Source organism: Zingiber officinale, chromosome 6A, assembly GCF_018446385.1.
Source record: "Zingiber officinale cultivar Zhangliang chromosome 6A, Zo_v1.1, whole genome shotgun sequence".
Classification (NCBI taxonomy): Eukaryota; Viridiplantae; Streptophyta; class Magnoliopsida; order Zingiberales; family Zingiberaceae; genus Zingiber; species Zingiber officinale.
The window spans coordinates 6,224,525-6,290,797 of NC_055997.1; the positions used below are offsets into that span (position 1 = coordinate 6,224,525).

The window sequence follows — 66,273 nt, forward strand, 5'->3', positions numbered from 1 at the left end:
TTATGCCAGTTAGATTTAGGTGCATTGATTATGTCGTATATGATCATGTTCTTTATTCTCTACTGAGACTGTATACTTTGATCTCCAGGTTTTATATAAACCATGCATTATCTTGACTATTATCCGTTGAGTGACCCACACTCACCACTCCGTTTATGTATTATCTTTTCCTTATATAGCAGGCAGATGATTGTGGAGTCACTTAGAGTATCTTATCTGCCGGTCCCACGTCACATTTGATGACAGATTCTAGTTTTGTTTCCTATTTTACTTACATTACGACTTATGGACTTGGCATTGTATAACTCAACTTTGTTTTGGAGTTTTGCTATATAGTGTCTTGTATTTGTTTTGTTGTGGTTGTATAAGTCTAGCTGGCTAGCAGTTTGTCATTTTTTATTTATAGGTTTTCTTGTCATACTCCACTGTATTTTTGGTACAACCATGTGGGCTGCTTATTATGCAACTGCGTGGTTATGTTCTTTTCGTTCCAAACTCCTGGCAATGATTCCTCATTTACCATCAGTGGTGTTGTTCGATTCTTACGAGTATGACACTTAATTTTATAGTGTCCTCATTCCCTACACTTGAAACAAATTATGTAAAATTTAAAAACCATAATTAAAATGTATACCTTGCTCCCCCTCAATCCTTAGCTTGGTTGCTCCTTCGGTAATTAGTCCGATCAGAGCCCCCTACTCTGATACCAATTGCAAGATCGGTGCAGTCGAGAGAGGGGAGGTGAATCTCGATTCATTGCTTTCTTTTTTGTTTCTTTCTATCAAAGTGTTAGTCATAGCGGAATATAATAAAGACTTAAAGGAAAGAATACTCGCTGGATTTACTTGGTTTCCAACCCTCTAGGATCAGTACATCCAAGGCCTAATTACGGGAGGCACCCGCCCACTAGTGGTTTCCTTTTTAGAACTTTTCGGAACGCTGCACACAATTGTAATAAACAAACCAAACAAAAGATGATGGTTGATCTGGGAGTCCTGAACGCACCCTCCTGGAGCTTTCCCGATCACAGAGCTTCACAATGTAGCTTTCTGAGCATAGAGATGGAGAGTGGAATTGAAGAAGTTATCTTGAATGTAGAGCCTTCATCTCCTTTTATAGAGTTTGATTATATCCTTATCTGGATTAACTCTTATCTGGATGAAGTCATATCTGGATAAACGTATATCTAGAACAAGCTTTATCTCTATCCACATCATCTAACTTATCATTATCCTCATCCAAATCATAAAGATGAATTAGATCTTTTGCCACATCATCTTCCATGTCAACATTTCACAACTCAGCAATTTGGACAGAACCCAATCGGTCTACCAAATTGTTGGTTCGATCTACTAAACCAGTTTAGGTCCGATTCAACCCGAGTCAAGTCTGGTTCACCCATTTGCATTTGTTTGTTCTCTATTTTGCTTCCAACTCCAGGTTCCTATAAAACAACCATACAAACACAAACAAGAAAGTTATCCTATATTTATAAGTCTACCTAACCTACTAGACTTACCTTTTTCTTGCAGGTCTCTCCTCCAAGTCTACCACCTAAGGGTCAATCCCTTAGAATCAAGTCATACTCTTGTAAGTATACCTAACCTATTAGGATTACCTTTTGCTTGGAGGTTCCTCCTCTAAATCTACCACCTAAGGGTCAATTCCTTAGGATCAGGTCGTACTCCTATAAGTCTACCCAATCTACTAGGCTTCATGCTTAGAGTTCACTCTCCAAGACTTTAATTACCTAGGGTTATCTCCCCTTAGGGTTTTCCACTGCCTAACTTCACTCACTAGGGCCTAGCATCACTCACTAGGACTTCTACTACCTAACTTCACTCACCAGGACTTTCACCAACTAGCTTCATTCACTAGAACCTATCTTCACTTACTAGGGCTTCCATTGCCTGACTTCACATGCTAGGACTTCCCCTTACCTAACCTTCAGTTAGGATTTTTCCTTGTTAGTCATCTAGTCTTAACTAGACTTCTCTCTTTTAAATATCAAGTCTTGTTTGGATCCACCCTTGGTCAAACTGATTAGACTTAGATACATTGTCAAACATAAGAATCCTGCAAGCTGATTACACCAACAAAAACTAGACGCTCAAGACTCTCAAACATCGATGGGTTAATGCTTGAACCGACAATTGTCTTATTATTTCAGTTGACGGTTAGACTTCTAAGGCAGTTGGGCTATGATACCAATTGTTGGTCCTGGTGAGGCTAGTTAGAAGGGGGGTGAATAGCCTGCAAGTTAAAATTAAAACTAATATTTTTCTTTCTTCTTTACCAAAGACAACACACGTTAGTTAGTTAAAAATAATAACATAAAAAGTAAGTAAGAGGCTCAATATTTACTTAGTTTGTAACTGAGGAGGTTGATAGCCCAAAGCAATGAAAGCTCCACTCAAAGATCTCCTTTTTGATGAGTAGCGTCTTACAGAAATTAAAGCAAAAATAGTTGAAACAGAATTCATTGATGAAATACAAGTGTTGTATTAGAATAGGAGAACAAGCTCTCCTTTATAGCCCTCTGGTCAGATTTGACTGTTGGCTGATGTGGCATCTCCGGGTGCCCTAGCGATGGACTCTATCTTCTTCGCAATGACTCTTCAACGACTTTAGCATAAGATTTTATCCTTGCTCAAGCGCTTGGACTAGTTCAGGAGCCTGGAGCATTGCTGACATGGACCCAAGACCTATCCCCGCAGCAATGGCTTAACGGGGTACTCTTTGCTGGCCCAAATTGGTCTGGGCACTTGGAGTCCAGCCACTTGGAGTCTGGGCACCTAGACAAGTCAACTTCATATTAACTTGTCCAACTGCTATTCTGGTCTCTTGGGTGATTCTCCGGTCATCTAAAGTTGATTTCACCTGAACCCAACTCTATCCTTCTCCTCAAGCGGGCTTCCCTTCTGCTTCTCGTCCCTCAAAAACATCACGTGCATCTTTCTTATCTGTCGGTGTACTCTTCCGTAGCATCTCGTCCCTCGGATGCACTGAGCCCGTTGACTCGCTTCCAATGTCATCCTTCTCGCTAGCTATATCTTCTGCTTAACTTCTTGTGTTCCTAAATTTCTGCACACTTAGACACAAAGATCAAATATAACAAGACTTAACGTAACCTGGTTGATCACATCAAAACATACATGGGGTATTAACAAAAATAACATGTGTAATTGTAGGTCATGAAATATTTGTCGATGACACAACACAATTAGGCAATTGATCTCTAACAGAGTTAACTTTATCAATTATATCAAATCAAAAGATAACTTGGTGGATCCATTTATAAAAAGTGTGAATAGATATTTCATATCAAGAGGAATTAGATTAAAAATCAACCAACAAGGACATTCATAGTGGTAACCCAACCTTGTTAATTGGAGATCCCAAGATCTTGGTTCAATGGGACAATAAAATTATAAAAGTTCACTTGAGCACTTGAACTAGTTCCCCTCTTATTCCTAGGATGGAAAAATGCTACCTACGATATATAGTGAGGTTAAGTTATAAACTTTTAATGACTCTTATACTTGAAAAAGTAGAGTATGGTAGGATACAGTTTATAGGAGGTCACCTATATAAGTATGAAGAATGGTCACTTCAATAAAATACTTATGAATCTAAGACGTTGTCCATGGTCAAAACGAACAAAACAGTGAGAACTATAAAGTGAGAAATGTTATTGTGTAGGTAACATTGTCTTGGTTTACACCAACGGCTGAGTAGTTTAAGACATCACGTTTACTAAACAGTCTAGTAAATCTGATGATACTCTACTATGGAAGGTCCAAAGTCGCAAGCTACCTTTCATGATGCAATAATCTTTTGACTGAACTCTCCTTAGGTGATAACATGCATGCATTAATTTTCATTCATGTGGAGGATTGTTGGAAACATAATGTGAATGAGAAATTAAATCTAGATCGTTGGATCAAGATTGACAAATCTGGATCGTCAATTTGAGAAGGAATAAGTGCCCTTTGGACGACTAAATCTCAACCATTGATTGACATCCAAATGAAGAGACATTGTATCTCTTGGAAGGGGATGCAATCTAAACCATCCAATTCAAGTTGGATGGTTCAGATCTAATTGAACCAAGAGATTTTTATACAATTTCATTTAGTATAAATAAGACCCCTCTCCTTCGCATTACACTCACTCATTTTATTCTAATTCAAAATAAGTATTGCATTCCATACTTGTATTTGGAGAGTTCCAGAAGTTTCTTTGGTTCGAAGTCTTGTGATTTGTAGTGCTGCTATCTCACGATAAAGTCGTGGTATCTTGAGAGACGATTGCCATGTTCCATGAGCACCTGTGTGCGGAGTAAATTTATCTTAAAGAGATAGAGTTCAACTGTAACCTCGATTTTGCCAAAACAGTGCTATACCGTCATTTTACCAATGCTAAAATTACACCACCACCATATCTCAACAAACTCTTGACCGTTAAATAGGCTACATAGAAATTTGAAATTTATTTGAGAGAGATTTATTGTCAGAATAGACAATAAGTCCCCTATCTCTTTTATAAGAGGAGTATCACCGACCTTTTACCAAATTAAAAGAGCAAGGAATTCGTTGGTAAACTTGGTTCTCTCAATATCAATTTGATATTGAACATATTAGTGGTACAAAAAAATTATCTTGCTGATAACTCGACTAATTCAATGATGCAAGGCATGGAAGATATAACGGCCACTCAACTTATGTTTAGCTCACAGCAAACGGCTCATCATAAAAGTAAAACAAATTCACTGATGCTGCGCTAAACTGGTATAACAATGTGTTGGATCGAGAAGCGCTAGAGGGGGGTGAATAGCGCTCGCGGCTATTTTGTTTCAATTATTGGAATCGTAAAGGCGTAAGAGTTAAAGCAGCGGAATAAACATAGAACAATCACACAGAAAGACGCAGGAGATTTTACTTCGTTCGGAGCCTAGATCGACTCCTACTCGAAGGCCCGCGATCCTTGATCGCTTTGCGTGGGCAACAACTATAAGCTCGATAAAAATGATTACAAGATGAAGTACAATAGCTAACAATAAACAATTGAATTATACCGACGACAGTGAGAAAAGCTGAAGTTTCGGAGCTCCGGGTCGTCGGGTGGATGTCACAGCAGTTCGGGATCGTGTCGTTAGCGGCTGGTCGCAGAGAGATTACTTGGAATTCCTTGTTATGAGCTGCTGGTCGAGATCCCTTATAAAGGGTGTTCAAGGCGCCTTTTACTGTTCACCAAGGCGCCTTGAATGAGCTGAGTCAGCCGCGGAGATAAGGGCTGAACTGGTCGAACCTTATCAGGTTCAAGGCGCCTTCAGCCTCTCCAAGGCGCCTTCATTAAGCTGTCCAAGGCGCCTTGGCTTCCTTCAAGGCGCCTCCAAGCTTGCTTCGCAGCCAGCTCAGGTTTTGCACCCGAGGCGCCTCCAAGCTCCATGGAGGCGCCTCGGTACTGTTCATCCGAGGCCAATTTTGCACTTTGGTCCCTACAAGATATGTTAAACACAAAAATATCCTGCAGCACAAAGTTAGCTCATAACACATAAGTGATAGTATAAGAGTGAAAGTTTGACAGTCTCCGGACTGTCCGAGTCTGACTTCGGGTTTCCATCCGGAAACCCTAGGTCGACTCGACGCCTACTGTTCCCTCTACGGGGAACGCGTCCTCACCTACTCCACTCAGGAGATTTACCTGCTGCCAGTGCGATCCTCCAGATAGACTGGACTTTTGCTCAGCACTCGAAGCTTCCGGACTTTCTGCTGGACATCCACTTCCCGGCTAGTCCAGTCTTTCACCTAGTTCGCGACACCAGGACTTTCCACCTAGGGTTATCACCCCTTAGGACTTTTGCCTGAAGCCTTCGACCTGCCAAAACTTTCCATATAGGGTTACCACCCCCTATGACCTAGGGTTACCACCCCCTAGGGTTTTTACCTTGCCTAACCACAGTTAGGTCTTTTCCTGAAACGCTTAACAGATTTGTTAGATGACTAAACATCTTAACTTTGAATCCTTTGCCATTATCAAAATACGAGTTCGATCGTCGGATGCTTCCCACACCAACACAATGTTTCCAAACTGGTTACTTAAAAATGCTATATTTATCGGCCGCTTTTGGACCATAAGCCGAATTGCTGCCAGGAAACTTGTCTTAAAATTTATGCTTACGGAACCTAAAGGAAGCTATCCGGTAATATATCGGATTAGCCTGCATACTAATACCTTCAGAGATTTATTATTCTACTTGAACAAAACAAAATCCAGAAGCTCGAAACAAGGCTGTTGATTTTCTGCGGCAATTAAACAAAAAATGCTTCAGACACTTGATCCGAATTGAAGAATATTTTTGTTTATGACAACACTTCGTGCGTTTCATATATATTTTTGTAAAAACAACAAACAACCAATGACATGCTATCAACTTCAGCAATGTCAAAGTCAAACCTCGATATGGAAGAATCGTGGACTTATATAATAAAGACAAGAAAACGTAAGCAGTTACGTAATAAAGTCTCAGCCTCTCAGCTATAAAAGAAGGCAGATATCCAGAGCAAGGAGAAGCCCGAACAATTCCAAAAGGATCATCAAATCTCATCCTGGAAGGGAGTCAGCTTCTACGTACCTCCAAGATCCTCCTGCCTTCGCAAGTATGTATTCAGAGAGCATGCAGTTAATTAAGCTCTTAACTACTAACTTGTTTTTCTTTAACTACTAAATTATATGTTGAATGAACACAGCTAGCTAGCTTCGGGATCGCCGTGATATCAGAGAAGATTGCTGTCGGCCAAAGAGTATCAGAGCCACTGATAAAGTGAATTCATTGGTTGAGTTGAGAATTCAACACCTAAACTAAAAAGTATCTATCATGAGTAATACATTTGATTTAGAAGCTGAATATCAGCAAATAATCAAAGACTATGCAAATGATATTAATCAAAATAATGTCATTATAGTCAATAAACTCTTTTATATCAAAACCGCATGTCCAGGTTGGAGAGAATGGAGAATTTTAACATATAATCAGTTAAGAATTTATCATCAAATCGCTCTCCCACCACCCTCTCTTCCTCCACCACCATCACCACCACCAAAACCCCTCCCCCCCTCCCCCGACGCCACCACTACCACTACCACCACCACCACCACCACCACCATAACCACCACTACCACCAAAAAATAATTGGCAGAAAGAGTCGTCTCGGGGAATTAATAATTTGGATTTGCAAAAATAAACATCAATTATGTTGTTTGTTGGTTGGGTTTTTGATTAATTAATAATTTGGATTTGCAAAAAAATAAACATCAATTATGTTGTTTGTTGGTTGGGTTTTTAATTAACTAATTATTTGTGTTTCTGTCTTAATGTCGTTGTAATTTCTCTGTGGTTGTACTATTGTTTAATGCAAATTTATTTATGAATTACTTTGTTGTGCAAATGGGGTGAGTCAACTCCGTCTAAGAGATCATGAAGCTATCGATCTTATTATTCTTTCCTTTGGTTTTTGATTAATTAAATGTCAAGTCATTCTAATTTCAATAACATTACATCAATTTATAATATTTTAGAAAAAAAATACTGTGAAATTAAGATCTTATGCGACTGAAATAGAATCATATAATTAAAGATTTTGTATCAAAAAGATTTCTAGTAAGAAGGCCGAAGAGACGAATGACATGCAGGATAGAGGTAAATATTTTCTTTTTATTATTACATAATTTAGAGAGGATATTTTTAAGCATAAAATATTAATGGAGAAATGTTTGAAGACTTATAAGTTAACTCTTTCACTTTTACTGACTCAATTATTATTTTGGAGAGTACGACCCTCTATAGTTTATCCATTAAAATATATTCAGAAGTATTCATATAGCAAAAGACGATTCGCTCGTCCCTACTGACTCAATTATTATTTTGGAGAGTACGACCCTCTATAGTTTATCCATTAAAATATATTCAGAAGTATTCATGTGGCAAAAGGCGATTTGCTCGCCCCCAGCGCCCCCGCTAATCCGTCTCTAGGTCAACACGGAGGAGGTAAATCACGGGTGGCTACTAGCCATTAGTGCAAATGGCCAAGACATAGGGGAGGTTATGCTCGGTCACGCCGAGTTTCGACCCCAAGACCTCATGTGGCAACACCTGGTAGGCGGCCTCTACAATTTTACTTTCACTAGAGTTGTATATGTTTGTTAATTGTTTAATCAAATCATGTGCCGCTTTGCACACCGCCGCACCAATTAATTATTGGAAATGTGAATGGAATAAAAATGTGGAGACGACAAACTCTATTGTGCATGCTTTTTTAGTCAACATTAGAAATTTTTTTGTTTTATTGTTAGTTTAAATTATGACACATGCATTGATGTTGTAAACATATGCATGGGGAGAGTCTCTCTCACGTATGGATGAGTAGGGGTGGATGCAAATCAAGGACCTGGATTATATTGAACCAAGGTTGACTCGTGTGCGAGCACAACCTGCACACGTCGAATGCCACACCGGTAGATGCAAGATTTGTCCAAGTGAATAAACCAATATTTTGCCATATTTTTTACTACTCAGGTGAAATGGATGAATTAATTTCAATTTATTCAATTCAATTAAAACCGCTAACAATTAATGACAATAAATGATCATTAATTCATTCAATTGAAATGGTCAATAATTAATGACAATAAATGACTATTAATTAATCCAATTAAAACTATCAATAATTAATGACAATAAATAACCATTAATCAGTCATTTATGACGGCCAAAGGTTGAGCATCTATATAAGGAACTCAGATCATGAGTAGAAGAGAGAGAGCGAGATGAAGAGCAAGAAGTGAACCTCTGTCAACCCGTGTTCTCCCATAAAAACTCTTTTAGTCATGCATTAGTTCAGCTGAACTACTCATGATAACACTCAAGTGCATTCTCAGTTTGCCATGAACAACCAGTGGTTGGTTACGTGCGTGGTTTTATCATTGTATCCTGGGAAACAGACGACTTGAGAGAACCTCGAAGCACAACCAAAGGTGGGGCGAATATGTTTCAAGGAAACTGCGTTGAGCGCATGCCTAGTATCTTACTCAGCAAATTTCTTTCCTGACTCAGCGATCGACTCTTAATTTTGCTTTGTTCCGCATCAACTTCGCAACTCGGACCATCGGAAGCTTGGCAGAACTAGCCTCGTTGGCAACCTAAGATTATCCGCTCTGGTCATCTCAACAAATAAGTTAGAATTGATTTTGTGTAATTTCAATTCAGTAATTTTCTCCAATATCTCCGGTAACAGATTGTCCTACAATCCTGAAACAGACTTCATTCTGTTGAGATTGCCTCAGAACAAAGTGTTGAGGTGCAACAGACTCAACACATGAAGGCCACTAAACCCAGATTGGAACTATGCCAATCAACCACAGGGAAAGGCCAAAGTAGTTCACTGGATTGAACTTCAAGAGATAGCAGTAGAAGATGCTCTTCTACTTGACCACACTCAATCTGGCTCAGTTATTGACTGAGGACCCTCCCAAGTATGCTGAGGATATTGATGCGCAGACCATCAGTACAGTGGAGGCATGGACTCACCCTGAGTTCCTTTGCCGAAACTACATCCTCAACTGCCTTGCTGACTCACTGTACTCATTGTATAGCACGAAGAGAACGGCTAAGGAGCTGTGGAAGTTCCTGGATAAGAAATATAAGATGGAGGATGCATGGGCCAAAAAGTTCATCGTGGGTCAATTCTTGGACTACAAGATGGTTGACTCCAAGACCGTAATCAGCCAAGCCCAGGAACTTCAGGTGATTTGCATAAGATCCACTCAGAAGGGATGGTTCTGAGTGAAACCTTCCAGGTGGCTGCTATCATTGAGCTGCCTCCAGATTGTATGGACTTCAAAAACTACTTGAAGCACAAGCGAAAGAAGATAAATGTAGAGAAACTCATTGTTAGACTTCGCACTGAAAAAGACAACAAGAGTTCATAGAGAAAGTTGTTCTCTCAGACTATTATGAAAGACAACGTGATCGAGCACAGTCAAAACTTGAAATAAAAGACCCCCAAGACTTCCAAGATGGTACCCAAAGGAAGCATTAAGAAATTCTCTGTCAGACCTTGAGAGTAAGGTTGTCTGATGAAAATTGGACAACACCTCCCCTGTAATAGTAACAATTGAAACATGTATACAATGTCACAAGACTACTCACAAGATACAACATCTCACACGGTTGGAAACAATATAATATTACCCACATGGCTACAAACAAACATAGAGAAATATAAAAACAATATATAGCTTACATGGCTAATACAAACACAAACTATGCAAGATATTACACTGACTACATGTCGGCATGATTTACACAACCATAACACATAACCAAAATTAAGTACCCACAAAGCTAAAATCCAAAAGCAAGACGAATCACTACACACCAAGTCCGAAAAATAAAGTAAGAATAGCATAGTGTGAAATAATCGGGAAAATAGATCTCAGATGTGACGTGCGACTAGCAGCCAGGATCCTTCAAGAAACTCCTGAAACATCTACCTATTATTTAACGAAAGAAAAATCAGTAAAAGGGGTGGTGAGTCGGGATAACTTAGTGGGTAATAGATAAATGGTAGTGCATGGACAAATATGTAAGGCGATCAAAGATGTACAGTCTCAATAGGGAAATAAGAACATGATCATATATGACATGATAAACATACATACCAGTACCAGTCTAATACACATGATATAATGATTAGTAAATCACTAGAGATCAGCATTTGACCTACTCATAACACTTGGGCAATATATATGACAATATATCCATGTATGATAAATGCGCATATATGAATCATGATAAGATCTCAAATATATACAACATGAGTCTACAACATAAGCAACATGGGTACCACAAAGCCTAAGCATGTGCTAGTACATATAACAGTAATAAATCATCAAATATGAGAACAACGCTCTATCACTAGAATGCATCATATGTGGGAGCAACGCTCCACCATAAGCAATCCATCGTATGTGGGAGCAATGCTCTACCACAAGCAATCCACAAGTGACCAAGAATCTAGTTATTTAGCTAGGGACTGCGCGATATCACTCTACAACATATCACTAACTTCATGTCGACATGACTTAAACAACCACAACACATAACCAAAATAAAGTAGCCACAAAGCTATAATCCAAAAGCAAGAAAAATCACTACACACCAAGTCCAAAAAACAAAGTAAGAATATCACAGTGTGAAATAACCAGGAAAACAGATCTCAGATGTGACATGAGACTGGTAGCCAGGATCCTCCAAGCAGCTCCTCAAACATCTACTTGTTACCCGTTGAAAGAAAAATCAATAAAAGGGGTGGTGAGTTCGAATAACTCAACGGGTAATAGATAAATGAGAGTGCATGGACAAATATGTAAGGCGAACAAAGATGTCTAGTCTTAGTAGGGAAATAAGAACATGATCATATATGACATGATAAATACACAAACCAGTACTGGTCTAATACACATAGTATAATGATTAGTAAATCTCTAGGGATTAGTAATAAACCTGCTCATAACACCTGGGCAATATATATGACAGTATACCCATGTATGATAAATGCACATGTATGAATTTTGGCAAGATCTAAAATATATGCAACATGCATCTACAACATAAGCAACATGGGTACCGCAAAGTCTAAGCATGTGCTAGTACATATAACGGTAATAGATCATCAAACGTGAGAGCAATGCTCCAGCACAAGAATACATCATCATATGTGAGAGCAACGCTCCACCACAAGCAATTCACAAGTGACCAAGACATCTAGCTATCTAGCTAGGGTCTGCGCGAGATCATTCTACCACATATCACTATGGGCAGTCTGAAATGTCAGGGTCCCTGTCAACGCGAGATCACTCTACCATAAATCATTATAGGAAAACAAAAAGTAGCTATCTATCTACGGACTGCGCTAGATCACTCTATCACAGATTACTGTAGGTAGCCCAGGGTATAATAACCCAAGGATAAAACCACAAGCATATCATCATATGTGGGAGAAACACTCCACCAAAAAAAATACAAGTGACCAAGACATCTAATTATCTAGCTAGGACTATGCGAGATCACTCTACTACAGATCACTATGGGCGGTCTGAAATATCAGGGTTCCTGTCTGCGCGAGATCACTCTACCACAGATCATTATACACAAACAGGAAGTAGATATCTAGCTACGGGCTGTGCGAGATCACTCTACCACAGATCACTATGGGCAACCAAGGGTATAACAACCCAGCAAGCATATCAACTCCGCTGTCAACTCTCTCAGCATAGTAGTAGTAGGTCACTCACCAGTAGGAAACTTAGTTGACAGATCATTATCAACTCTCTCAACATCATAGTCGGTCAACCATACGTAGGAGACTTAATTGACAGGATATACATATCACAATTACTGTCAACTCTCTCAACATCGTAATTGGTCACCACTAGTAGGAGACTTAGTTGATAGGTCACTGCCAACTCTCTCAACATAATAGTTAGTTACCCACTCATAAGAGACTTAATTGACAGGATATACAAACAACGACATAGTGTAGGATTACTTACATAGTAACCAACTATATCAACAGGAGTATATGAACTCTATGCAATGATACATAATCATACATAGCATGAAAACCTCGGTATATCTAAAACATGATCTAACACTCACATATATCTATATGTATGAAGAGATCCATCAGGTGTCCACCAGACAACATATACAATAAGTAGTAACACCTATAGTACACTAGTCAGTTGTACACACTATAACATAGATATAATCAACATGATCGTCCAATAGTATCCACTAGACATGTGTACACACACCACACAAGTATAATCACCATGATTCCTCCAATGGTACACATCTGACATGTGTGCACACACAATACGAATATAATCAACATGACACCTCCAATAGTACACACTAGACACGTGTGCGCATAACAACATAGGTAAAATCGACAATACACCTCCAATAATTCTCACCCGACATGTATGCACATACACCATGAGTATAATCAATATAATACTTTCGATAAAATATGATAGGCACGTGTGCACACACAAAATAGATATAATCAACAAAATACTCCCAATAGAACTCACCCGACATGTATGCACACACAACATACATATATCCAGAAATATGATCCATCAATCACATATACCTATATGTATGAAAAGATCTAAAATGTGTTTGCCAACAACATCTACAATACGTAGCAACACCTATACACGTGTGCACACTAATGTATGCATAATCAGCAAGAATACTCCTATAGTACACACCAAACTAATATATACACTATTGCGTATAAACAATCCTAATCCAAATTTCTATCGTACACACCTTATATGTGTTATTATTTAATTATTATTTGGGTGTCTTATTTTACAATGATCAAGTCGGTCATAAATCTTTAGAATGTAGAAACACTACAAGAAAAACCCTCATAGACATCGATGGAACAATAGCGGTTTTAAGCAAATTCCGATGTCTTTGAGTATTTTATACCGATTTTTCCAAAAACCTATGTCTATGAGTGCAGATTTTCGCTCATAGACATCGGTTTTTTTAGACGATGTTTATGAGCGTCTTTTTTTCATTAATAGACATCAATTTTAACAGCAGTTTTAAAACACAGTGTCTATGATAGCTTTCTTGTTCTATCTACGAAATTAGATAGTAAAAAATCGTTGTTAAAAGTGATGTTAATGAACCAAAATAAAATAATTTAATTTTCCCACCAATACTTAGCCAAAATTTACAACACTTCACTCTTCCCTCCAAACCTAAACCTATATCACACCGTCAACACTTCACTCTTCCCTCCAACCCTAAACCTATATCGCGCGACGCCACCACCGCTTTCCCCCTCGCCACTGGCCGTCCTGCTATCTCTCTGAGCCTCATCTCCCTCCCCAAGATCCCATCCATCCTTGCCTTCAAATCCTTCTCCCAACCTCCCCCTCCCTCCTCTCCCTGATCCTTCGCCTTGAGCCTCCTCACTCTCCTCGGCTCCCCTGACGATTCACCCACTGTTCCCATCTCTGAGGCCTGGGAGATCGCATCGTGCTTCCGTTTTCTTGTCCCTTTCTCACCTCCTTCCTCTGCCAAGAATGAGCACCTTCACCACTGCCAAGGTGCCAACGACATGATCTAGTGGCCGCCGGATTCAGTCATGGAGCTGGCTTGCCTCGCCATCGACTCGGGAGGCGATCCCGCTGTGATCCAGGGGGCGCTGGATCCGACCTCGTTGCCTGTGAGTTGTTGGAGTAGTAAACTTCTTATTAACAATCTCTCGGATCAGGATGCTGAATTGCGGTGTCCTAATAATCTTCTCTCTCTCTCCATTTTTCTTGTAAGCAACATTGGCCTGAATTCATTCTTGTATCTAGGTGGCTGATGTGGAGGGCCTGAAGAAAGATAAGTGTCAATTGACAAGTACTCCTTATGGTTATCGATTTATGAACTGGGTAACAAATGTCCAGTATTTTTTGTCTTTCATCGAAATGAAAGTACCAGTGCTTCCATACTTGACCAATTTGAGCTTGATCAGGAGTTAAATGCATATTTTGCATTTTTGTTTGAACTTATTGCTAAGAGGGGACCTTCTGTGGGTTTGGATGTTAACCTTAGCCGATATGATCTGTTTCATGGCCATCTCTTCATTGCCGACTCTGGAAGACTTGGCATTCTGTAAGTAGAAAATGATCTTCCAATTTCTCAGCAAAGTTATGGCTTTCTTATTGTTTGAAATTCTGTGTTCTTCTGTAGTTCTCACTCTATTTTCATGCTCCTTTTGTCAGAGTGACAAGTGTTTTCAAGGAATAGTAGCAAACATAGAACGTGCCTTAGTGTTTGTGATGCCTATGCAAATTTAAGTAGAAAAAAAAATTAAACAATTAAACTAAAATGATTTATCTCTTGGTAAATGATCACAGGCTACTGAAGTCGCTACTGAAGTCCTTCCTCATCTTCGACAGTTTCATCTTCTTGATCTCTTGATTGCAAGTATTAATTGATTGATGTATGCAATGTGTTTGATGAATTTCCTCAAACACTACCCTGAGTTGAATTTATCATTTTTGTTTGCTAGATTGAGGTGTTGTTATTTCTTGTTGCTAAGTTGGTTTTATGTATTCCTTGAACTATCAAGTTTCTTTTATGTCTATACTAATTCTTTTCACTGATATGCCATGTTTTCTAGTTTATAAATTTACCTCTTTTTGTTGTTGTTGTTTCTACAGGATTTGTGTGTTGGGCTTCTTAGACCCGCTACATATACAACTTAAAGGCTTTGATCATTAAGTGAGTATTTTCTTTTGACCTTCTTGTTAAATCGATTCATGACCAAGTTAATTATGATTTTGTGAATTTCTGAATCCATCTGGATAGTTCCTAATATGGTTTAGGGTTTAGGCGATGATTCATGAATGACTCATAGTTTATTTATTGGTATAAGAAGATTGAGTTTCTTCACTCAACAAATCCAAAAAGTTCTTGCATGATTCTCTTGAGTGATAAATGCTAGTTACTGTCACTTGTGGTTTCAATTCTAGTTTGCCCCTAACACAATTTCATATGTCAATAGTAGTTTTTGTGGTTGTTGTTGTTGTGATGTAGCTCAAGGTGCGGCTATGAGGCTACTTGTGAAAATGACACTTCCACCAAAATCACATGAACAAAGAAAATCCGGTAGATTTGGTTCATTTAAGATGCAGAGAGGGTACTATACCCATCAACAAGATGAAATGATGACATTTTGTTGGGGTTGCAAGGTTGCAAACAAAGTCCCATATTGGAAACACATGGGAAAGATCATAGGTTTATATGAGCAAAGATATCTCCATTGGCATGAGGCCTTTTGGGGAGAGCCCAAGAGCAAAGTCATGAGGGTCTAGGCCCAAAGTGGACAATATCATGCTATTGTGGAGATATCTAAAATTCTTTTCGATCCAACAAGTGGTATCAGAGGCCGGACTGCCTGTCGACTGTGCACAAGAGCTATGGTCTGATTGAGCATGTGGGTACAATATTGACCTCGAACAAAGAAAGTGGGGGCTCCTATGTTCGGATCAAGAGGACCAGACACCAGGCAGGAAGTCCTAGTTGCGACTTAGCAATGAAGTCCTAGTAGGTCGGGTGGACCGAGGGGCAGGAAGACCTGGTGGGTCGAGGATCGGACGTGGGAAGTCTATGGTCCTTTGTATGAGGGAGGGATTGTTGGGGTTGCAAGGTTGCAAACATAGTCCCATATTGGAAACACATGGGAAAGAACATGGGTTTATAAAAGAAAAGATATCTCCATTGGCATGAGGCCTTTTGGGGAGTGCCCAAGAGCAAAGCCATGAGGGTCTAGGCCCAAAGTGGACAATATCATGCTATTGTGGAGATATCTAAAATTCTTTTCGATCCAACACATTTAACTTTTCCTTATGAGATGAAATATTCTAGTTGGTTGGCTAGTTATCTTGAAGTGTCTTGTTAATTTTAATTAATTAGATAGTTGAAACTGGAAGGGTTTAAAGAAAGCTTATTGGTGTGTTATGGAAGAGTCTTGACAAAATGAAATTTCTCAAGTTAATGGGATATTTTACCAGCTCACTATTGACTTAGTTAATACCCTCAGTAACACCATGTCAACCTCATGCCAAAGAATTTTGTCCATGGTTCCAATTCCATGTAGAAAATTAAATCATGGGTCATCTCAAAAGGGAATGTGAAGACTATTATAGCTAAGCAAATCATAAGAGAAGAACATATTTTCTGACTATAATAAAAAAAATACTAAAACTAATGCTTGTCGTTGCACCATATGCGTGAAGTTTATTATCCTGCTGTTCTTTTATGAGTGTGTGACCATATTTTCAGCTTGGTATATGAAAAAACTACATGGTTGCATTGCCTATTTTCATATGATTGAATGCCTGCCATGAGTTTTTACCTTAAAACTAGAATAATAAGTTTTTGCTTACATATGTTTATGGCATTTCCTCTGCATTCATTGTTTATGGTTAAGTCATTTTCAATTTTTTCTCCTCTATTTCCCAATTAGTCTATGAATTTTGGTTTTTATCATTTCTCAGTTTTATGTATGAATTAAGCATGTTTAATTGTGAAAAAAAAAATCCACTTTTCTTTAGTGTGTTTCTATTATTCAAGAGCCATGTATATATTGTCTTTATTAGTGATGTGAGGGTATGCAGCCAAGAGGAACATGTATTCTTCAATTTTATTTTAGCATGCATTTGGTCGAAAAGTATTGTGCCATTGTTAAATTATTACATAATTTATTACTGAATGTTCACCATGCTGGTCAACCAATGCCTGGTGAGGAGCAAGAAGATATAGTCATGACCAGTACCCAGAATAACCTATTAAATATGAAGTGCCCTTTGACAGGAAAGCTTGTTACAGAATTGTAAAATCATGTCCGCTGGTAAAGTAGTGCTTCACTCTTTACCAAAGTTTTGTAGTTATGTTTTTATCCAATATAAATTAAAATTCCCTAATTTTTTGTTTGTTAGTAATGAAAGATGAAAACATAATGGTCAAGTGAGATTGTTTCATATATACAAAGCCATTTTTTTTCTTTATGAATGAATAAATATTAAACGGTTCACAAGTTAACTAAAAACAACTATTTTAAGTGAACTTCTTTCTTAAAATGCAGAGCCTGGTTTCCTAGGAAATCATGTTCCTTCTTGAACCATATTCAATTTGGCATGAGTCCTTATTTGATTGGTTGCGAACTATGAATTTGTGTGCTTTCTAGAATGCAATGTGAGATATGTTAATGCCATAGACAACATTACATAGCTTTCTACTTATATTTCCTTCTAACTGTTGGATCGTGAAACGTCGATAGAGGGGGGGTGAATATCGATTCGAAAAAATCGCGTTAATAAGAGTTAAGCGCAGCGAAATAATAAAAAACTTAGGCAAACTGAACAAGGTGTTTTTTACTTCGTTCGGAGCCTGTGACGACTCCTACTCGAAGACCCGTACTCCTTGAGTACTTTCGTTGGGCAATTCACTAGCAATTCGAAATACTATTACAAATTAAGGTACAGAAATGCTAATGGAAATAAAGTGATACCGACAAGAAAATTAACCAAAGAAGAAGGAGCACTTTGTCGGGGCTTTGTTAGCGTAGCAGGAGCGTAGAGCAGCAGAGCAAGCAGTCGAAGAGTTCTCAGTTGTTTTTGAAGCTCCACCCCTGGGGCTTCTTTTATATGCTGCTCCGGACGCCTAGATCCCTTCCGGGCGCCCTGGTGCGACGTGGCAGGTCTAATCAGCGAACTCCACGTGGCGACGACTCGGCCTGGATAAAATTCACCTCCAGGCGCCCGGACCTCCTATTTCCAGAAACTTCCTTTCCTACAAAACAGAGTTAGTCCGAGACAAATATATATTCTGCAAAACAGATTGTTAGCACAACTAAAGTAATATGATTTAACAAGAAAGGAGTATGACTTAGATTCCGTCTTTCCGAGACCGGAATCTAGTCACGATCTCGACTTAGATATCCGAAATGGATCTAAGCCGGATCGACGCCTAATGTTCCCTTCCTGGGAATGCGTCCTCGCAGTCACTCCCCTCCAGTGACTTACCTCACTTACCGCCTGAGGCGAACATGAAGGGCAGTCATGATCCTATAAAAGGTAGCTAGAGCTCATGCGAAAAGGTTCGTGCACATAACACGTCAACCGCTAATTCCGACCTAGCTGGGCTTCGTGCCAGACATCCGGTCAGCCCGTCGACCTGTCTGGACTTATCCTGCACACTCGATCAGAGTGTTAGATCAACAATAAACCTAACTTAACCTATTTATCATTCATCAAAACCTGGGTTAAATCGTTAGTGCTAACCGTACCAACAATCTCCCCCTTTTTGATGGAATGACAACCTGGTTAAGTTAGTGAAGACATTTGCAAGAAAAAAACAGATAACATCATTATGTGGAGGTTTTTTAAGTTAGTTGTATTTTCAATTGGTTTGGCTAACTTAACCCACCTAACCCTCCCCCTTTGGCATTCATAAAAAATAAGCATGTTTAAAGTAATTAAAAATATAGACTTCAGACAAATTAAGGAATCATGTCAAGTTAATCTGGGGGAGTTAAACTTAGTAATTTATCTTTTGTAAAAGAGCTAAGTTTTGAGACAAGTTTAAAAGATCTATTTTTCAAAACTAGGTAAAATTGATTTTCTAAAACTGAGTTGGTAAAGGATTCAACTTTCAAGACTTAAGTACATAAAAGACTTGATTTTTTTTTTTTAAAGCTAGTTTTCTAAAATAGGTGTATATAAAAAAAATTCAGATTTAAAGGCTAAGTTTTGTGAAAAATAGCTAATTTTTCACAAATTAGCTTCTAAGGTTAACCTTTAAGAATAAGTTCTAAATTTCAACATTTTTTTTTTTAAAAAAGGTTTCAACTCTTTTCAAACATAAGCAAAATTTCAAAACTAAGTTTTAAAATATATTTCAAGATTGATTGAAGTTTTAAAAATTTTAAAAAAACTTAGTTTATAAACTTACGCTTAGTTTACAAAAATTAATTTTTGTAGAATTAAGTAAAGTCAAATTCTCAAAACTAGATTTTTAAATTCAATTTTCAAAACTACGTTAAATCTAATTGAAATTCAATAACTTAGTTTTCAAAAATAGGTTTAAGAAATTTTTAATAAAAATATTTTGAAAAACCGAAAAAAATTTTAATTGATTCCTCCCCCTGGACCTGACATCAGATCAAATGTCTAACCAGTTAGTTACTGACTGACTTATCAAAATATAGCAACTTTCACTTGGTTTATCAAGTTAAGGTCAATCTTAACTTGATTAATATATATTTTGTTTTTAACGCCCAGACTTATGTCGATGCACTGAAATAAGCATCTTAAGTCTTAGGCAAGTGGCCTATGCATCTCACCCCATTCTATTGTTCGGCAAACACAAGCAAGGTAAGCCTAGGGTTTTGGTGAGATGCTCAAAACTAGTCCTATGGGTGCATGTTCTCTAAGGATTTTGAACTAGTCTAAGGCTAAAAGTTTATTTAAAAATCTAAAAATAGGAAGGTTTTAAAAACTGACACATGTTTGAACTTATGAGTTAAAAATAATCATCTTTGAAAATATTTCTGAAATTCAAAATTCCTAGGCTACCAAGATAGAGCATAATCAATGCAAGTCTGAAATATCACTAGATAGATCCAAAGTATTTTACAGGTAGTGTAGCTACAGAAGTGAGTCATAACTAGAGCTACTGAGATGATGAAGGGGGTGGTCCAGATCCCAAGGATCGGAGAAGCGCCATCAGCTCAGTGTGTCGGGTCTCCCCGGCAGCTCGTAACTCGGCAACCGCTCGCCGTATGTCCCGATGAAAATCAGAGTTCTCCTGCTGGAGACTTGCCATAGCTCTCTCTAGTCCGGTCATACGGTCGGCTAGAGTGCGGGGAGCGTGACGTGGTACTCGAGCTGGGGGCGGTGGTGGAGCCGGTGCGGCTTCCTCTGGAAACAGTGCAAGCATGAACTCGTCCCCCTGTGCGTCTGGATCGGGCTGGTGCTGTGCCCCCCTCCGCCAAGACATAGTCCCGTCATCCCTATCTACGTGGATACCAGCTAGGGAGAAGTTCCTAGCTGCTATAACATCGAACTTCCATATAGGCAATGTCTCCTCTAGTGACATCAATGTGCAACGAGGACATATAGGTCGAATGTGACAGAATGGCATGTGGACTCGCCTATCGGTCGTATCCAAATGAGTAGATAATGGTGGAGAAGATATGTAGGTCGATGTCAATATCTAACCTATGACTCAGGGCATAGAGTAAAAATGAATGGAATGGGCGCATCACAGCGATGTCCCGAGTAGTCAGTGGTAAAATGCAAAAGACTAAGACCCTATAAAGAGCGTAGTCCTGGACTCGAAGTTCTACCGACCTAAACTGGGTCACAGTGGGATCTCGCTCTCCCCCAAAAAAATACAAATAAATCGTATTGAGAGTAATATGTGAGTAGGGATCTCCGAATGGTAGATCCCTGGGAGGATAGCACAAGAAAGGACAAGTAGATGGACGTAACTCTAAAAACTCTCGGATAGTAGTAGGGGAAAACGTGATATCAGTACCCGCTGCCCTAGTGGTATAGGTGAGATCGTCTACTTTCACTAGGTTATTGCAAAATTCAGCACACAGACTTATGTTTACTGGACTGGTACATTCGACAAGGTTCTTTAAGTTATAGTGGTTTATAACCTCTATAACGGAGGCACATGAACCTAGAAAGAACGATCTATCTATACATTTAGTCCTAATGGCCTTATAAACGGTTGACTCAAACTTAATCCTTAGTTCATCTGTGGGAAACCTAGGGTCAGTGCTAGCATTAGAGGGTTCCAATATTGTTCATTTTAAAAAGATATTCTAAGAAAAAAATGAGAAGACAAATTCTAATAAATTTTCAGATAGGGGAAGAAGTTTTACCGAGGAGCCATCGACAAATATAGATCTGATGACCTCGGTTGAATCGCAGCAGCGTCTTCACCGCAAGAAAATTTTGATTTAAAATACACTCGCACTGAGGTTCGGAGTGAACCTTGGCAAAAGTGAAGATTTTGTGGGGCAAGGGTTGGGGGCGCCCGCTGCCCCTTATTTATAGGGAGCTCCGGGCGCCTGGAGCCATTCCGGGCGCCCGGAGTTGATTTTAGGCGGGGCGCCCGGATTCCCTCCCGGGCCGGAAGTGATTACCAGGGCCGCCCGCCTATTTATTTATTTATTTTTTTTACATTAAGATTTAGAGATTAGGTTTAAAATTAATTTTTAAGTTTTAAAATTAAAATTTTGAAATTAAGTTTTAAAATTAAAATTTTCAAAATGATTTTTTAAGTTTAAAATTTTGAAATTAATTTTTAAGTTTAAAATTAAAATTTTGAAATTAATTTTAAGTTTTAAAATTAAAATTTTGAAATTAATTTTTAAATTTAAAATTAAAATTTTGAAATTAATTTTTAAGTTTAAAATTAAAATTTTGAAATTAATTTTTAAGTTTAAAATTAAAATTTTGAAATTAATTTTTAAGTTTAAAATTAAAATTTTGAAATTAATTTTTAAGTTTCAAATTAAATTTTGAAATTAATTTTTAAGTTTGAAATTAAAATTTTGAAATTAATTTTTAAGTTTCAAATTAAATTTTGAAATTAATTTTTAAGTTTGAAAATAAAAATTTTGAAATTAATTTTTAATTTTAAAATTAAAATTTTGAAATTAATTTTTAAGTTTAAAAATTAAAATTTTGAAATTAATTTTTAAGTTTAAAATTAAAATTTTGAAATTAATTTTTAAGTTTAAAAATTAAAATTTTGAAAATAATTTTTAAGTTTAAAATTAAAATTTTGAAATTAATTTTTAATTTTAAAATTAAAATTTTGAAATTAATTTTAATTAAACAAATTTAAGCCTTATTCATCTCACCCGATCTATATTATCAATCAGGAAATCCTATGATTTTGTGAGATGAAATTGGATTTTTAATTATGGAGTTTTGGTTTAACTTGTGTTAGATTCAGATTTAGCTTTGGTCTCCACAAATAGGCAATCTTCGGATAAACTTCTAAGCTTGGTGAGTCACATGGACGTCATTGGTAGTAACCAACCTTTCGAGGTTTTCTGAATAGTCCTATCCACGGAGCTTAGTACTAAATCTTGGTCTAACTGGTTGGGATTCATTTAAGGGTAGCTTCGGTCAGTTCCACTTGGCCAAATGCACCAGATCGAAACCATATGTTTCTAGACATGCGATGCCCAAGCTTCCCTAACGTACTATCATCCAAAAACTTCACCAGTACCATGATTCAAGTTAAACTTGGTCTCTTTTTAACTAATCCTAATTAACCTGCCGGGTTAGTTAATTTTGGAGGTGCCAGCTATTCTGGAGACTCCCCCTGAATTATTGACCTTTAATTTAAATTTTTGTTTTAGGTTTGTGTCTATTTCTTTTATAGTTATAATTAACTTGGTGATAGTTTATATTTTGTTGAGTTTTAAATTTTGAATTTTTCGATTTAGGTTTGTATTTTGGTTTTTTATTTGGTTTAATCGAGTTTATATAATATACTTTTTCTTTAGGTATATAATATTGATTAAGTCCTACTTGCGTGCACTACAACAAAAACCTTCATAGACATCGGTTTTCCACCGGTGTCTATTTCATTTTCGACCGATGTCTATGAAGCCGATGTTAAAAGTCTGCCATTTTAGACATCGGGTTAAAACCGGTGTAGTATCACTTAACGACACCGGTTTTCAAATCGGTTATTAACCGGTGTAGTATCACAGAACGACATAGTTTCATCAACGGTGTAAAACCGATGTAATATTAGTTAATAACACCGGTTTTACAGCGGTGGAAAACTGATGTAATATCAGTATTTTTTAACAGTATAAATTTGATTTCCGAAATAGTAACAAAAAAATACACAAATATTAACAAATTACACAAATATTCTTCATTCAACATTATCCATAAAATACACAAATATTCATAAATTACATAAATATTCTTCTTACAATAGTATCCATAAAATACACAAACATTCTTTTTACATCAAAAGCTAATAGATATCATAATCAAGGTAGAACATTCTTTTAACAACACATCAAAGTAGAACCGCACTTCAACTGTAATCTAGCATGCATTCAGCCCACTCGAACCGCACTTCATCAATTTCAACTCTGGAGTACTTGAGATTTGTAAACTGTAAAAGCACATAAATAATATATTAGTAAACCAAGACCAAAAATCATAGTTGAAAAAGTAGTAAGAGCACCAGATAACAAGATGACTAATTTGAATGCTTAAAAAGAGACATATTCATCATTTATCTCAACCACATCAATGCTTACTTCAATGCTTGCAATAAGGATCTTCAGTGGTTCACAAGGTATCAGAAAGTTGAATTTGCAGTTACAAATGAAGTAAAAGAATCATATTCAGCTGTCAAAAGATAACTAGGTCCATGCTCTTAGAGAGAACCATACAAAACAAAATGAAAGGTTTTGAACATAAAAAAAAAAAATGTTAGTCATGCCAAGACTGAGATCACTCATCTATCTATCATTTCAACCTAATAAATTAGTTACTTTGGTTTTGCAAAGTCTCCCAATTGTGTAGGAAGATCACAGAAGAATATTCCTGATAAAAGTTAACTTTCTTTAGTAGAAACAACCAATAGCGCTATAACAAATCCAGGAACAGCAACCAACCATTAGTCACTAATATATGAAGAGATTGCAAATGGAAGTGAACTTAAAGAAACAAAAAGAGCAAATAAAAATCAACTAGACAGCAATGGATCCAACATAAAAAATTGTGCAAAAACTAATAAATAATAATAAGGGTTACAAATCACTCCTACACAATCAGCACTACACTTGCTTCCAACTAAGAGAGCCTATAATTAAACAATCAAAAGTGTACCAATAATTCTCCTTTCTGATAAATAGCTGTAATAATAAATCAAAAGCATAGCATGTTGTGCTCATATAGCTAACAATAAAAGTGAAACAAAAAAATATAGCTCTTGGGAATTAACTGACACGTATGGTAAACATGACCACCAAATCAAAGATGAAGTGTGTGAAAAATACCTTTGGTTTCTCTTCCTCCTTTGGTTTCAGTAGCTCTTCCTTTGAAATAGCTTTCCCTGCAGAAAATAATTCAGTCACTCAGCAGACAGAAACATGCAAATATAAAACTACAAAACTGGTAGAATCTGGGCTTCCAAATGTACATGAAAAAATTTCAAATTCAATGCTGTGTCAGAGAACTCAAACCTTTTGCATCATGATATACTGGTTATGCACTTTTACCACTCAAACTAGGATCCAAGGATGCAAATCTGGGACAAAAAAACAAAGAATAATGAACATATATATACCAGTCGTGAAGGCATACTCAGCCGATGTCGTATCCTTTTCCCAGTCCTTCCATCTGTGTATCTGCCCAAGAGAAGATTATCAATGCAAAGTGGATACTGCAACAGCTAAACTAAATCATCCTCAGGCAATGCTATGGAATTATTCAGAATGATACATAATGTAATCCACTACTCTGTCACTGCAGATTCACCTTTGCTCTTCCAAGGACCATTATAAGACCACTATTTACCACATGAAACACAGCCAAAAAGAACATCAGAATGTGCAACTGGTGCAAGCCTGTGGCAGTAATCAGTTGCTCCTTTTCCTACAAGTGATCGCAACTGAACATTTTAGTGAAAGCTTCTTAGATTTTGTTTACAATAGATTATTTTCAACCAAACAATCAGAGAATTGGAAGTTGCTGTGCACTACTCACTGGGGGGCATTCAACCACTGAATCACCAGCAGCTAAAATCCTGCGCTTCAGGTGTGACTCCCTCAGCACCAGCGCGAGCAGCCACCTTTTATTTCTGCAACTGCCTTTGGCACGCAGATTTTCGCGATCTGGTCCTGACTAAACGTCAACAGCAAGGAGATGAAGCCGAGAATCATCAACTCTGCGAAAACCACAATGGATCACAGAGTTACAGTAATTCATCTATTCCGGATACCATGCACGTCGAAAGAGTGCTCCAATTTAGGTATGAACTTTCTGGTTTTACCGGCTTTCACCTTCTCAAGAACTTCAAAAAGAGTTCTCTTTTGCCTCTTGATAAACCACTGACAACGAAGTCAAAGCAGATGTAACTGTCAGTCATATGAGAAAATGATGCTGATGCAGGACAAGATGGAGTAGCATAATTCCAAGCTAGGAAAAAGATAAGCCATTCAAGGATCTGAAGTATGAAATTATCAAGACAATTTCTCACTTACAGCCCCAGACATTCCAAAAACTGAAAAATGATTAATCTTTAAGATATAAACTGAGAATTTATAAAACCATGCTTCCTCGTGAAACATGACTGATAACTCGTAAAGAAACCGCTTTCGCTTCATTTAATTTCTTGATGTTACTGATAACTCCCAAAGAAACAACAAAGCAAAACAACTTTTTGTATTCGCAAACCAAGTTCATCCTGATCAAGATAGTTTAGATTTTTTTTCCCAATACATACATACATAGATCAAGATTGAGACAAACGCCTCATAATTTTCCTTTAAAAATTATAGTAAAAAAAATAAATTCCTGAGCAACTTTCCTGTCAAGAAAAATACCCAAACACATATCAGACAAAGTGAAGCTCTGACTCACCTCCCGGACATGATGAAGTCCCTTCTCCAGCAACAGGGAGATGATGATGATGGCCAACTCAAAAATCGAGCAATCGACCTGCCTATCCGTGAGCTACGCCATAGGACTCAAAAATCGGCCCGGCGTCGAAGATAGAACCCTCAAACGCCATGCCTTTCTTAGGGTTAAATCGGCCGCCCATGTCGCCGCTCCACCGCCTGCCTTGAACGTGCATCGCCTCGTACCTCTCCCCCTCGAACCACCGCTCCCGCTCCAGGTGGTGGCAAAGGGGGAGCCGTCGGAAGGGCGCCCACGAAGGCAAGGTCGTGATTGCCGGAGAGGTAGATCTGGCGCAGAAGGGGAGATAGCGGGAGGGGAGGGATAGGAGGAAGTAAGTCAATGCCCCTTCTGTGTACGAGCTCCAGGATCTCGGTGCTGTTCTCTCTTCCTTCGGATTCCCTCACGTTGCCGACCAACCGTGCCATGGTGGTCGTGGGCGTCCTCTCGCTGTTCGGATCTCGTCGGCCCCTACCTTAGCCGGGAAGAGCGAAGAGAGGAAGGAGGAGGAGGAAGAGAGGATCGGACGAGCTTAGGACCGAAGCAGATGATTTTGATCCTGGGAGAGGTAAGGGCGTCGATCCAGGAAGGGGCGTCGATCGAAGGGGAAGAAGTAAGGGGCGTGGATCGAAGGGGAAGAGGGAGATGAGGCTGAGAGAGATGGTCGGAGGTTTAGGTTTAGGTTTAGGCTGAGAGAAGGGGCGCGATATTGGTTTAGGTTTGGAGGGAATTTTGTGAAGTGTAGCTGGTGGAAAAATTAAATTATTATTTTTGGTTCATTAACACCGGGTTTTAAAAACCGCTGTTAAAACCGGTGTCTATTAACAAAAAAAAAGGCGCTCATAGACATCGATTAAAAAACCGATGTCTATGAGCGAAAATCTGTGCTCATAGACACCGGTTTTTGAAAAAATCGGTGTAAAATACTCAAAGACATCGGTTTTTGCTTAAAACCGTTATTGTTCCACCGATGTCTATGAGGGTTTTTCTTGTAGTGGTGGTTAGACATGCTTTTGGAACCCAAGCTTGATTAGTTGATTTGTATTGAGTTATTAATGACTTAAAAGTTTTATTTGAGTTCGACTTGTATCCGAGTCCGGTTTTATTATAACATGCTTTTTGATTGTTCAGGATTAAGTCAAGATTTTTTGATCTTGTTGTAAATTTTTCTAGCATTTCTTTTAAATTGTTAATATCATTTTTTAATGATAAATTCTCCTCCTCAAGTGGTAGATCTTGAGTTGGATTTGAATTTTTGATTTGTTCCTTGAGGTTTTGATTTTCCTCAAGAAGTGATTTGTTTTCATTTTCTATTTTAATTAATTTACTATTTAAACAGGAAATGATTCTAAAAAATTTTTTGTTTAAATTAAAATATACCTCATTCGGGTATTCGGAAACGAGTATGGACTCGTGGCTTGTTTCAGGTTCAGACCCGTCTTCATCTTCCGACTCGTCTTCTGTTTCAGCTTCGCGGGCCACTCGATGTTTCTGCTCTTCTTCCTCCGATTCGTCCGAGGAGTCGTCCCACGTTGCTTTGAGAGCCTTCTTTTTGGTTGGCTTCGGTTTGTCGAACTTCAGTTTTGGGCATTCGTTCTTGTAGTGTCCCTTTTTATTGCAGCCGAAGCAAGTCACGTTCTTTTGTTCTGAGGGAGAACTGATCTTTTAAAGGTCCTTTTTGCTAAAGCTCCTTTTTCTCCTGGTGAACATTTTTCTTACCAAGTTCACCAGGTGTTCTTTGTCTTCGGAGTCTTGGTCGGAATCTTCTTCATATTCAGGCTTGCTCTTCTTTTCTTTGGAGGAACCTACAAATAAAGCTATACCTTTCTCGGCTCCAGCATTAGTTTGTTCCTGTAATTCTAATTCACAGAAAAGCTCGTCTAATTTTAACTTAGAAAGATTTTTAGAAATTTTGTAGGCATCTACGATTGATGCCCACAAACTATTACGTGGAAAAGCATTTAATGCGTACCTTATTAACCCCGGGGAAAGCTAATGTGGTTGCCGATGCGCTTAGCAGGAAGTCCGGGGGACTTTAGCTTGCCACCAAGTTGTGGTCACAGACTTGATGTAAGGTTTCTCCGGTTTGGGCCTTGAGGGGTAAGGACAGACAGAGCAGGGTACTCTGGTTACCATGGTTGCTCAGTCGTTGATCAGTACGAGGATACGAGAGTCCTAGGCTGTTGATCAGTAGTTGCAGTTTATTTGTAGCCGATAGCTTCCGGGCAGCAGACCAAGTTCACACGAGACGAGGAGGGTATTATATACTTCCGAGACAGATTATGCGTACCTCAGTCTCATCCGGTCTTACAGGAGCTACTTCAGGAAGCTCATCGCTCTCGATTTGCTGTCCACCTAGGCGGTACCCGTATGTACCAAGATTTGAGGTGTTTCTATTGGTGGAACGACATGAAGGACGACATGAAGGAAGACATTACAGATTTTGTAGCTAGATGTCTTGTCTGTCAGCAAGTGAAGGCCAAGCATCAGAGATCTGCCGTCTTACTTCATCGGATTCCTATTCCTGAGTGGAAATGGAAACACATTACTACGGACTTTGTGGTGGGTTTGCCGAGGACACGACGTGGTCATGACGCGATTTGGGTAATCGTTGATCAATTAACCAAATCCGCGTACTTCTTAGCGATCCGGAGGATTGATTCTCTGGATCGATTGGCAGATTTGTATTGTCAGGAGATTATCAGACTACATGGTGTTCCGTTGAGTATCATTTTGGATAGAGATCCACGGTTCACGTCTCGTTTCTGGCAGAGTCTGCAGCAGGCCTTGGGCACACAGCTCCGTTTCAGTACAGCCTTCCATCCACAGACAGATGGACAGTCAGAGTGGACCATTCAGACTTTAGAGGACCTGCTAAGGTCATGTGTTATGGATTTCGGAGGCAGTTGGGAGGACCATCTGTCGTTGGTAGAATTTGCCTACAACAACAGCTTTCATTCGGCTATCCAGATGGCAGCGTTTGAGGCGTTGTATGGTAGACCATGTCGGACACCCGTCCTCTGGGATGAGGTTGGAGAGGCCCAGTTGTTGGGACCTCATAGAGTTCAGCAGGATGCAGAGTTGGTCCATATTATCAGACGGAGGATGTCAGAGGCGCAGGATCGCCAGAAGAGTTATGTTGATCGGAGACGCAGACCACTAGAGTTCTCTGTTGGCGACCATGTATTTCTGCGAGTTTCACCCACGAAAGGGGTGAAGAGATTTGGCCTCAGAGGTAAGCTGGCTCCGCGGTACATTGGCCCTTTCGAGATCTTGGAGAGGATCGGAGCAGTAGCTTACCGACTGGCATTACCACCGTCCCTGGCAGGCGTACACGATGTATTCCACGTATCTATGCTGAGGAGATACGTGCCCGACCCGACGCATGTGTTGGCAGATATTCCAGTTCCAGTTCAGCCTGACATTACATATAAGGAGATTCCGATACGAATTTTGGACCGGAAAGAGCGTCAGTTGCGGAACAAGACTATCCGGCTGGTTAAAGTCGGATGGTAGCATCATTCGGATGAGGAGGCTACTTGGGAGCTCGAGGATACTATCCGAGCTAGATATTCCCATCTTTTCACTTGAGGTATGTAATCTAATTTACCATTCATCATTTATACTTTATATCTGTTGTTAGTACTTGCTGATGATAGATAACGAAATTTGGGGACCAAATTATTATTAGTGGGAGAGAATGTAAAATACCGAAAATAGGCGAATATTAATAAGGAAATTTTCCAGAATTTTTGGAAATTTTTCGGGAATTTTTTGGAGCTCGTATGGACAAGTTAACGGGGATAAAACGGGACCCGGGAAAGTCTGTTTAGGCTACCCATTTAAGTGAGGAAAAGCTTTATTTATTTATTTCTTTTCTCTTTTTCTTATTTATTTTCTTTTCCTCCCCATTACTGTGCATGCCTGATTCTTTTCTCCGCGCACCCTCTTCCCTTCTTCTCTCACGTCGAAGCCCTAACCTCCCTTCCTAACCGGCGCCGCAACATCACCTTCTCTCTCTGTACAAGGTGATCGACCACGGCGAGTCCACGCATCCTCTGATTTTCCCTAGGTGCCACCGACGCCGACGCCGACGCCCTCTCCGACCTCCACTATGCTGCCAGCGAGCTCCTCCTCAGCCCTAGCACCGGCCGCCAACACTGTGCCTTGCCGACGTCGTCACCACTCGCCGGGGAGATCCCAGTCGCCGACCCTCCCCTGTGCCCTAGCACCATAGTCGTGCCACTGCCATGCCTCTCCATCTTCGTGAGTTGCTGCCGCACCATCAGAAGATCTTGGCGTAGATCACCAGCGTCGAGTTAGGGTTCAGAGCAATCTTCCCTTATGCACGAAGGAGCCAAGCCCTAGTCTCACCTTCCGTGCCTTATACTCATCATCGGGCCGATTTTGTTTTCTCGTCTACCCGTTGCCGACAGAGGGAACGAGGGGCTCCATTTCAGTGTCGACAACAGGTTCGTGGCAGCAAGGTATTCCGGCTAGCATTGTCGAGCATCTGCATCTCCTGGCCGTGTGTCCACAGGGATGATATTGCACTAGGGTAAGGGCTAGAAATTCATCTCTGATTTAGTTTACTATGAATTAATGCTGTATGGTATGGGATAACTGATTCAAAGGAGGTAATTGTGGTTGAAATGTGGAATCTAACCTAAGTTTGGGTTAGATCCGATTCATGATGTTAGCAAGAGGGATTAGCTAATCAATTGTTATTTTTTTTAGGAATAGGATTCTTTGTTTAGCTATTTTGTTAAAATAGAACTTAGCTAAACTGTACGATTTATTACAGGACGTTGATTCGAGACGGTGTCTCGAAGAGGGATCTATTCGGATACGATCCTCTTATCGGAGGCGGGTGCTTTTGACTTATGTCATTTGATATACATAGTAGTGAATATAACAAGTTGCATTAATTATGTTCTTATTTATTTCGGTTAATCACTACCCGATAATTGTTACATGATTGATTGATTGTTTGTTTTGCATCTCATGTATTCCTTACCTGTTGATACATGCTTATAGGGGTAGTGATATACCATGCTTCACCATGTTCAGGACCTAGGTTTTATACCTTCTGTGTACCTTTGATTTGATTTGATTCGTTGACCTATGGTGCACTTTTATATACACATGGATTAGGTCAGGATATTTTGTGGTTAGTGCCATGCACCATTTGCATGATTGCATGCTGTGCGATAGTCCGCTCCATTATTGTTGAGCACATCGCCAGTTACATAGATCTGCACACACCACCACTCATGGGTTAGTGGTCGATTCAGGCAGAGTGTGTTGCAGCAGGGACTCTGTTAGGCACCGTTGGTCCGCTCATGGGTAGTGTGACACAACGTGTTATCCGGCAGGGATTCCTCCCCGTCATCGTGTACCGGGAGATGAGAGCATTGCGCTCCCCCATTTATGATTTGGGGTAGGAGGATAGGTGTACTCCGACAGCATCCCGTCCACTCGGTCACTCATCAGGAGTAGTGACGACAGAGTGCACGGTTGTCATAGCCCTACCCACTCGGCCTCACTATTGGGTGTGAGATTATCGACTGGCGTCAGAGGTGACCAGGACGCATCATTAGCATCATATGCATGATGCATTTATTGCTTGTGTTTGTGTTTGCTGCATTTATATGCTGCATATTGTTTGGATACCTATGTTTGACATGCATACAGGATTTCCCTATCACTCGGACTGTTTGACCTTATACTCAGGTCCTGGTTAGTACAGTATTCTCCTGTTTACTTCAGTTTGCATTTACCCTTATTACATCAGGAGACTGTACGCATGATTTGTGCTAGGTGTTATTTCCTTACTTTGTATATCAGTTGTACCTGCTGAGTGTTGGACTCACCCCGCCTCCATTGTTGTTACTTTTCAGGCTAATGCTGTCAGGAGAGAGTTCCAATTGCTAGTCCCCTGCAGACCACAAGCTGTTTTTTTTTATCTTTTGGTTTGTTATTTAGACTGTGTTAGACTTATTCTGTTTGAGGATTTGGATATTGTATGGATTCTTATTATCTATGGATTTTCGTATGGTTTAGATTTGTTCTACTACATGCCTGCCTGGACGGAAGAAGAGGTAACTTTGTCGGATTTGTGTTTTACGAGTGTAGTTGAGTAGGGTGGTTTTCGAGTCAGAGTATTACTGCTTTGTTTGATTATATATAACTGTGTGGATGTTTGTGTGGTTGTGTTATATTTATTGTTATTATTCCAGTCGTATGTGGCTGAGGTATATAGTGTTTGTAGAAAGTTTCAGATTGTCCGCCGTACAGAGGAGATGCTGGCGAAATTTCTTCGGATAGGGACTCCTCTAGGGCGTGACAATTTCAAATTATAGCCTCGGTTATCTATCCAAGGTTATCAATAAAACCTTTGTTTGATTTAGGTAATCAACGATTCCCAAGTCATAATGCATGTCTGACACGTCAGTAATTTGGGCATCCAAATCGGAATCGGAAAATCTCAGAAAAGCGAGATTTTTCTTGATTCTGGGGTTAATGATTTTTTTAGACAAAATTAGCCTCTAATTTTTACCCATTGTGACAAAAATAACCCTACAAGTTTACCAAATATCAATTTACCACCGACGCTAGAAAACCCAAGCGAAAACCACCCACCCCGTGTTCACGTGTTCCCGACTCACAGAAACCCTAGCGCGGAGATCCTCCTTGCAGCGATCCTCCATGCGGCGAACCTCCTTGCGGCGATCCTCCTTGCGGTGATCTAGCAGCGTTCTTCCTTGTCGCGAAGGCTACCCCACTTGCGAACTCTTTCCCCCCTTCGCGAAGAGCTAGCGGCTTCCCTCTCGGAAGACGTCCCAGTCGCGAACATTCCCCACTCCTCTTCTTGAAAAAGGTATGATCTTCAACCTGCGTTTGCATGGAGAGACATCTTAAAGTAGGTTTGCTAGCTTCATGGTACTTCATCCAAGGAAAAATGGAAAACTCAGATCATTGTGCTTCCTTAGTTGATCAACAATAGGTGAACAAAGATCATTCACAATTAAAATATAATTGTAAAATTAGCTACATGAAATTAACATGATTTCACTAAACCAAATTTTCTAGATTGACATATGAAGCATATTTTAATTTGACATATTGTCTTCGTTAATGCAAGTTTTCTTTTGTACAGATTTGACGGGTTGGGTAACGTATAATGTTAAATGATAAATTGTTATGAGTTGTCAAAAGTTGCCATTATTATTGAGATTAAATGGTCAAAACATTTGTATTTGTCGAAGTAGGATTGTTCGATCAACAAAGTCAAAATGGTATGAAAATAAATAAAAAGAGCAAATATTGATCATTTTAGATTAAATTTCAAATGACGCTCATTCATGATAAGTTTGCATTATGTTTTATTATATTTAAAACTATTATTCATCATCTTATCTGTCCGTTTCAACAATTTTGTATGATATTAGTTTTGAAAGCCAAAAACTATAATAGAGGTTTATGTTTTGTATTATTAGTTTTGTTGGAACTTTAACTCTTTTGTTCTACCTCATATTTTTGATTTTTCTATCGTGCTAGTTTAATGTTTGGTTTAACTTGCAAAAATGATTAATGTCCTATTGTAAGTCCAACTTGCAAATAAAATTCTTGTTCGAAACAAAATTTGTAGGTTTCTATTCAGTATTATTAGTTTTTCAGTTTTATTAGAAGTTGGGATTTTCCACCTTCTAATATTATATGTTAATAACATCAGTTTTGGCAGTGGTGTACGACCGATGTAATATTAGTTAATGACACCGGTTTTGCAACGGTGGAAAACCGATGTAATATCTGTATTTTTTAACAACACAAATTTGATTTCCGAAACAGTGAAAAACCGACAGTAACCAAAAAAATACACAAATATTCACAAATTACACAAATATTCTTCATTCAATAGTATTCATAAAATACACAAATATTCACAAATTACATAAATATTCTTCTTACAACAGTATCTATAAAATACACAAACATTCTTTTTACATCAAAAGCTAATAGATATCAGAATCAAGGTAGAATATCGTGAGTCAAAAATCAAGCTGAGGCTACATTAAATTATGAGAATCAGAATCTGTTCAACTTGCTATACTGCTCCATTCTTCTTGCGCCTTTTATTTCCCTAATCTCATCGCTTTTCACCTTCAAATGCCTAGTTTTCTGAGTTAAAACATCCACTGTTCTAATCTGTCAAACAAAGTATCATTTGGTCTACTTAACTACAGCAAAGAACAAAAACAGAAGAATTATACATGCTGCAGAAGTCCTAGAATATCACCATAAAAAAGAAATTGACATGAGATAATATACGCAATTTACATTCCATGTAAATGCATGCATCATCCAAAGTTTTCAAAATCAAATACCTTTCATACTCAAATGTAATCTAGCATGTATTCAGCCCACTCGAACCGTACTTCATCAATTTCAACTCTGGAGTACTTGAGATTTGTAAACTGTAAAAACACATAAATAATATATTAGTAAACCAAGACCAAAAATCATAGTTGAAAAAGTAGTAAGAGCACCAGGTAACAAGATGACTAATTTGAATGCTTAAATTAGAAGCAAAACTCTGCTTGCACAAAACTCAAATTAGAAGCAAGGAAAAGAGTTGGGTAGAAGGGAAAACGAAACTCTGCTTGCACAAAAACAATCACCTATTCTATTTCGTCCCACCAGCAAAACTCTGCTTGCATCATGTTCCGGAGAACATTGTACATAAGCGTTGAGGCTTGCTCAGGTGAAACAATCCTCTTCCTGCAGAAAGATCCGATAGAAGGACACTTTCTTTTCCGTCCACCTCGTGGCCGTGATTGCCACTGCTCGTCGATTTCTAGGAAGTCACCCTGCAACAAGAAGCTCAAAGCAACTTAGAATTCATGCAAACCGAGATTAAATATTTGTTCAGATTCAAACAAAATTCAAAATTGAATTTTCTACCATTTCATATCACCATGTCAAGTCTAGTAGATAAATCTTAGACTAAACACTTACTTGAATGTAACTGTGCACACCAAATTTTTCATGGTTATACCTGACATGCTTGTAGGGAAATTTCTTCCCACATTCAGAAAATCTACATGCAAATGGACGAAGATTTTGATGGACTGCTTTTATGTGCTGTCTGAGATTTGATACCTGCAAGGCGCAAAAACTATACTTTATAGTTACTAAATAGAAGATTGATTGCTTATCCAGAAATAAATTAAGTGATGCATATGAGAAGAAAAAAAGGGTGATCTTCCAATAAATTGTCCTTATCAACAAGTGTGCATTTATGCAATTAATAATGAATGTGGTAAAAGGCCATTTGAACATCTATTTTAACTGCCTACACACTTCAAGCCTCTGTTAAAAAAAGCTCAAATTACCTTTGATCCGTTCATATCTGATAATTGTCTTTGCCTAGGTGTTTTAAGCTTCTATTAAAAAGGCTCAAATTAGACATCTCCATGATCTTTACCTTTGATCCATTCATATTCAATAATTGTCTCCTAGATCAAGAACTGCTTCTAATACAGGAAAATCAACCTCAATAACAGTTTCAGCATGTCTTAGTCTCTTGCAAAGAGGTTAAGCTTCGAACAATGTCCTAACCAAATTCCTGATGGCGCACAAATTGGGATGCAAACATATTATGGTTTTATTTGGTCATGATTTTAACCTCATCCTATTAACTGAAAAAGTGCTACTAGATTGCCTCCAAAGAGCAATTAAGCTTTGACGGCCTGAGAGACAGAAAATCGATAACTACAAAAAATTCAGGTCTTACATTTGAAAAGGTGCGTTCACAACCTTCAAAGTTACATTTTGTCCTCTCAGTCACCTCACTTGCTTCATGCATGTGTTCATGTCGTTTAATATTCTTCTTCAGCTGTTTTGTTCCACAAATCACACAATCAACATAAAGGTGAGAAGTTTTGATATGTGCTTTAAGGCATTCTGCATTTGTGAATGTCTTCATACATCCAGGTTCATTGCTAATGACTTCCACATATTCCAATATATAAACAAAATGCTAACATTGAATATATATTCCTTAATTAGCACATAAAACTTTGAACATGCTTTAAATATCTGAGACACAAGTTTCAATATGAAGATGAATTTGACATGCAATCGAGTACCTAATCAGAAATGTAGTAACGGTTTCCAGACAAAACAAGATGAAAATCATACTTCCGTAACATTGGTGGGATGGAAAGCAAATAGCAGTAGAAGCAGCTTGCTGCAACGACGAACACCAGAGCAATTTCAGATAGTTATCTAGCCGAGGTGAAAAACCAAACTTATTATTATCTTTGAATTTAGCGCCATCATATCCTTTCTTGACCTATCTCCTTTGTTGGTAAAATTTGGTTAAACTCCAAGTTGTTCTAAGAGGATTGGAGAGAACTGAACAACACCTGAAATTTCTCCCAATTGATGTTCTCCCAGTTAATTAACTCGGCATTCGGTGAAAGAGTGAAAAAGAGACCAATTCCCAGCACAAGCACCAAAACACTACCCTTCATGTAGCCAAAATTACGTGCTAACTTCATCAAAATTGTCTTGCAATACTTGTCAGCTTCTTTGATGGATGCTACTTGGCTGGGGTCTGTGTTTCTTGATAGGGCATCTTCATTCTTTGATAGAGAAAATAAGAAGAAAAAGATTCTGATCAGCAACTAAATTTTGAAAAACACTATGCAACTAAACCTGACCACATCTAGATACAAGTGCAACAAATAAGTAAATTTATCATATCATGCACAGGATAGATGCCAAGGATGGAAATCCAAAAACCGTGAGCTTCGAATGACTGAACTTGGACAAGAAAATTAGAAATATTTGATAGTAGCTATACTTACTTTATCCCTCAAATGCTTAAGTGTTACTTTGAGAGTGTTGGGGGAAATTTTGGCTGAGTAATTTCGCCACTCAGTGGAGAGTTTCCGAAGAACAATAATTGTCGCACCAACATTCTCTACATAGAGTTTTTCCTTCATGATACAACAGTTAAAGCAGTTAGAAAGGTTTACAAAATAATAAAATCTATAAATAGCACGTTTGAAGAACAACTCACCCAATGTTTATAGCACTCAGCATTCTGAGTCAAACACCAGATGAACAAATCCGTCGCTTCCTTTGTTAGCTCGGAATTATCTGTATATAAGTTCCATGTTAAGTACAGTCATACTATGAAAACATCAGCCTAGGACACATAATAATGCAACATCTCAATTATACTTTCTTGAATCGCTTGGATGGCAAAAGGCAAAAGCTGTTGTGATGCTTGCTTTGTGGTTTTGGTACCAGAACCAGTAAGAGCCAACTCTTTTAGAGTAGGATAAAACGTCTCAAATCTTTCAGTTGCCTGCAAAAAGATATATTAGGAACTCATCGTAAAATTTTATGCAATATGGAGATCTTCCATGGAAATAGGCAAACCTTGACTCGAGCTATAGAAGCAGGAAAAGTCACCCGCATGAGTAGATCAAGTACAGCAGGTGGTACTATGCGTTCCCCCTTCCGAACAGTGCCATTTAACAGAATAGTTCGAGCTTTCGGTCTAGAGAGAATCCTGAAATAAAGCCAGAAAGTAGCTTTTGACTAAAGCAATAAATAGAAACAAAAGGATAAGAGTATCAGCATTGCCTCATGACAAACCTTTCGACCAATTGCAGCACCAAGTCCCTAGACTATGGGTTCACATTTGATTTTCCACAAACTACAGGAAATAGGAAATGCGACCAGATGTACATGCTGGCAATCAGATCGGCCGCCCATGTCGCCGCTCCACCGCCAGCCTTGAACGTGCATCGCCTCGTACCCCTCCCCCTCAAACCGCTGCTCCCGCTCCAGGTGGCGGCAAAGGGGGAGCCGTCGGAAGGGCGCCGACGAAGGCGAGGTCGTGATTGCCAGAGAGGTAGATCTGGCGCAGTAGGGGAGATAGCGGGAGGGGAGGGATAGGAGGAAGTAAGTCGATGCCCCTTCTGTGTACAAGCTCCTGGATCTCGGTGTTGTTCTCTCTTCCTTCAGATTCCCTCACGTTGCCGACCAACCGTGCCATGGTGGTTGTGGCGTCCTCTCGTTGTTCGGATCTCGTCGACCCCTACTTTAGCCGGGAAGAGCGAAGAGAGGAAGGAGGAGGAGGAAGAGAGGATCGGACGAGGAGGCAAAACGGAACGTCGATCCAGGAAGGGGCGTCGATCGAAGGGGAAGAAGGAAGGGGCGTCGATAGAAGGGGAAGAGGTAGATGAGGCTCGGAGCTTTAGGTTTAGGTTTAGGCTGAGAGAAGGGTGCGATATTGGTTTAGGTTTGGAGGGAACTTTGTGAAGTGTTGTAAATTTTGGCTGGAAGAAAAATTAAATTATATTTTTTTTGGTTCATTAACACCGGGTTTTAAAAACCGCTGTTAAAATCGGTGTCTATTAACAAAAAAATGCGATCATAGACATCGGCTAAAAACCGATGTCTATGAGCGAAAATCTGTGCTCATAGACACCGGTTTTTAGAAAAATCGGTGTAAAATACTTAAAGACATCGGTTTTTGCTTAAAACTGTTGTTGTTCCACCGATGTCTATGAGGGTTTTTCTTGTAGTGTATAATGAATAATGATCAAGGCTAATTCCTTATAACTGTTATATCTCATGCAGGTACTGGATATTCTAAAACTAAGCTTGTTTCACTCAGAAATTCAAATGAAATTATCAAATTAACACTGTGAGTTTTGAAGTTTTTTCAGTATTCTCATCTGATTTAGGAATTAGGACATCACTTCTAAATTAATAAGCATGGTTAGAGATTGTTTCTATATGTGGGTAATATAAATCTATAGATTATGTTTAATTGTTTATTCCTAATTAGATGAATATATGTAGAATTTAGAATTAATGATGTATGACTATTTAGTATTTACAGAATTATAAAAATGTTTAGTTGAAGTTTCCATCTTCTTAAAATTGTATTAGTTATTTCTAGTTTTGTATGAGATTATGTAATTATTAATAATATAATTGGTTTGTGGTTATTTTTGCAGATTGAAAATGGAAAATCATAACCTGTTATGAAAAAGGGGAAAACTTTATATCTTTTTTTTCAAAAAAAAAAAGGACCAATTTGAAAGTCCCTCAATTCCTAATGATGCACCCCCTTCGGTAGCACATCTTCTGAATTCATAGAGTCTTCACCTTCTAATTCTGTCACAGAACTATCTATTTCTATTGAACGTGATATGGGAAAGAGGAAACAAATATGTGAATATCCAATAAATGAATGAGATCAAGTTCGACGAGCTTACCTAAATGTTGGACCATATCAACCGAAACTTTTGACATATCAACGAACACAATTTGGTAAGCTGACACGTATATTCCAAGAACATTGGTATAATAAGTTTTGATGGTTGGAATGCTCTTCTTCAACTGATAAGGCATAATGCTTTTATTGCTTTCTTTTTCTTACCGATCATACTCAACCAAATCTTTCATCATTGGCCATCGATGGATTTAACAGTTGGAAGAGGGTATGTAATGAAGATAAATGTGCATTTCTTACTCATATTGGTACCACATCTTCATCACATCATAATACATCTTAGATAAAGGTCGAAGTTTTAATGAAACCATCTCAGCATATTGACTAAGTAAAGCTTGTTGTATCAAGTGAGGAAGTTCAAAACAATCATCTGCGTCTTAAAACCACAATTACAAGTGTTCGGTTGCTTGCACTTAAAGGTTGTTCTTTCAGGGGGCATAACGAATCATCTAAGTAATTGAATCGAGGGAATTTTCTTGAAATGTTGGATGCTTTTGGACGTCTTAATAAAGAAGTTGGGGATGTATTGAGTAGTATTGTAAGAAATAATATATGTTGGTACCCCAAGGTAATTTTGATGAGATTTAATAAGTTAGGTTAGGTTCTGTTGTGTTTAACCATATATCTAAGTGTGCAGGAACTTATAAGTACTGGAAATCGATCAAAAGACCCAGCTAGCGAGAAGGACGACATGGGAGAAAGCCGACGGGCTCGGTGTGTTTGAGCGACGAGGTGCTGCGGAATAGTACATCGGCAGACAAGAAGGAAGCGTGTAGTGTTTCGATGGGACGAGAAGCCAGAGTGAAAGATTGCTAAGGTCACCTTGATAATTGTGTCAAGATGAGATCATTTATGTAATGATCAAAGTAAATGAACTCACCATTTGCTTAAGGCTAGAACAAAATTTATATGTTGAATTCTGGATTAGACATTAGGTATGTCTAGATCGAAATTTGTACGATGTTAAATTTAAAAAAAAAACATGCGCTCTTTTTAGTAAAGAGAATAACATCGTAACATGTGATTCATACCACATATGCTATAGCGACAAGAAGGGTAGTAAGAGAATGGATCCCTGCTTCTCTACTATGTGAGACCCTTGAGATTAAGTTAATCTTAATCTTATCCTAAGTGACTATTTAACTGTCTACTTGAAGTTCTGTTCTTCTGCTACTTAAGTATGTTTCCTATTGGCTATGGGTGATTCGGTCTATGGAGCATAACTAGGAAAGTGACTGATTATAATGAATAGATTCTACCTAAAAAGGAAGATTAAGATTAATTTACATATGTGGCATTTATTCACTAGTATCGGTTACATTTTTAGTTCAGTACATAAAATGTGATTGTGAATAATTGTATTTATAAGAGATGTTGAACATACTTTTTACATAATAGTCATTATGAAGAATTAGAGATGTTCATATTGATGTAAATAATTTAATCTGGGGTAAAAGCAAGTTTTGATGTCTCTGATTAGTTCTATAGAGCAAACGAATGCTCAGTGTGCTTGCTATCGCACGAACCATTTTTCCTAATATATGGAATAGATGTTCTTATTTGGTCTTTGTGACTAATTAATTGATGCTCTCGTCTTTGTGACCTGATCATCATAAAGTCTATATGACTTATTTGGTCTTTGTGACCAATTAATATTTTGCTTTTGCCTTGTGACATGATCATCTTATAGTCTATGTGGCTTACATGGTCTTTGTGACCATATAACCTTTATGAATTGACTTGGACGAGTGGAAGATATTGGACATTGAGGAGATGAAGGGGCGTCACTTCCCTTTCGTCTCCCTCATTGCTGCAAACGTCAAAGAGATGAAGGGGCATCCCTTCCCCTTTGTTTTCCTCACTCAGCTTATATAATGATGCGTCCACGAACAATCGAAAGGGGAAGAGGGTGATCAGTGTGTGCACAATGGAGGTGACGACGACAAAGGAGAACATTCGGACGAAAGGGATTTGGCTCATGAAACTCGAAAGGCTTTCCAGTTTCATTCGTGATCGCTCTTCCAACGTAAAGTAGTGACCAAGTTCGTCTCGGGAGATCACTGTGAGTTATTACATGTTTTAATCTTGTGATTCATGCATATTATGGCAACACTATCACGAATATCTAACGAACGAAGAATTATATGGCAGAGAGAAAGAAGACAAATTGAAGGAATCAAGGTAGAAGAATCTCTTCTCTATGAAATCTCTCCTTACATAAGAACAACTCTTCTTGAAATCTTTTTCTCAAGAATGCTCAATATCTCAACCACTTGCTTGAGAATGCACTCTTGCTCAAGCTCAACCTTTCTTATATGGGGAGCTTTTTCTCAAGTAACAAGTAAACTTTCTTGAATAACAAGAAACCCATGTGGCTTGATGCAAGCATTTTTTAACAACAAAAAACACATGTGGCTTGAACAACAAACAAGGAAGAAGGAAACCTTCTTGAGCAACTAGTCAAGATTTGAGTAACAAGTTTTAGCGATTTCTTAAGCAACAATTTTTCGTAATTTCTTGAGCAACAAGTCTTAATCAACGACTTGAGAAACAAGTCTTCTTGATTTCTTGAGCACCAAATCTTCATCAAAGACTTGAGCATTAAAGAGATGTGTAAAAAAATACTAGCTAGTCCTCGTGCAACTGATCAGTCCACTACGATCAGTAGTATTCACACATCAATGAGTTAGTGTAATCCAGACCTTGGATTTCCACATCAACAACTATGTCCTAGTTTAAATGTCACTCAACTCGGACTAATGTCTCATTCACATCAGACTCTATTATTTCCATCCACTACTTTATGTTAAAATAAAAAGAATTCACATATTTTTATAATAGTATGATATGGTCCACTTTGGGCCTAAACTCTCATGGATTTATTTTTAGGTTCTATCTAAAAGATCTCATACTAATGGAGATATCTTTCATCTTATAAACTCGTGATCTTTTCCATATATTTCAATGTGGTACTTTGATTATATTTCCAATAATCCTCTCCTCAAACAAAATATCATCATTATTATCATGGTCCGGGGTCTTCCCTCAAGCATCCAATCACTATTGTATGTGATCAACCAAGTTAGGTTAGGTTCTTTTTGTTATCAATCCCTGTGTCTAAGTATGCAGGAGCTTAGGAGCGCAAGAAGTCGAGTGGAAGACACAGTTAGCGAGAAGGACGACACGGGGAGGGAGCCAACGAGCTCGTGCATCCGAAGGACGAAAGAGCTTCAGAAGAGTACATCGGTGGACGAAAAGAAGATGCACGACATTCGAGGGACAAGAAGCTGCGACGGAAGCTTGCTCGAGAAGAAGGTCAAAAATTGGATTTGGGTGAGCCCTATTTTGGTTGGCCGCAATCACTCAAGAAATCGGAACTTTGGAAGCTAAAGAGAAGATGAAGAAATGTTGGAAAAGCAACTGGAGGCACCCTCAACAATCGTTGGAGGCGCCTCTGCCCTCATCAGCTTGAGGGCGCCCTCAACTGGCTCAATTTGGCCTTTGGCAAGCGGATAAACTCTTATCCGCTTATCGCCTTGGAGGCACCCTCAACCCCTTTGGAGGCACCCTCAAGACTCGAGATAAGATTTCCAAGAGCTATATAAAGACCCCTAGAGCTAGGAATTAATCAATCAATTCTTGAACTAATTTCCTAGCAACTCTTGAGCTCTTTAAGTGTTGGAAAAGCAGCTGGAGGCACCATCAACAGTCGTTGGAGGCTCCTCTGCCCTCATCAGCTTGAGGGCACCCTCAATGTTGTTGAGGGCGCCCTCAACTGGGCCAATTTGGCCGTTGGCAAGCGAATAAAGTCTTATCCGCTTAACCCCTTGGAAGCGCCCTTAACCCCTTTGGAGGCACCCTCAAGACTCGAGATAAGATTTCCAAGAGCTATATAAAGACCCTTGGAGCTAGGAATTAATCAATCAACTCTTGAACTAATTTCCTAGCAACTCTTGAGCTCTTTATGTGTGTAAATGGTTTCTCCGCCTTCAGAGAAGGAGATTCTTAGTGTTCTGTTCAATCGCCTTGGATTAACAATCATCTAGGTTGTAACCAAGTCAAATTGCTGAGTCTTTTCTCTTACTTTGTATTTCTGTTTTATTTTATTATTGTTGCTATTTTAGAGTTGAAAGCTTGAGGAGGGTATTTTTTTATTTTTAAGGCAATTCGCCCCTCCCCTCTTGCCGGCCCCGCTGCACCAACAAGTGGTATCAGAGTCAGACCGCCTCAGAAAGACTGACCGCCGACTAAAGCATAAAGATCAAGACCATGGCCGGTGCAAATATTCATCCCCCGAAATTCGACGGAGACTTCGCTACATGAAAACGCCGAATGGAGGTATTTTTTAAAACATATTTTGATATTCTTTTAACAATGAAATATAGTTTTACAGTTCCAAAAGACAAAGAAGAATATCAGTGGACAAAGAAGGAGCAAGTCGTTTTCATGGCCAACGGAAAGGCGAAGTTCCATCTGCTTAGCGTTTTGCCGCCCCAGTAGGTAAGTTGGATCAGAAGCTATAACTCCGCTAAAGACCTTTGGGGAAAATTCCTGGAGCTCCAAGAAGGCACTTTAGAAGCGAAGTTAGCAAGGCAGGGCATCCTCCGAACTCAGCTGACAAATCTCCGGATGAACAACAGCGAAAAGGTAGCACAACTCTAAGCAAGAATAAAGGAGCTGATAACTCAATTGAACAACCTCGGAGAATCGGTAACAAACCGAGACTCGATCCGGTATGAGCTCAATGCCTTTCCAAGAACTCCAGAATGAACATCCTTAGTAGATGCATACAACATCTCTAAGGTCTTTGAGGTAAATACGCTAGAAAATTTATTTTCTACCTTCGAACTTCACGAATCTCAAATTACAGAAACTAAACAAATAGAGAAGTTAAATCTCAATGTTGCCCTACAAGCTGAGATGGATGATCCCGACTCTGAAGCGTCAATCGACGAAACTGAGCGGTGTTATTGGTTAGAAAGTTAAATAAGTTTTTTAAGACAAATAAATTTAGATCTTAGTCGAGAAAATACCAACGCAACAAAAGGACCGTCTGTTGCTACAATTGCAATGATGAAGGGCACATCAAGGATTACTGCCAAAAATAAAGAAAAGGGACAAGGAAAAGTCTCAAAGACTGACGTCCTCTAAACACAAGAGTCTGAAGGCTACATGGGATGAATCATCATCCTCCGAATTTGAAGTCGAAGCCTATGCTGGACTTGCTCTAACAGCAATCCATCAAGAAGAAGATGAGACAAGCTCAGAAATGAGCATAGATGACGGGGGAGGATCATCAGAAGAAGAAAGCTGCGATGAAGGGGGAGCATCAGAAATTGAGGCAAGTAAGGTATATGCTCTAACTCCCAAGCAGTCCTTTCAGTTCATTAAAGTGTTTACTAAAGATTTAGTTAAATTAGAAAAGAAAAATGGCGAGTTAAAATTAAACTTAACAAAGACATGTCCTGTAGAAATGTAGGATAATATAAAATTAGAGAATGAAAAATTGAATATTGAAATTGAAAAAATTGAAAACTGATGCATGCTTTAAACTAAACAAATTTCAAAAATCAAAACTTAGAATTTATGGAAAGTTGAATTGGTACATTAGAAAACATCATGGATAACTCAGAAAAATTCTCAGAAATTATGTTCCCCCTAAGTTTTAGATTAATCTAGTATGAAGGAACCTATACTGGGTTCCAAAATCTTTTCTAGATTAAATTTTTGTAAGTTAACGCTTTCAACAAAAAAAATTAAACAACTAATTTCTTTATAAGGCATTGTCTAAGAAAGTGGTTGTTGCTCCAATAACCAAGAAGGTCTAGTGCCTTACCACTGCCTGGAAGTCAAAATATTGAAACAAAATATTTAATTAACTTACTCATAAAGCATGAAAATAAAAATTAGATAATGCTTTAACAAGTTTTTTTAAACATTTTTGGAAATTTCTCAAAAATATTTTGTTTAAATTTCCTAAAGGTTAGAGTTGTTCTTAACTTAGAATTTATTTTGAAAAATTTCTACCCCATTTTTTGCTGTGATCAAAGGGGGAGCGATAGGGAACAAGTTTAGGGGGAGTTTTAAATGAGTTAATATTTAAAAAAAATTACTTAGTGTTGCAAATTCTTTATTGTAATCTTTATGCTTAAAGTGTTAGATTAGTAATTTCTTTAAATTACTACTTGTCTGTTTTTTCCCTAACTTGAACTTGGGTTGATGCACATCAAAAATGGAGAGATTGTTGTTCCCCCGTGGTTGTTTTGATGTGATCAACCAAGTTAGGTTAGGTCATGTTTGTTATTGATCCCTGAGCCTAAGTGTGTAGGAGCTTAGGAGCGCAGGAAGTCAAGTGGAAGACGCAACTAGTGAGAAGGACGACACGTGAAGGGAGCCGACGGGCTCGGTGCGTCCGAAGGACGAAAGAGCTACGAAAGAGAACACCGGTGGAAGAGAAGAATGTGCACGACGTTCGAGGGACGAGAACCCGGGATGGAAGCTTGCTTGAAGAGAAGGCCGAAAATTGTGTTCGGGTGAGCCCTATTTCGGTTCGCCGCAATCACCCAAGCAATCGGAACTTCGAAAGCTAAAGAGAAGATGAAGAAATTCTCGAAAAGCAACTAGAGGCATCCTCAACAGTCTTTGCAGGTGCCTTTGCCCTCAACAGCATTGAGGGCGCCCTCAATAGCATTGAGGGTGCCCTCAATGCGCTTGAGGAAGCCCTCAACTGGGTCAATTTGGTCGTTGGCAAGCGGATAAAGTTTTATCCGCTCATCCCCTTGGAGGCGCCCTCAAGTCTCGAGATAGGATTTCCAGGAGCTATATAAAGGCCCATGGAGCTAGGAATTACTCAATCAACTCTTGTACTAATTTCCTAGCAACTCTTGAGCTCTTTAAGTGTGTAAAAGGCTTCTCCGCCTTTATAGAAGGAGATTCATAGTGTGCTTGCTGTTCTATCGCCTTGGATTAATAACCATCTAGGTTGTAACCAAGTCAAATTGATGAGTCTTTTCTCTTACTTTGTATTTATGTTTTATTTTATTATTTTTGTTATTTTAGAGTTGAAAACTTGAGAAGAGTATTTTTTATTTTTCAAGCAATTCACCCCTCCCCTCTTGTCGGCCTCGCTGTAGCAACACAAGTATTTGGTCAATCGAGGTCACTCCTCTCCTCTAAGACATTTTTGAGAGCAGATATCCTGGACTACTTTTTAATGGTCCAGGGGATGGACCACTCATATTCACGGCCACGATACGGCCGCAATTGGTTGCGATCCCTTCCTAGGTTCACCGTCCCTACCAGGTTATAGTATGGTTCGGAGCTAGCGGTCGAAGGACGCCCGGTGGTCAGCCTCGCTCAGTGCCCAGCAATCTGACCACTTGTCCACCACCAGTGGCCTCCGAGCGGCCTCCAGCCGCTCGCTCCGAACCAAACTATAATCTGGTAGGGACAGTGAACCCAGGAATGGATCGCAACCAATTGCGGCCGAATCGCGGCCACAATTCGATCGCAAATATGAGTGGTCCATCTCCTGGACCCCAAAAAGTTATCCAGGAGATCCTGCCTCGACTTTTTCACCACAAAGGGTTAATTACCTAGGATTTTCATCAAGCATCTTACTACCTTTTGACTTAATTGGACTTTTCATCATTTATAATTCAATCCTTCGAGATTTTCGTCAAGCATCTGATCACCATTGACTTGTTTGGACATTTCTCTTAGAGTTCACTTCTCTTGGAGCCCCACCTCCTTCGTTCAAGGCCACTAGTCCACCCATATGGCTTGATTTGGAATATGACTCTAATACCACTTGTTAAAACAAAGAATTTACATATCTCAATAGTATAATATTATCTACTTTAAGCCTAAGTCTTTATGGATTTATTTTTGGACTCTATCTCAAAAAACATCATATCAATAAAAATATCTTTCATGTTATAAACTTATCATCTTTTTTATATATTTCTAATATAAAATTTTGATTTGATTGTATTCCCAATACTTTATTCCTTTAGCATTTTTTTCAACAATATGCTTAACTATTATAGCACGAAACCTTGTGTCCCCACAGGAATATCTAATTGGCTAGAGGGTGACAGACTTACTATAATGAGATTAGGGATCAATTTCTGACGGACGCATATCATCGGAGAAAAAAAATCCTCCCATCCCCTATCCACTTAGATGGTCAATTATAAATTGATTCTATAATTTATCTCTCATTATGTAATCTGGGATTAAACTATGAGTAATATTTGAGATGAATATAATCATCTATAATATAAATGTGAAAGTAGTTAATTTATAAGTCTTCGAACATTCCTCCATTAATATTTTATGCTTAAAAAAAACCTCAGTAAATTATGTAATAACAAGAAGAATACAACTACCTTTAATTTCTTCCTGTCATTTGTCTCTTGGACCATTTGTTTCCAGAAATCTTGTTGATACAAATTTGTATATGGGTCTATTTCTGTCATTTGCAGAATCCTAATTTCACCCCAAAAAAAATCTAAAATATTATAAATTGATGTAAGGTTGTTGAAATTAGAATGATCTGACATTTAATTAATCAAAAACCTGGGATGAAATTATGATGTTGATTGTTTATGATCTCTTTCACAGAGTTGACTCGACCCATTTGCAAAATAAAATAGTCCACGTACAAATATTACATTAACCAATAGTCAAGGAAATTACAACGACTTTAAGATAGAAACACAAATAATAAACTAATTAATTACAAACCCTACCAACAAACAACATATATAATATATGTTTACTTTTACAAATCCAAATTGCATGCAACTTCTACGTACTGAAACTACTCTTTCTACTGTCTCTCAAATCCCATGCAACTTCTTCAATGTCCTCCTTTAATTTATTACTTGCATTCCCTTTATATCTCCTGTAGTTATGTGAGCGGGGGGGGGGGGGGGGGGGGGGGGGGGGGGGGGGGGGGGGGGGGGGGGGGGGGGGGGGGGGGGGGGGGGGGGGGGGGGGAGGGGGGAGGGGGTTTGATTATAGATTCTTAACTGATTATATGTTAAGAGTCTCCATTCTCTCCAATTGCCACATATGGTTTTGATATGAAAGAGTTTATTGACTTTAATGTCTCGATCTTGACTAATATCAACTGCATAGTCTTTGATTATTTGCTGATATTCAGCTTCTAAATCAAAAGTATTACTCATGATAGATACTTTGATTTAGGTGTTGAATTCGCAACCAATGAATTCACTTTATCAGCGGCTCTGATGGCATTTAATTTGGTCCACGACGATCTTGTTCTGATATCACGGTGATCTATCCCCAAGCTCTGTTCATTATATTTCAACATAATATAGTAGTAGTTAAAGAAAACAAGCTAGTAGAGAAGTACTTAACTGTTCTCTGAATACATACTTAAAAGCTGACTTACTTGTAGGATGAGATTTGATGATCTGTGGATCCTTTTGGGATTGTTGGGGCTACTCCTTTCTCTGGATATTTGCCTTCTTTTATAGCTGAGAGGGCGAGACTCAATTATTGGAGTCTTACGTAAGTGCTTACGTTTTGTTCTCTTCATTAATGAAGTCATCACACAATTCGTTGGCTGACGTCAAAAAGAAAATTGAGGATATCAATTCGTATGTATCGGATCAGATTGGATCGGGTAGAATTTTTTTAACCAAATCCGAATCGGATCTGAACTTAAATTTAACCTGAAACTTTTAAATTCAAATCCGAATCCGACCAACCTAAACCCGACTCGGATAATCCGAAAATTCAATTCAAAACTAATTTATATTTTTTACTATTTTTCTTATAATTCTTTACTTTTATCCCAATACTCCATCATTACCATATTAACATTGATATTAATATACATTAAAACATTTTAATTTTCAAAATAAAATTCGATTTAACCATAAAAATCAAATAAACCCTATATTTGGATCAATCTGGGTAAACCCGAACCCGATTTGACCCAACTCGAAAATTTTCAACCCGAAAATCTTCTAATCCAAATCCGACCAAATCCAAAAATGCCTAATCCGAATTTGATTTTTTTCGAATCGATTCGAATTGGATCGTTGGATCAAATTCATTTTTGACACCCCTAAATAAAACATAATTTCAAAACTGATTTCTAAGACCGAAATAAAATTGATTTTAGATTTATATTATTTTAATAAAATATAATATTTTAAAAAACTTAAGACAGAATTTAAAATATAATTTGAATTAGTAAAACCTAAAATATAATTTAACATCAAATCCATAATACATTTGATTTTTTTCTTCTTTTTCATGCATGCATTTCCCTGCTTCATTTGGCCCTGCCCGTCGCAACCTCATCTGGGCTAAAGATTTCCACCACTCCATGCCCTCCTCTAGCTTTGCTATCTCTACCTACTTTGTTGTCTCTGGACTCATCTCTGTCTACTCTAAGGTGGTGTTTGGTTAAATGATGGGAATGATTATGAGTATATGTTTGATAGTAAGGTGAAATGAGAATGAGAATGAAAATAAAACCCACCTAGTTATATGCGTTTTGTTGATTCCCATAAATCTAAAAATCATTCCAAATTGTCATTCCCAAACTCACAATCCAAACACTATCTTTTACTATCATTCCATTCCCTCATTCCCAAACCCATCAACCAAACACCCCTAAGTGTGTTGTTAAAGCCTGCTCTGTCTTCCTCTCTGATCTATTCAATGCCGCTAGGGGCGAATGCAATGGGTGGCAGGCCTGGGTTGTAGCCTAGGCCTGATTTCGCCCATTCTCTACTAAGTAGTATAGTAAAAAAAAATTATTATGCCCTGGCCTGATTCGTTAACCTACCGGCCACCCCTTACATCTGTGATCTGCCCATGTTGGCACGACGAGGTACACCGGCAATACACAAGATCTCCTCTTTTCCCCCTTCAATCATCCTCTTTTCCCCCTTTGATCTCCTCTTTTCCCATACGCGACAGCTCTTTCTCTGTTCTTTGCATGACACCACATTTCTTTCTCACGTCGCAAGCCGCCGCTCGCACAAGATCTTCTGTGTTTTCCAGCAACGAAACGAAGCCACCATTCATCTTTTAGGCTTGTGTATGCCCTAATCCTCTATTGTTTCTCCCTCTTTGTCTAACAATTAGGATAAGGGTTCTATGATAGAATTCTAGGTTTTCCATATCTTATTTCTATTTTGTTTTTTTGTCTAGTATTAAGAATGGTAATATAGTATGTATATCAGTATTTGAGTAGTATTATACAGAAAAATTATGTAAACATTAGAGGGCTATTAGGCGAACCTTCAGGAATTCTACCCAATCCTATAAATATCAAATTACCTACATTATATAATGAATAATGATCAAGGATATTTCCTCATAGCTGTTGTATCTCAAGCAGGTACTGGATACTCTAAAACTAAGCTTGTTTCACTCAGAAATTCAAATGAAATTGTCAAATTGACATTGTGAGTTTCGAAGTTTTTTTTATTATTCTCATCTGATTTAGGAATTAGAACTTCATTTCTAAATTAATAAGCATGGTTAGAGATTGTTTCTGTACATGGGTAATACAAATCTATAGATTATATTTAATTGTTTATTCCTAATTATATGGATATTTGTAGAATTTAGAATTAATGATGTAAGACTATTTAGTATTTACAGAATTATCAAAAAATTTTCTTGAAGCTTCAATCTTCTTAAAATTGTATTAGTTATTTCTAATTTTGTTTGAGATTATGTAATTATTAACAATATAATTAGTTTGCTTATTAGGGGTTCTTTTTGCATATTCAAAATGGAAAATCATCAACCTGTTATGAAAAAGGGGAAAACTTTGTTATCTTTTTTTCAAACAAAAAAAGACCAATCTGAAGGTCCCTCAATTCCTAATGATGTCCCCCCTTCGATAGCACATCTTCTAAATTCATAGAGTCTTCACCTTCAAATCTTGTCACAGAACTATCTGTTTCTATTGAACGTGATCCGGAAAAGAGGAAACAAATATGTGAAAATCTAATAAATGAGCGAGACCAAGTTCGACGATCTTACCTAAATGTTGGATCATATCAACCGAAACTTTTAACATATCAACGAACACAATTTGGTAAGCAGACACGTAGATTCCAAGAACATTGGTATAATAAGTTTTGGTGGTTGGAATACTCTTCTTCAACAGATAAGACCTATTGCTTTTATTGCTTTCTTTTTCTTACCAATCCTACTCAACCAAATCTTTCATCATTGGCCATCGATGGATTTAACAGTTGGAAGAGGGTGTGTAATGGAGATAAATGTGCATTTCTTACTCATGTTGGTACCTCATCTTCATCACATCATAATACATCTTAGAAAAGGGTCGAAGGTTTAATGAAACCATCTCAGTATATTGACAAAGTAATGCTTGCTATATCGAGTGAGGAAGTTCAAAAAAATCGTCTATGTCTTAAGACACAATTGTTGGTGCAATTTCCAGTAGGTCAACGTTGACCTAGTTGACCAAGCGTAAACCTTGGTCATGGTTTCGATGTTTGACAATACAGAAAGACATGTAGACATGGACAATGCAGGTGCAGTTGTCCATGCGGAGAGATATTGATCAGGGTCTGATCAGGTTGGATGAAGAAGAGTCAAGTAGGTCAAGGTTGACCGGATACTTGACTGGGAAGTCCTAACTGGGATGTTAGGCAGTTCGGGAAATCCTGGTGAGTGAAGCCAGGTGAAAATCCTAGTGAGTGAAGCTAGGTGAAAGTGAAAGTCCTGGTGAGTGAAGCCAGGCAGTTGGAGAAAGTCCTGGTGAGTGAAGCCAGGCAGATGGGAAACCCTGGTGAGTGAAGCCAGGTAAAAGACCTAGTGAGTGAAGCTAGGCAGTTTGGAAGTCCTGGTGAGTGAAGCCAGACAAGGGAAATCCAAATGGGTAAAGATTGACCAGACATCTGGTGAAAAGTCCAAGCAGGGAGCTTGGCACGGGAGAAGTCCAAGTATGGAGACTTGGCACGGAGAAGACCAAGATAGAGACTTGGCATGGAAAGTCGGAGAGGGCTCGGTAGCTCGTTCTCCGGACTGTGGTCAGAGAGGGCTCGGTAGCTCGTTCTCTGGACCGGACAAAGTCGGAGAGAGCTCGGTAGCTCGTTCTCCGGACTGTGGTCAGAGAGGGCTCGGTAGCTTGTTCTCCGGACTGTGGTCGGAGAGGGCTCGGTAGCTTGTTCTCTGGACCGGACGAAGTCGGAGAGGGCTCGGTAGCTCGTTCTCAGGACCAAGTAGGGTTTAGGGCTGGGAGCTCTAAACCTGGATCGGTCCGGTGACCGATCCAGTGATACGCTGGGTTATCTGATCGGTCTGGTGGCCGACCAGTAACCAAACAGAAGTATTTTGTTGCTTATCTGATCGGTTAGCAGAACGATCAGTGATCGATCAGTAGCATACGGTGAAGTTCCTGATCGGTCTGCAGACCGATCAAGAGACGATCAGAAGGAGATCACCTTCGGGAGGGAAAGGTCCTGATCGGTCATGGGACCGATCAGGGAAGGACCTGATCGGTCTCCATGACCGATCAGGGAAGGGCCTGATCGGTCTTGTGACCGATCAGGACCCTTGTGGACCGATCAGGATGTAGCCTGATCGGTCCACGTCCTAGCCGTTGCGTAGCAACGGCTAGTTTCTTCTGGCTTCTTCTTCGCAGGTGGATGCAGGTATAAAAGAGGCTGAGGGCTTCTAGGCTGTAACTTCTACTCTGAAGCTTCTGCTTCTTCTTATTACTGCCTCTTCTTCTTGCTGCTGCAAGTTCTTCTGCGAGCTTTGCTGAGCTCTTCGTTCCTGAAGCTTTTTGTGAGCTTCCACTCGGCTGGGACCAACTGATCAGTTGCTGTTGTTGTGAGAAGCTGCTGCTTCATCAAGTCGAAGAGAAGGCAAGTAAGCGAAGGTGTTTCATACATTTGTATTGTATTTTGCTTCTTGCTGCTTTATACTCCTGTATTGCTTTTGCAAAACATTGTGGCGAGGTTTCTCCACCCAGAAGGAGTTCTTATTAGCCGGTTTTCCGGGGACTCATCTACCAACGGATTGATAGGCTTCGTCCACCTTACGGACACGCCGAGGAGTAGGAGTTTCATCTCCGAACCTCATTACATCGACGAGTTTGAGGTTTGCTATTCTCCGTTGTCGTTTCTATTGTTTATTTCCGCTGCGCTTACCTTGATTTGTAGAAAGAAACGAAGATTTGGGGTCGGTTATTCACACCCCCCTCTCTAGCCGCAATCCATCGATCCTAACAACAATTACAAGTGTTCGGTGGCTTGCACTTCAAGGTTGTTCTTTCAAGGGGCATAACGAATCATCTAAGTAATTGAATCGAGGGAATTTTCTTGAAATGTTGGATGCTTTTGGACATCTTAACAAAGAAGTTGGGGATGTATTGAGTAGTGCTGCAAGAAATAATATATGTTGGTAACCCAAGGTAATTTTGATGTGATCAAATAAGTTAGGTTAGGTCCTGTTGTATTTAAGCCTGTGTCTTAGTATGGAAGAACTTATGAGCATAGGAAGTTGAGCAAAAGATGTAGCTAGCGAGAAGGACGACATGGGAGAAAGTTAACGGGCTCGGTGCATCTGAGGGGCGAGGTGTTGTGGAAGAGTACACCGACGGGCGAGAAGGAAGCGTGCGGTGTTTCCATGGGGCGAGAAGTTGGAGTGGAAGATTGTTAAGGTCACCTTGATAATTGTGTCAAGATGAGATCATTTATGTAATGATCAGCGTAAATGAACCCACCATTTGCTTAAGGCTAGAATGGAATTCATATGTTGAATTCAGGATTAGACATTAGGTATGTCTAGATCGAAATCTGTACGATGTTAAATTAAAAAAAAACATGCACTCTTTTTAGTAAAGAGAATAACATCGTAGCATGTGATTCATACCACATATGCTATAGCGACAAGAAGGGTAGTAGGAGAATGAATCCCTGCTTCTCTAATATGTGAGACCTTTGAGATTATAAGTTAATCTTACCCTAAGTGAGTATTTAGCTATCTACTTGAAGTTCTGATCAACGTCTGCTACTTTAGTATGTTTCCTATTGGCTATGGGTGATTCGGTCTATGAAGCATAAATAGGAAAGTGACTGATTAAAATGAATAAATTCTAGCTAAAAAGGAAGATTAAGATTAATTTACATATGTGGCATTTATTCACTAGTATCGGTTATATTTTTAGTTCAGTACATAAAATGTGATTGTGAATAATTGTATTAATTGGAGATGTTGAACATGCTCTTGACATAATAGTCATTATGAAGGATTAGATATGTTCATATTGAAGTAAATAATTTAATCTGGGGTAAAGGCAAGTTTTGATGTCTCTGATTAGTTCTATAGAGCAAATGAATACTCAGTGTGCTTGCTATCACATGAACCAATTTCCCTAATATATGGAATAGATGCTCTTATTTGGTCTTTGTGACTAATTAATTGATGCACTAGTCTTTGTGACCTGATCATCATAAAGTCTATATGACTTATTTGGTCTTTGTTGTAACGACCCAAAATTCCTCATTACGAGTCCTAATAGTACGTAAAATATTTAGAAATGCTTTAGAAATATTCTAGAGATTTTTAGAAATTTTCAAAGTATTTTTATGTAATTTTTGGAGGTCGTTTGATATTTTTACTAAACGAAAGAAGTTTCGACAAAAATAATGTCCAAGCCGAGATTTGAACCCGCGACCTCCAGCCGAGTCAACTCTTAATCGAATACGACTGACCAAGTGCCCAAGCGGGCATTGCTGATTAAAGAAGGAGAAAAATTTATTTAAGCGGTAGTTAATAAATAGGAGTAAAAGGGTTTGGCTGAGGAATCGAACCCGCGACCCGGTCAAAGACTTAGCAAAGCGCAGCTGACCAAGAATCCAAGCGGGCGGATCTATTTAGAAAAGGTAGTAAATTTATTTAAGATAATTAACAGAATATTGGAGTTATAAGAAGGGAACTTAGGGCTTGATAATTTCCGTGGCCAAAACCCTTTCTCTCCTCACCTCTCTCGTGCGACAGTGGCAGCTCGGGGGAAAACCAAAACCGCTCCTCTCCTTTTCTCTCTCGCTCGCGACGGCGGAGCTCGGGTGGAACCGAAGGCAACTAGGGTTTCTCGTCTCCGAGGCCGACCAAAGATCAATCCGAGGTTCCTTTGTAGTCTCAAGAACCTCTCATCGAGGAGAGCTCGTGGCACGAGGAAGAGATGAGATCTCGAGCTCGCCGAAGCCCTAGAAGTTGTTTCCGGTTTTGAGTCAAAGAACAAGGGTAAGTGCTTCCTCACTTGCAGTAGGACTGTGTATGATCTATGATTCTATTCTTGGTTTAGCTGTGGGTCTTGCATGGATGCATTTCGATAATGCTCTGCTACTTCAGATAACTATAGATTTATGTGCAACTTAGTTTTGTTTGGATCCAGGCTCAATGGCTTATTTGATTCATGCTTCATTGTGATAGTATCGAATTGAGTAGATTTGGGAGATTACACTGGATTTCGATCCTGTTTTTCGATTCTGTGGATCATAGTGTGTTTTCATTGGTGGTTTCCTGTCCTCCGTGAGTTCTGGAATAGCAGGAGGGTAGGGATGGATTAAAGTTTGATTTGATATGATTTTGTTCCTTTCTATGGTTGAGAATTTTTGTGATTGATCCAATAAGTCAAGTGTTACTTGTTGTTCCTAGTTCCTTTAAGGTGTTTCAGATTCTTGGATGGTATGGATGGCTTGGAGGAATGATTCTTTGAGGTTTTGCGTTTAGAGTAAGCTTTTATGGGCAATGTTCTACTTCTTCGTGCAACTGTGCTTTTAGCGTAGGGTGATTGGAGGTTGGTTTATTGGTAACCTTGGTTTCCATGACTTAAGTGTTGATAGGACTGGTAGTTGGAAACATGAGTTCAATGTGGTTTCTTTTCCTCGAGATGTCTTCGAATTTCTTTCCTCTGGGATAAATTTGGTGATGGTTGGTTGAATCATAGTAAGTAGAGATGTGGTTTTGGTGATGTTATTGGGTTCTTGTATAGATGTAAGTTTTCTACTTTTGTCCTTGATGTACATCTGGATAATAGAGTTGAATTGTTGCATTAGTAATGATACATGCTTTGATGATAGAGTTGGTTTGAAATGGTGTTGAGTTTGCTACCTATGTGTTGATAAACAACTTGATGGTGGAGTAGGTTTGTGAGCAGGTTTTAAGATTCTGTTTTTGTTTTTGCATTTGCATCTCGTGTTAATAGTTGATACAAATGGGAGGATCTGTGATTGAATTGTGATTTATTCATAGAGATGGGAATTTTGCAATGTCTTAGAAATTGCTATTCCATAGTTACCTAATGATATTTGAATTTTAAAGAACTGTTAAGTGATACCAAACTTGAACTCTTTTATATATATTAATAGTGCAGTTTATGTGGGACTACGGTCCAATGGGTGAGCTCCCATAGTCGCCCCTAGGTTCAGATAACCTAGCTCTAGGTTCAGATAACCTAGTAAGAGTGAGATAAGATAAATCAACTTATGAATCAGTATTTTACTTTTATCAGTGGCACTGTGCTGGACACTTAGTTGTCCTTGGGTTGGGCTCCCATAGTCGTCCCTAGATTTAGATAACCTAGTAAACCCTACTAGATTCGGGACTAGCTACCTCGGGTCTAGTTAGGGATGTTCGCATAGCAAGTACAGTTACCAGGCCCATCAGCAGCATGATTATTATTTTTATTTATTATAAAAATAGTTTTCAAAACTTCACAAATCAGTTATGCGAATACAGTTCAGATTCAGCATTAGCCTAGCATCAGTTTAGCTCAGCTTATGTATCAGTTCAATTTCCTTATTATTTTGAAGTATTAAAGTATAAGTTTTTAAACAAGTAAAACAAGCTTCACATAAGTTTAAAATTCAACAAGTTTAGTTTTCTTGTATGCTGACATGTTGTTTAGATTTGCTCACATGTTTAATATTTCAGTATGTTATGTTTCTTTTGCTATTAGATGAGCATGAGTAGTATTTGTTTCTGAGCATTCAGTTTTAGATTTCTTCCAGTTACATGTATATTCGAGTTTTGTGAGTTAGATAGCGCTTACTAAGCAATTTTTCTTATAGTTGCATTTTCCTCTTACTGCAGATAAAGGAAAGGAAAAGCTATAGCAAAGGAAGGCGACAAGGAGGTACGGATGGATGTGTGATGCCCGGACTATAGAAGCCTTGGGATTTAGCATAGGAGTTTATTAAGATTGTCATGTATTTAGACTATTGAAATTGTTTATTCATGTTTCCGCTGTCATTAAATGCATGCTAGTTAATTGCATGTTTTGAGTTTTTGTGAGTTTTAAGTATAGATATTTTCATGCGAACAATTTTAGTTAAAGTATAGTTAGTAGTCCAGTAGCGCTCCGCCCTCACAGTCCAGTAGTGAGGAGGGTGGGGTGTTACATTTGTGACATGATCATCTTATAGTCTATATGGCTTACATGGTCTTTGTGACCAAATAACTTTTATGGATTGACTTGGACGAGTGGGAGATGTTGGACGTTGAGGAGATGAAGGGGCGTCACTTCCCTTTCGTCTCCCTCATTGCTGCAAACGTCAAGGAGATGAAGGGGTATCCCTTCCCCTTTGTCTTCCTCACTCAACTTATTATATAATGATGCATCCAAGAACAATCTGATAGATCGAATGTGAGCGATAGAGGGGGGGGGGGTGTGAATATAGCTTCTTTTAAAACTTTTCTTTTACTTTGTAAATCAGAATCGTGCAGCGGAAATAAGAAAAGGGACAAAGTCATTTTACTTCGTTCGGAGCCTAGCTCGACTCCTACTCGAAGGCCCACGGTCCTTGACCGCACCGATGGGCAATCACTAAAACTCTTCTTTCCGAAATCCTTCGGAAAGAAGCAGATTGTACAAGTACAAGGATAAAAGATCATAACAACCCTACTATCTTTTAAGAATTTAAGAACAATTCAAAATATGCCGACAATTGTACGCATAGGCTGAAGCTCGGTCGGCACTTCCGGACGAAGTATCTTTGCAGAGCTGATGACTTGTAGCACAATTCGTACATAGAGAGAAGATTTTGAGATGATCAAAAGTTCTGTATAGCCTCAGTCTGCGAGCCTCATTATAGAGGGGTACTGGTGGTTCGGTCGAGCGATCCCACTGTTCGGTCGACCGAACCAGCTCCCATCCTTCCCAGGCTGGGGTCTGACGCTGGCTCGATCTCTGGCATTAATTGGCCTTTAAGGATTCGGTCGACCAATCAGCTTCCTTCCATGTTCATCTTGATTTGTCGAGATCAACATTTATTGCACCTTTAATGTTGATTGGATCGGTCGACTGATCTCCGTGTTCGATCGACCAATCTGCTTCTTTTCCTTTGCTGCTGATCGGTGCTGGCAGTGCTGAGTCATTAAGGTTCGATCGACCGATCTTACTGTTCGGTCAACCGATCAATGTCTGATTGGACTCGTGCTCTATTCCGGTCTGATTTGATTACTGCGTTGATTTTGCTTTGTTCGGTCGACCGATCCAGTCGGGCCTGCAACACAGTTTTAAGCAAAATATCCTACAAAACAAAGATTAGCACAGTAATATTAAATGCATGAAAGACAGTAGAACTGTCTTGATCTCAACTTGGAAACCTCTCTGGTTTCTTCAGTTGGATCAGTGACCTAAGGTTGTTCCTTTCGAGAACCCGACCTCACAGTCGCTCCTCCAGTTTGTTTACCTCAACCTACCTGCCAAACTTTGATCCTCCAGATCTAGTTTGGACTTTTCACTCAACCTTGATCGGCTCCCCAGGACTTTTCTCTTGATCTTCGGTCCTCCAGACCTCTCGATCACACTGCCAAGCTTCAGGTCCCCTCGACCTACTTGGACTTGTACCTGGGTTCCATGATCTGCTAAGATTTCTCTTGCCTAGCCTCCAACTAGGTCTTTCCCAGTTGAGTAAACATCCTGCACACTCAGTCAACTTGTTAGATCACAACAAGACTTAACTTGAACCTTTGACAACATCAAAACTTAGGTTTGATCCTAGTGCAACTTACACCAACAATCTTCCTCTTTTTGATGTTTGGCAACCAAGGTTCAAAGTTAAGTTAAAATATGCACTAAATAAATAAACAAGCAATTTTAACTCTCCCCCTGAGTTAAACAACTCCCCCTGAATTCACTCTCTCTCTCCCCCTTTGACACACATCAAAAATAGGGGAAGACCAACAAATCATATAGGTTGAAATGTATAACAATTTTAACTAAGTTTTTAAAAATTATTTGAAATGAAAAAGTTAATTTTGATATTCAAAAAATGTTTTTAACTAAGTTAAAAAGCTACAAAAAATTTTGAATGTATTTTGAAATTTTTTTGACTAAGTTAAAAAGCTATAAAATAATTTTGAAAAGAATAATTTTGCTAAGTTAAACAACTATTTTGAAAAATATTTAAAAAGTAAAAATTTTACTAAGTTAAAAATAATTTTGAAGAGAATATAATTTTGAAACATTTTCCTAAGTAAAATAATTTGAAAAGAATAAAATTTTGAAAAGTTTTACCAAGTAAAAAATAATTTTGAATAAAATAATTTTACTAAGTTAAAATATCTAAAAGCAATTTTCAATGTGTTTAAAAATAAGTAAAACGTTTTGGTTCAAATGTTTGAAAATGATTTTGCCACTAAGTAACAATTTTGAAAAATGATATTGATAAGTTTGAAGATCCCCCTAAAATTGATAAGTTCCTAAAAGTCCAAGCATGGTTGTGAGATTAAGGAAAATTTGTCCTTATGATGAAATATCCAACTTTTGTTCAAGTCTAACTACCACAAGATAGTAGGAATTAACTCAAGTTGGTCAATTTGAGTATTTAATACTAATTAGGTTTTTACTAGCTAGTCAACCCAAATTGATTCATGTATGTTGCTTAAAGCTCAGATTTATAGCGATGCACTGACATAAGCATCTGAAATCTTGAGCTAGGTCCTAAGCATCTCACCCAGTCTAAGTTATCAAACAGGGGATCCTACTGTACTTGTGAGATGTTGGCTCATAGAACTATAGGAACATGCAATTCTACGGTAGGACCTAGACTACTCCAGAAAAAGAAAAATAATTTGAAAGAATTTTGAAAATCAAAATTTTGAAAGGGGATTTTTACAAAAATAATTTTCGAAAAACTATATAGTAGTAATTTTCAAAAATAATAAAACCTATTCTATAAAATTTACTAAAGACAATAATAACTGAAAAGTACTTAGTCATAATCCAAGTTAAGTAATAGATACAATAAGTCATAAATCCTAAAATCACTCATCCTCTTCCTCATCATCTCTAAAATAGTCAAATATCCTCTGCTACTCCTTCTGTAAAGCATCAATACAGTCCATCATTTCTTGTCAAAAATCTACAATCTGACCTTGAAGGGAGCTGTACTGATCATCCATCTTCGTTTCTAAGGAGGTAAATCAACTAAATATATTATCATGAAGACGGGTAAAAAAGTCACTAGGCGGAGGAGGTGATGCATATGAACTGCTCTGAGCAAAGTCAAAGTAAGGCGTCATGACAAATCCTGGATCAATAAATATTGGAGGAGGCACAGTAGGTGGTACCGGATCATCTTCAGCAATAGGATCGTCGACAGCCGGTGGAATGTAGTGTGGATGAGTCCGTTTATAAACCAGACCCTCGTTGCTAGTCTTAATCTCAGCCAAGGATAATTGCCTAACCCCGACAAGATCAAAATCTGACAAATCAAACAACTCACCTCGATGAACTCCGACACCCAAGAGAGGCAATATAGGCAGTGAGAACATGACACTGGATCATATGAACTATATTCGAGGTGATGTACCCCGAATAATAGATGATGGATCGGAACACCCAATAGCTCAAGTCAAAATCTAGTCTATGTCTCAATGCATACATCAGAAAAAGATGAACTGGTCGTAAAACACCCTGATCTAGATGATAGGGGATGAATGCAGGAGACAACCATCTTATAAAAAGTGTTGTCTGTTGGACTAAGGGGTACAGTAGACATCTTTTTAGGACGTGGTCCCTCAAAGAAGTCGGCATACATAATATCAAGAGTAAGATGTGCAAACGGAATAGGTAATGGGTTTGGAAGAGAAGCACTTAAAAATATACGGTTCATCGAGGGTTGGATCCGTAGAAATCGAAGAAACATATCTAGATTAAACAACATCTCTCTAGTGGCTACTCTAGTCTTATAGTGATGATGATCAAGTTCACATAGGTTGTGATAAAATTCAGAACAGAGAATAGGATTATAAGCATGTCGGCAAAAGACAATGCTATCTAACTGAAAGTATTGGTTGATTTCTACTGCTTCAGGACAGAAAATTTGATAGAATTGAAGATCTAGACAACGACTACCTATCACCTTAAATTTTTTATTTGGAAAAGATTGCCTCAATTCCTCAGAAGAAAACCCAGGGTCCTGGCTGGGATTAAGAGAGCTAGCCTCTTGTTGTGCAATAGCTATACTTTTCTCACTATAAAAAGAATAATGAAAATTAATGTTGCAATATATAATTAAATAAGAAAAGAATAGAGACATGCCAGGCGTTATCGGATACGGACGGAGGCTAGGATGTGCGAACATATTAAGAAGTGGAAGAGGAGCGGATTGGATGAGTCTTATGGTTTGCCCGAAACTGTTTATATAGAGGTTGATTGGTCGACCGATCAAGGGTTCGGTCGACCGATCCCTTTATATCGCCGTCCTTTTTTGACCGGTGAAACAATATTCTGCGGACCGGACACGTGTTCGATCGACCGATATATTTAATTTGCAGAGATAAATGGAAGGTGACGGGTAGCTGAAACGGTTGAAAACTTATGCGTTCGATTGGTCGACCGATAAAAAGGTTCGGTCGACCGATTAATTGAATAAGTCTTTAAGTGTATTTAATTGCTGTAATGTAGGTTCGGTCAACCGAACCTTTTGTTCGGTCGACGAAACATTAAATCCGCAATAATTTTTAACAATTAAGTTGTTAAAGTAAGTTTTAATTAAGTTTTTTAATAAGGTTTTCAAAAAAGTTAATTAAGGTTTCTTTTAATTAAGTTTAACATAATTTTAATTAAGTTTTTATTTAAAAAATAATTTTTAATTAAGTTTTAAGTAATAAGTTTTAATTAAGTTTAAAATAATTTTTAATTAAGTTTTAAAATGAATTTTTTAATTGATTATGTTTAAAATAATTTTTTAATTAAGTTTTCAAATAATTTTAGTTAAGTTTTAAAAATAATTTTTTAATTAAGTTTAAAAATAAACTAATTTTTAATAAGGTTAAAAATAATTAAGTTTTTTTTTTAAAAAATAATAATTTTAATTAAGTTTTAAGTTTATAATAAGTTTTAAAATAATTTTTAATTAAGTTTTAAAACATTTTAATTAAGTTTAAAAAGTTTTAATTAAGTTTAAAATAATTTTTAATTAATTTTAAAAAATTTTTAATTAAGTTTAAAGAATTTTAATTAAGTTTAAAAAGTTTTTTAATTAAGTTTAAAATAATTTTTAATTAAGTTTTAAATTAAGTTTAAAAAGTTGTAATTAAGTTTAAAGAGTTTTAATTAAGTTTAAAATAATTTTTAATTAAGTTTTAAATTAAGTTTAAAAAATTTTAATTAAGTTTTAAAAGTTTTAATTAAGTTTAAAGAGTTTTAATTAAGTTTTAAATTAAGTTTAAAAAGTTTTTAATTAAGTTTAAAAAGTTCTAATTAATTTTTAAAATAATTTTTCAATAATTTTTTTAAAAAAATTTAATTAAGTTTAAAAAGATTTAATTAAGTTTTAAATTAAGTTTAAAAAGTTTTTAATTAAGTTTTTAATTAAGTTTTTTTTAAAAAAATAATTAAGTTTAAAAATTTTTTTAATTATGTTTTTAAAAATAATTTTTTAATTAAGTTTTAAAAGTTTTTAACTAAGTTTTTAAAATAATTTTTTAATTAAGTTTTAAAAATTTTTTAATTAAGTTTAAAAAATTAAGTTTTAAAATAATTTTTAATTAAGTTTTAAAAATTTTTAATTAAGTTTTAAAGTAAATTTTTAAGTTTTAAAAATTTTTTAATTAAGTTTTAAAAAGTTTTTAATTAAGTTTTAAAAGGTTTTAATTAAGTTTTAAAATAATTTAGTTTTAAAATAATTTTAAGTTTTAAAAAGTTTTTAATTAAGTTTTTTAAATTATGTTTTAAAATAATTTTTAATTAAGTTTTAAAATAATTTTTAATTAAGTTTTAAAAAGTTTTTAATTAAGTTTTAAAATAACTTTAATTTAATTTTAAAAAGTTTTTAATTAAGTTTTAAAATAAATTAAGTTTTAAAATAATTTTTAATTAAGTTTTAAAAAGTTTTAAATTTAGTTTTAAAAAGTTTTTAATTAAGTTTAAAAAATTAATTTTAAAATAATTTTTAATTAAGTTTTAAAAAGTTTTTAATTAAGTTTTAAAATAATTTTTAATTATGTTTTAAAATAATTTTTAATTATGTTTTAAATAGTTTGTAATTAAGTTTTAAAATATTTTTAATTAAATTTTAAAAAGTTTTTAATTAAGTTTTAAAATAAATTATGTTTTGAAATAATTTTTAATTAAGTTTTAAAAAGTTTTTAATTAAGTGTAAAAAATTAAGTTTTAAAATAATTTTTAATTAAGTTTGAAAATAATTTTTAATTAAGTTTTTATTTAAGTTTTAAAATAATTAAGTTTTAAAAAGTTTTTAATTAAGTTTAAAATAATTCTTAATTAAGTTTGGAATTAATTTAATTAATTTTAATTATTTTAAAAAGATTATTGAATTCATGTTAGATTCAAACTTAGCTTTGGTTGATCAAGCAGGCGTCCTGAGGATAAGTTTTCAGTTCAGTGGCGAGACATATGACCTTCTTGTGTATCAACGGTGGACTACTTGCTGAAGACTTTCCAAACTGTTTCCGCCCAAAAAACTTAATGCTAAATTTTGGTCTAACTAGCCCATGTTTGACTGAGGCAGCTTCGGTCAAATCCACTAAGTCTAGTGCACCAGGTAGAATTCTATATTCAGCCTAGACATGCCTTCGACAAAACTTCCTTGACGTACTATCATCCCAATCCATTCCGATGCTATGTTGTAGGGTTTGGTAAACCTTTTTTATCTAACCGTTCTAAGCAGAAAGTAAACCTAATCCTAAGTATATTGGTTTGATTGATCAAGTTGGTTGGATTATTTTTCTAATTGCTCCCCCTGAGTCATAGCTTAGATAAGGTCTATCTAAGTAATGAATTTGACTCTTAGGAATCAAGTAGAAGTTTGGTTTAATTGGTTTGGTTAAATGTTTTGTTTGGACCCATGCTTGGACTTGACTTCCAAGATTTTGGCTGATTAGAGGCAAGTATGATTGTTTGTTTGTTTGGGTTTGTAACTGAGTCCTGATTTGTTATACACGGCTCGTTGCGATCCAAGTACCATATTTAGACACTTGGATCTCATTTCAAACCTTTCCAACGTTTTCTTGAGTCGCTCGACTTAACCCTTCAAGTCAGAATTCTCTTCCTCAAATTTTTCAACTTGAGTTGAGGTTCCAACTTGAACTTGGTTAGTCGAGTCACTCAAGTTAACTTGTTGCTTAAAGTGGTCTATTTCCTTAAGTAACAAGTTATTTTATTTTTCAGATTTTGATAATTTTTTAAACAAGCATTTAACTACTTTAAGTAAATTAGACTTGGGTCAGATTCGTCGGAAGAAGTCTCGTCCCATGTCGCTTGAAGAGCCTTCTTTCGTCTTGTCGATTTGGGTCTTTCTTCCTTCCGATTTGGGCATTCATTTTTGAAATGCCCCTTCTTGTTGCATCTGTAATAAATCACTTCTGATTTGTTTTGAGTTTGGTTGAGCGGTGTCTTCTTGGCGCTTCTTCTAAATTTTTTCTTAGTCAACAATCTTCGGACCATGTTGACTAATTCTTCTTCGTTCATTGAGTCAAAGTCTGTCTCGCTTTCAGACTCGATCTTGATACTTGTTTTAGTCTCCTTACTTGGATCTGCATACAACGCTACACCTTTCTCGACATGACTTATGTTAGACTATTCGTGTAATTCCAACTCACAAAATAACTCGTCTAACTTAAGAATTGAAAGATCTTTGGAAACTTTGTACGCATCTACAATTGATTGTAACGCTCGAAAATTCTCAAGACTATTTTAGGAATATTCTATGATTTTTCTGGAATTATTAGATATTTTTTCGGAATTTTCCGAGTAGCGGAAGTAGCAAAAATTATTAGAAAAGTAAAACAGCCTAAGCGGGGATTGAACCCGAGACCTATGGCTTAAGGATAATGCTAGTAACCAGTTGAACCCAGCAGGGCCGTGCTGAAAGGAAAGGGAACCAATAAAATTTATATTGGTATTGGGCGAATTAACTCCTTAATATAAATAGGAAATTTAAGTTGGGGTTTGGTTTATTTTAGAACTTGGTTCGGCAACTCCTCTCCAAAACCCTCACCGCCGAATACCCTCTCCTTCTCCTCTTCCTTCTCTCGGCGCCCAAACAAGCCGAAGCCAACCCTAGGGTTCCCTCCCTAGGGCCCTAAGAGCACCTTCCGGCAGTGATTCCAAC

General features: G+C 37.8%; 3 long non-coding RNA genes and 1 pseudogene across 3 annotated transcripts; all 4 read right to left on the reverse strand.

Annotated features, from left to right (window-relative positions):
* Nucleotides 1–24,703: 24,703 nt before the first annotated feature.
* Nucleotides 24,704–24,925, reverse strand: LOC121993675. Its single transcript, XR_006115360.1, has 2 exons — nt 24,891–24,925; nt 24,704–24,760 (listed from the first exon to the last, which is right to left on the reverse strand). It is a non-coding gene; the product is annotated as an uncharacterized LOC121993675 (long non-coding RNA).
* Nucleotides 24,926–24,979: 54 nt separating this feature from the next.
* LOC121993674 lies at nt 24,980–25,445 on the reverse strand. Its single transcript, XR_006115359.1, has 3 exons — nt 25,414–25,445; nt 25,186–25,302; nt 24,980–25,055 (listed from the first exon to the last, which is right to left on the reverse strand). It is a non-coding gene; the product is annotated as an uncharacterized LOC121993674 (long non-coding RNA).
* Nucleotides 25,446–35,006: 9,561 nt separating this feature from the next.
* Nucleotides 35,007–38,401, reverse strand: LOC121993979 (annotated as a pseudogene).
* A 9,888-nt stretch (nt 38,402–48,289) lies between these two features.
* LOC121995663 lies at nt 48,290–49,132 on the reverse strand. The gene is made up of 2 exons (XR_006115886.1): nt 49,071–49,132; nt 48,290–48,968 (listed from the first exon to the last, which is right to left on the reverse strand). It is a non-coding gene; the product is annotated as an uncharacterized LOC121995663 (long non-coding RNA).
* Nucleotides 49,133–66,273: the final 17,141 nt, after the last annotated feature.